Source organism: Cryptomeria japonica, chromosome 1 (genome assembly GCF_030272615.1).
Source record: "Cryptomeria japonica chromosome 1, Sugi_1.0, whole genome shotgun sequence".
NCBI classification, from domain to species: domain Eukaryota; kingdom Viridiplantae; phylum Streptophyta; class Pinopsida; order Cupressales; family Cupressaceae; genus Cryptomeria; species Cryptomeria japonica.
Window position 1 is genome coordinate 75748573 of NC_081405.1, and position 72089 is coordinate 75820661.

A 72089-nucleotide genomic window follows, 5' to 3' on the forward strand; every position below is an offset into this window, starting at 1 on the left:
GGCTGGTAACATTGTCTTTGATTTTCTGATTTCCAGTTTTCCTCTCCTTCAAAGTTAGCTTATGTAATAACCTGTTTAGTAGTACTAAACAATATTTTGTTCTCATTTTTGGAAGCTAACTTCTCCCATTGAGCAAGTGGAAGTGGTTGGTTATACCGCCAAGTCTTGTGGTTTTCAAGTTTTTTTCAGTTTATTTGTATTTCTCGTTGGAAAGTGGAAGTGGTTGGTTATACCGCCAAGTTTGTTGTTAAGTTTTCAGTAATATTGTAATCCCTACTAGACAAGTGGAAGTGGCTAGTTATACCACCAAGATTTTATTGATTAAGCTTTCAATAAATTTGTAATCCCCAACTTAATTAGTGGAAGTGACTGGTCAAACCGCCACCATGTAATGCTTTCCTCCCACTACATAAGTGGTCAAGATGTTTATTTGCTAATGCTAATGGGTGCTGAGTGTAGTGCTAAAAAATTGAAATAAATTAAGGGGGCTATTTCACAACCATGGGAAGGGACTTTTGGCCAAGTATGGGACAATGGATACCAATAGTAATTTGAAACCTCATTAAAAAAATTACTTGGAACCCCATAGAAAAAGAAAGATAGTTGCAAGCATAGATAAAGGATGAAGAGTATTTTTTTAGGTATTGATGCAGAGCTCCCAAAGACCTTAGAAAAACAACCTAAACAAGGAACAAACCTTCAAAACACCTTTTACACAACAAGGGACTCAACCTTGTTCCTAAGGCTTACACACACACCAATGACACCTTGGGCATTTCATGACAACAAAGTGGTAGTGGTTTAGGGACTCCTGTTCCTGCATGAGAGAACTTCCATGAATCAATTTTTGACCCCAACCCTGATCACAAATCCCTATTTGGTATGAATTGTAGTACTAGTCTTCTAGGCCTAGTAGCCCTACTCTGGGTGAGATTGGACCACAACTTCCAATCACTTGGTTTATCACACAAACCAAATAAACTTTTAGACACCTCTCTAGAATTCCCAAAACATATTCCAAAACCAACCTATGATGCTTTGGACCAATGGTGTCAACCCACAACACTCGCCTAGACCTAATACCCCAATTAGGTCACTTTTCCAAAGTAAGTGCCTTCATAACTCTTCACCCAACCCAACCACCACACTCAAAAGTTATGTCATGTCTCCAAACCACACATTCCACCTTCAAACAATGCCTAAAACTCTTAAAATTCACTCACATGCTCAATTTAGCAATCAATAACACACTTTCATAGTCTGCCACATAGAGATGTCAGACTAATTATTGACTCCTCTGATTGGCCAATGTCCTTACCTACTATGTCACCCCAAAATTCCTACATGAGACCCCTAACCCCATACTTTCACCAACTTTCATCACCAATTGTTGATGGAGTACGAAGTTATGGGCATAATTGTGTCAAAACCCTAGGAATGAGGGTTTCAGACTGCCAGTCAGAAGAAATGCAATATATTTGTCAAATATAAATGAAATGAACCCAAACCAGACACAAATGAAAGATAACTCATGTATCTATCCAAGCATGCCACATTAGACTATCCTCTGTCCGTACAAGTCCGTACAAAAATGACTGTTATCTTAGGAAACTGTGAATTTACACAACAAAACACAATTCTTATTGCCAATCTCAATAGTCACAAAAACCAACCTTGCATCGGGTTGTGGGAGGCATATATAGCCTTCTTAAAATCACCCCAACATTTATAACTGATTTTCAAATCAGTTAGCCGTTGGCAAACACATTTTGCATTTTGACAACAAAAGTTGCAAAAGTTGTCATGCAACTTTTTGCAACTTTGGACTCCAACCTATCCAACCTTCCTAAATACATAAAAGCATCATCAATAGGACACATATGGCTCAAAAACATGAAATACATTGATTTTCACCCATTTTCACACTTTGGGTGACCTTTGACCAAGGTTGACCAATTAGGTCCTGATTGGTTACAAATGAACAATTGGCACCAAAACCTTACAAATATGCATGAAACCATGTAGAATGGTCCACAAGACCTTATTGCATCCTTGAGACATTAGAAAAAAAAAGAAATCCTTCATAGACTCCATTGATAAACTCCATTGATCACCTAGGTGCTCCTGCACCAGGTATGCAACTAGTTTGCCTATGTGACAGAGTAGTTGGATGTTGACGTGGACACACAAAAGTTACAACACCTAAATGATACTTACAATATTAAATGGGAAACCATCGAAATGAAATTTTGGATTAGTTGGAGATAGATGACAACATTAACTTAAAATACCATTGACAATATAACTTATAACCCCTTGCATATAACCTAAAATGAAACACACACACACACACACACTTGTAACTGTATAAAAAACTGGATATAACACTACATTGTGTTTATAATAATCAATCAACACTAATAGTGTTGAACATCACTTGGAAAACACCATGTGGAAAACAAGGAACAACAATGAACACACATAGATAGTTGCAGACATAACAATATAAGGAAACTTCAAACAAGCTGGAATTAGAATGTGAAGAATACCTGTATCAATATGGTTTTTGCTTCTCCTAATCATTTGCTTCTCCTCCATGACTTACTCTAAAGCATTATTTATTTTTGGAATTTGAATATCATGGCTATTTGAATTGGTTGTATTCATTATTGTTGGATTGGTTGTTTGATTTGGAGAAATAAATTTCTCTCATGTTGTTTGGATTGTGTTTTTATATATGATTCATGTGATTTCAAATTAGCCATAAATGACAAACTTGACTGGTTTGGTCTATTTCTTGTAGTATTCTATGGTGCTTTAAATTGTATCTTGTTGATTTAATATCTTGAATGGTGGCCTTACATCTTCTTGTTGTTCAATGCAAGTGAAAGTGACCATTATGCGCATGCTTTACTATGTTCGATGTGACACAATGTGTTGGTTTTTGTTTCATAAGTGACATGAATTTGGAATTGATTGACTAGAACTAGATTTGATTGATCCTTTTGATATGATGGAATGTGTTTCTTGATGATATAAATTCACTTTGTTTTTTGTACATGATAAATAATTGAGAAACTAAGTCTCACGTGTGTGGACAATTTTAGTGCAATGCCCTGCCAAGGAACCTTAGAGGATATGAGAAAAATACACAAATAATACATGGAATTTTTTGGTTGAAGTAATTAAGTGTGAACATACATAATATATATGAGAATAATGCTCAAACCTCAAGATTAGGTCAAACTATTAATAACCAACAATGCACATGCATAAGGCTAAACACCTAAAAATTCAATTGAACAAGGTAAAAGGTCTCCAAAACCATAGGTAAAGGTCATTGAGGTGTTTAAGGTCACATAAGATTATCCTCAAAGTTTCAAGACTTTATTTAACTAACAAGACCACATATTAGGTCATAAGTGTCATTAATGAGCTCTAGCAAAACCCTAATCTCACTTGGATGCCTTTGATACCATCCAAAATCACTATAAACCAACTCAAGACACCTTTGAGGGTTCTCCTACATCACTACCTTCACAACATAACAAAAAAATAGAGTCAAACTGACACTTCAAGCTCTCAAAAACCCCTCTAGATCGAACAACAGGACACATGTACCCCTAATAGAAACATTCATGTTATGTGGACACTTTCATGGCTCACTAGAGTCCTAAACATATGCATTAGTCCCTGATCCACACTAGTGTCCTATTTATGTGTTGTAGGCCTCCAGATTGGTGAATTTTTGTTGTCATCCTCTAAGACATGCATCCGTTTGAACTAGTGAGCTTCCTGATTGGATAGTTTGGACCCTCAAACTCCCCAAACCCCTTGGTGAAGTCAAAAAATTCATACAACACTCAAATTTATAGAATTTGATGAAAAATGTATGAAGACAAGACAAGAAAAGTATCACTAGGTCACTAGGTGACACCTACAAGACTAGTCAAGATTCAGGTGGACCCAAAAAGTTCTCAATCCACCCAAACTTCCCAAAATTGCTACCAAGACACTTAAGGATGTCCAATTCAACTAGATACCATGTTGAGACACCTTGGGATGCCCTATAGGTTATCCCAAATGAGCTCAAAATGACTTCGATTTTCTCAAAACTACTCTAGAACGAGCGAGGAGACAAGACAACACTAGGAGATGACAATATCAACCTCTAGAACTACACAAATTACATATACATTCATTTTATAAGAACCAATTTAAGTGTTCCTATGATAATAACATCATGCATCAAGAGTTGATTAAGTTACAAGCCATAGTTCATGCTCAATTCCAACACCGATGCACATAAATTTATTCTAATCCATATCAATTGTGTTTCAATACATAAATCTCCACTTGGAGTATTCAAGTTACATTCCATCAATGTTTACAATGCTTATTTAAATTTTCATTTGAATCACAACTTACAATAAAGGAGGTATAGGAAATAATATATGTTGAGGATGATGGATGAACTCTCCAATGCTGATCTCGAACCAAGTCCACCAATCCCCAATGATTGTTTGCAATGCCACCTGACCATGTGGAACCCTTAGGTCCAACCCACCGTACTTATGGAAACAGTCACATGGCCCAAATAATCATACTGTGCATAAACGAGGATAATAGGCTCACACACATGTTATACATAGTGGATACACGAGACATAAAACATGCAAGAATGCAATACATCAATAAGAAGGATGGTACCAAGTGATGAAACCACATTGGATCGCTACTCAAACTACGCCAAATTCTAGAGTGAAAGCAAGGGAGTGTCATTGTGTGTACACAAAGAGATGGCACCACACGAAACCAAGCATTCTCTCATACATGCAAAAATGGCAGTCATGTGAGATCCAACGCCACATGTGTGAGCATACCATGTTGGCAACAACAAAGAGGGAAGACTGAGAGGGGGGGGGGGGTGAATCAGTCTTCACCGGATCTACAAACTTAACCACAAATATAGATCTGATAAACTATAGTAATAATCAAGATAAGCAAATTGAAAGCACAACACAACACCAAGATATTGACGTGGAAAATCCGGTTAAGGGAAAAAACACGGTGGGAACCTACCCACAATAAGATGATACTTTGTACTAGTATGTGTAAATATTACAATGAGGAATGCACATGCATTCAGGCACACTGCCTAGAGCTCACTGCTCAAAAGATAAAGGCTCGAAAGGCTATGATCCTTAGGGAAGTCTCATTGACTTACAACAAGATTCAGACTACAATCTGAAAGAGATGAACTACAATAATAGCATCTGCAAATGCCTGATTATAATTTCGGTTAAGCACAATTGTCTTCTTTGTAACACCAATCTCTGCTCAATCACAATGTCTAAGGATGAATCCTTAATCGCACATACACCACTCTCTAATAATGCAAACACAACACCCATACCCAAATTACATGACAATATCACCTATTTATACAGATCATCAACCTTGACAACAATGTCAACTAAACCCTCAACCCACAATTACAAAATTACATCACACAATACAAAGATCGACCACCAGACCAATAGAATGATTTACATGACATAACATAGACCAAATTCAAATTCCCAAACACTCAACTCCACAGAAAATTACGCTAAGATCAACTGCAACACGCTACACCACCATAAATACCTCATCACACAAAAATCATCACCGGTTCATGACAACCACCAAAAAATTGCACAACAATCAATGCGGATCAACAAAACAAATAAGACACAATTAGGAAACACTAGCAAGCACGTTAGAATCATCATCAACAACTGCACCAACACCACTTATCAAATCTTCATCGATCAACATGTGAAAGCTCAAGAACACAACCAATCAACAACTGTCACGAAGAAAGATAACTTGCGCAACACCAAATCACAATCCATCCGAAACAAAGATACACAAGACCATCCCAAACAATATCCCAAAATCACAACTCAATATCTGCTCACACCGAAATATACTGGAGGAAATACCGAGCTCTGCAAAGCACCAACAACAAAACTGGATCATAAGATCTTCTCAAACAACAATGATCATAGCAAAACACAAGAATATGTTGATATCAATGACAACAACATATCCTAGCAGCAATAATGTCCAACAATCTCCAACATACCACTCCTGATAAGATCCAACACTATCATGTGCAAGAATGCCTTCCCAATGCATCTTTGGCCTCATACTAGTGCTCAAGGAATGATTGGGGAACCAATTATCTTATTATGTGTTTTACCCCATGTTTATTATTTCGTTCACTTAATTAGAAGACTCCTCAAATGTGATTGCCATTGTGCCACTTCCGATCTGGGGACACATTGGGTACCACTCCCTATATTGACCCTAGAATCTAGCCCTAAGATTATGCCAAAACTCAACGCAAGTAATCTCAATTACATCAATTGTCTCAATTACACAATGCCATTTTCATACATAAGCAATGTATACTCAATTGGCCACAACACCAACAGATTGGATCCAAATCGATCCCAAAATGAAAATTACATGCATAACATCATCATTCCACAATAGAATATCATCATAAAACCATCAAATTTCAATTTTCTATAAATTCGAATTTTGGACCAAAAACCATCATGAGGCCATCCACCATTGATTGACCTCAAAAAACTTAAGATTTGAAAATGCACGAAATGAAAAGGTAATGATACCCTTTTGATTGTAATCAACCCAACAACATGTAAACACTCTCATTTTGATATTACAATCATTCCAAAGGAAATTGGGTAACATAACTCCATATAAAACCATTTAAGAAAAAAGTTTGATTCAAACAAAATATACAATCATCCAAATGAAAAGATTTAAATTGGAAGAATCTTTTAAAACATTCAACAAGTCATTTGCAACAAACTAGAAGTAATTTAATTGAAAAACAACGAAGGAAATTGAGGTGTCACCTCAAACTTGATCAAACACACCATAATAGGATGAATACTTTGGACAACTGAAAGAATTAAAGAATTAGCTAAGACAAATCTTTTGAGTCACTACCCATAAAAATCCTCTAAGCCAAACTCCTGCAATCACCAATCCAAATTTCAAAGGTAGTGTTTGAGAGCACAAGAATGAGAAAATAGACTAATTGTTGAAAAAGAGTTCTCAATACATAATATAACTGAGGATAAAATAATATAAAAATTAAATTAAAAGTTAAATATCAAATAGACCCCCAAATGACCCCTATAGACAAAACATGCAATTCTCCTCAGTTCAAATACAAATAAGGCAAACTCCCACAAAAATCCTTTAAGCCAAACTCCCACAATCACCAAATTTCAAAGGTAGGGTTTGAGAGCACAAGAATGAGAAAATAGACTGAGTGTTGAAAAAGAGTTCTCAATACATAATATAAACTCACTTTTTGAAGTGAGAATAAAATAATATACAAATCAAATTTAAAGTTAAATATCAAATAAACCCCCATATGATCCCTATAGAAAAATCATGCAATTCTCCTCAATTCAAATACAAATAAGGCACATTTCACACTTAAATATTAAATTAGCTTAATCAAATTAAGATATCATTAGTATATACATTAAAATGATGATAATTTATAAATGACTGACTATGCACAAACAATCGTTACAAGTTTTACACACTTATGCATTAGGGTAAGACATTACCAAAACGACAATAAAGGAGTATAAACCCAAGTAATTAGGAAAATCGTCCAAATTAGGAATGATGACTAGGGATGTGTGACATAAATGGCAGTGTGCTATCTCCTATAACCACCATCAATGAAATGGGCACACCCAGACTAATGGAGCCAAGTGGAGTCAATGCCCTGTACCTGCAGCAACCAAAACACAACAAATAGTTGTGCACATATATAATATAATAAAACTAAAACACATATATAATAATTCCCCAATTGGGGTCACATAACAAAATGGTTAGTAGCATAATATCTTATCAAATTAGTCATAACATAACCAATGCATCATCATGAAACCCACATCATCATTAGTATAATCAAAGTACCATCATAGTATAATCCATATGTCATCATATAACATCATGTCATATCTTCATATCAACATCATGCATAAATGATTATCATCGAATCTACATGTATAACCAACTATCAACATTGACAGTGATATTTACATGATCTGAAATTAGGATGCACCACATGGATGCCAATGCAAAATAATAACATATGCACAATCAAAGTGTACCATATACATAGTCAATATCAGATCAAACCAAAGCAATGGTAGAATGCAAACACGAGAAGTGTTACATTTAGTCATTTGTCTTATGTGTGGGTGCAATCCTTGATGTTGTGGTCATTTCCATACCACCGCCAATGTACTATGGGTTCTGACAATTGATAGCTAAATACGCTTTGACTTACAAAACTCTACTCATTGAATTTTATTTTTGACAAATATATGCCTATTATATAACACTTTTGATGTGTAGATTATTTAATCATTATATTTGATCATATTTATAGCATGTGTTGATGACTTAACTTCTCCATTGTGAAGCCCATAACCCTCCATAAATATCCCCATTTCAATATCCCTGCACCACTACCCACCCCTCTCCCCTAATTAAAAAACATTATGAATATATAAAGCGGTTTGTGGCAGATACAAAAATGAGAACATAAATTTTGTTGGGTAGATAGATTAGATACTAAAGGTGAGCTCGTAATTGTAATAAAAAATTATTGTAAATTCCAGTGTCAGTTCACTGGCAAAATTGAGCTGACTGCCCTTTTAACATCATATAATAAATCTCTGTGCTCTCTTAAGCCAAAACAAAAGCCCATTTTGGGATGCTTCCTGAGCGGTGGTTGTATTCATTCATCAGAGATACTTCATGCTCAGTCCTCAACGTGTAAGTCTTCAATCCTTAACATGTGTTTAATAAAACAGTCTGTCTTAACAACCAATCGGATACTGCTTAACACGACCAGCCAAGCTATGGTCTATCTGTAAATCAGAAAATTGCATCAAACTCCTAAAAAAGCTATCAGAAGATCGGCCTGTTGATTTAGGTTCCTTGCCTTAGTAATATTAAGGCAAGACGCATTCAAAATTCAAGCGGGGATTCTGACCTGCTTTTACTAGAGGGTTAATGCGAGAATCTGTGGCCCTTTTCCCCGGATTTTCACTGCCGTCAAGCATCCAACACAAGTATTGTCTGATATGGATTACATTGAGATTTAAATCTATAATCAGCCTTCGTTGAATAAAATTTCATCGCTTTAATGGATGAATGGGTTTGGTATTGTGGGGCAGTGGAAGAAGACGAACCACCCATTTCTTATTTCTAGACGAGTCAAGGTAATTTTGATAGAAGATTGATTCATTAATTTGGAAGTAATCCGTGCTCCGTTAAGACTGACTCTTTAGAATCTTTAAGGGAATCGATGTTTTATTGTTTTTCGTTAGATATCTGATTAGGTGCTTAAGGAATCTATTTTTGATTCATGCTCTTATTATATGTTATTACTTTTTAAATCTGTTTGTTAATACAAAGTCAGTATAAGGAAGCCTTTGTTCAGATTTGGGAATTTGGTTTATCAGGTTTATCTTATTCATCACATACCCCATACCAAACCCTATTTAAATTTGACATTTTGGATGCCTGTAACATTCATAAAAATCATCCTATTTGCAGAATACTTTTCGTCATTCCAAGATTAGTATTCTTAAACCAATCCATGTTGTTGCCAAATCTAGTGATTCATGTCATACTACATTCTTTCACTTGATTAAAATGGATTGATTACAATAGCACAATCTTCTTATTGTGATCCTATGGAAGTTAAGATACAGGTAAATACCATGTGGCATTATTCATTAGGTCATATGAATGAGTAGTGGGTTCATGCAAAAGGAGATTGTGCACTGAGTTCTTAAGGGTGGGCTGTTTGCTACCTTATTTCTTACCAACACGTGGATCATAAATAATTGATATGGCTTTGTTGATTCTGTAGCTGTAATTATTTTGTGATGTGTCCTTACTTTATTTTATGATCTTCCTGCTTTTCATGTATCGGAACAAATTTGTTCAATTGAGGATTTGGATTTAGGTTGTCCACAAGGATACACGAGTATAAAAGTGACTGCTTTCAAGGTATATTTTGATTTAATGATGAAATATCATTGTGTCAATCATGATTTTTTAAAGGTTAAATCTGTAAATGATGGAATTCCTAAGCTAGTAACAAAAGTGGTGGCTTATTGCAGGTCATCTTCCATATAAATCAACAATAAATTGCTGTTATGAACAGGCAAGTTGTGTAAATAGGTTAATCTCAAACTCAGAGCAGTGAAGATGCAACAGTAATGGTTTTGCTTGCATTCTTCATATGCTTGAAAGTAGAATGCATGAATGTTTTCTGATGCTATATTTTAATATGGTGTGTATATGTTATTAATAGAAGGTTGGAATATAACCGTTAATATCTATCTAGATGTTGTTTGTAGCTTTGACATATTTATCAGTTATGAGCTCATCTGCATTATCTTTGATTCAAGTGATTAGTAATGTCAACTTTTCTGTCACCTTAGTGTGCCTCAAACTAAAAACTCACTGACTAAGGTATATTGATCAAATCCTTTATGAGTCTATGATTGTGACCAAAGGAAATTAATCTACTTTGGGTTATGAATTCATTGTGTCACAAGCTCTATTAATAACAAAGCTAATGTTCATATTCCTTCCTGGATCAGCTAAATCTAAAATCTAAAATAATTTATTTCAGTCTAGATGCGTAAGATCGTTCATGAGAATGCTCACTAAAAGCTTAAAAAATACTTTCATCCAAAACTTTCCTCTATGGTAATGCACACTCACAGACTAGCAATAACTTCCTTCTCTTTGATTGTATTACTATTAAGTATTAAGTGATGCACTTTGGAATGCTTATTGAAAAACAAAACTCCTATTCTGAGTCTCTTGTTGAGGAATTAAGCCTATAATCTCCATGCGAAAGATTGGTATTTTGATTATATGCATACAATGACACAAAAACAGGATCACTTCTGCATTCTTATTTGGTGTTGCAGGTCACCACTGCAATGATATTTTTGGAGTTACTCTTGTAGGCTCCATCTAGCGATCACTTTGATATAAATTTCAAGTGCCGCTTGTTGGTATTCCTGTTCAAATCATTCTATTAGTATAATTTCATTGCCTTCTATTAGAAAGACTTACATATTGTTCAACTTAATATGGTTTTCCGGAGAAAGGGCGCCCTCCTACATTAATTGAACTTATTCTTGAAAATATAACTATTATATGATTTTTAATCAGATGTTACTGTGTGTAGCCTCAAACTTGTAATATAAATTGCAATGTTTTAACAAAGGTATCTAAAGACTTGGGAACTATAATGTATGCAGTTAATATTGGAGTTTTGTTTGCCAATTGGCAGATCGGTCCTGTGTGCTTATAGTGTGTCTATTCAGTTACATGTTGAAGGACTGACCCTCAATGCTGACAGTAGACAGCCAGCCTTTGCAACATAGTATCTTGAATTTAATATGCCAAGTTCTTTTACTTCCTTTTTAGCTATTCATATATTATGGTGTCTTTTACGCTAGAGAAGAAAAGAACAAGAAATTTTATTTTCCATGAATGACCAAGGCAGTCAATTGGACTGCAAAGAACATCCCATTCAGATACTGTTATTGATGGGATGTCTAGAAACTATCTTTATAAAGGAAAAAAGTGCATGCTGTTATACAAAACATACAAGGAATCTAAGTCACACGGTTCGAATTCAACAGCCATGAAATTCGGATGAAATTCGACAAGGGAAAAATTTGAAAAAAAATTTGGATAAAATTCGCCTTCTATAATTTTGTTTATTTTTAAATATATGTATACTTCTAATAAATTATCACAATAGCGACCCTTGTTGGAGAAAATCCGAGGGCAACCCAACAGTTGCAGACACCCATGACCCAATAGATACAAAGCATATACAAAGAATACCCACGACCAGCTGAGTTGTGTTTATAGGCAGATAGCAGTGCTTTATAGAGGAAATCCGATTAAATTCGATTTTTTTTATAGAAGTTTGAAATTCGATTAAATTCGAACCTCATCCATGAAAATCGCCGTATCCTGTGACTTAGCAAGGAATTACCAAAGAAAAGTAAACCCCCAAATCATAAAAGAGGCACGATATCAAACTGTATTGGTGAAACCAGACCATGAAGAATATTGTAGGTACAGTTGACTTCTTTTTATGTCACAATTTCATACTTATATTATAGGCAGGACACTTGAACCCACAGAGTGAAGATCTGAAACGCTTCCTTCTTATTCTGTATCAATCAGGCATGTATATTTTGTTGCCTTGAAAAATGGAAAGCATTAGTCCATATGGGCAGTATGCAGTATGAGGCAATGGGTTTCTACTAGATGGAGTTCATGAATCCATTTTATTTTTGCAAATGCTGGTGCAAGGGTTGCAAAAGTCACTCAACTTTTTGGGTAATGTTTATGGGGTGTTCTTCAAAATAAGTGCCATGTCTTGAGACTGATATGCTAGTAGTGAAATCAAGGGTGTTTTGGATACATCCATAGTATTTGTATCATGAAAAAAATGCTAATGTTCAGTACAATTTTTGTGCATTCACGTTGAGAAACCACTTAGAGAGAAAAGAATACAGTAAAGGAACTTGAATGACAACATCTGTTTGGATTTTATGTGGGCAACTGAGATAAGGGCTTTGAGACTGGACCATTTAGGTACAGAGACTCGATAATCTTCATCTCGGGAAGCTTTGTGTCAACATTCTCAAATCCACCTTTGAATCTGTTTCAAGATCTGCAACGGCGTTCAAGATTTTTTCAAAAACACTCTTAATAAAACCAAACAAGAAAGCTTCATGCCGACAAACTTATATGGCTTCTACATTGGCACGAAACTTGTATAGTTCTCACATATCTTACGACTTGTGTGCTCTTTGTATTCACTTTGCAGTCTTAATTTCTGAGGCATGCCAATCTATTAGTTCGAAATATTTCAGTAGTTCTGTATGTAACCATTTTCTGAAGTTAATCATAGGAAGTGAAAAAGTTTAATGCAAGAGATTCCATGTTTGAATTTGGCAGATGTCTTTGGCCATAGTATTCGATAGTTTTGTTTGCTAGTGCTCAATTGTTGTATGTGGAAGGATGAAAAATGCCACTCAATTGGAGTGAGTTTTTTATCAGGTTTACAAAATCTATCATGCTTTTTGATATGACCTTTGAGTCACTATATTTGAATAAAGCCTTGAAGGCAAAGTTGAGTTTGGTTGGTTCATGTGGGCATCTCATTCAACTCAAACATGGTTCATATGGTAAAAAATGGTGCACAATGCTCCTTGCAGATGGTGGCCAATTAGAATTGTGTGATGGTGACCCTGGGTTAATCCGATCAGAGTGGCGCTTGATGTCAATGTTGTTTGAAGCACAATGGACTTTCTCATAGATTGAGATTTATCAGTTGTAGTCTCTATACCCAAACCTGTGTTTGTCACTAGAAGAATGGGTTGTGTTGGATAGGAAGGCTAAAAGTCCTATAAGACTTGGCTTGGCTAAAGTGCTCTTGAATATTTTGGAAGAACCCACTAGAGAAAGCCTTTGAACAAAATTGGGGAATTTATACTAGGCCAAGTCCTTGGTAAACAAGCTTTGTCCATGGAATAAGTTGTACACTTTGATGATGGATGATTGTGATTCTATTTTGAGCACCTCAATACATTTAAAATGATTGTGAGCTAATTACAATCAATTGGTGTGAAAATGGAAGATGAAGATTCATGCATTACTCGATTGTGTTCTTTTTGTATTACCAAAACTATGCTAATGGCATGAAACCATAGAGGTGATGGTGTGCTAAATTGATTGTAGTGTATTTGTGGTTTATAACCGGATGTGTTGTTATCCAATGGGTTATTGATTGGGAAAGATTTGTGCGTGTAATTGTTGTCATTTTATGACAACCTTGGTCCATCAGTGAGAACCGACCAGAGATATGTTCCATGGACCAGCGCGGCCCCAGTTGATCAAGGAGAGAAGAATCATGAAGTGTTGCCTTGTCCGGAGGAAGTTCCTCCCTTGGCCTTTTCTTCTTCCCTGGAACTCCGGAACTCTGGAACCTCGAGGTTCCGAAGTTCTTTTCTCTTTGCCCTTGTCTCTTTCCTTCTTCCTTTTCTGGAACTCCGGAACCTCGAGGTTCTGAAGTTTTTTGCCTTAGCTACTTTCTTTCCTTCTTCGGAACTTCGGAACCCCGAGGTTCCAAGGTTCCCTTCCTTCCCTTAGCCTTTCTTCTGTTTCTTCAGAACTCCAGAACCCCGAGGTTCCAAAGTTCTTTCCCTAGCTTAGCTCCTCCTCTCCTTAGCCTTTCTCTCTTTTTCCCTGGAACTCCGGAACCCCGAGGTTCTGAAGTTCCCCTTCTCTCTTTAGCCTCCCTCTCTATCCCGGAACTCTGGAACCCCGAGGTTCCAAAGTTCCTTTGCGCATTTCCCCAGAACTCCGGAACCCCGAAGTTTCGAAGTTCCCTTCCCTTGCCTTTCCCGGAACCCCGAGGTTCCGAGGTTCCCTCCTCCCCTTTCTTCCTTCTTCTCCTCGGAACTCCGGAACCCTGAGGTTCCTTCCCCTTTTGCCTTCTCTCTCTAGTTCCTCCGGAACTCTGGAACCTCGAGGTTCCGAAGGCCTTTTCCTTCTCTTCTTCTCTATCCCGGAACTCCGGAACCCTGAGGTTCCGAAGTTCTTCCCTTTTCTTCCTCACTTCGGGAGTTCGAGCTTCCGAAGTCTCCGGGCTTCCTTCCGACCGGCGACACTTTCGGAGATGGCGTAATCGACACTCAAGGCTTTTAATGCTCCGATAGTTTTGGTGACTTGTGCACTTTCTTTTGTGGAGCTACAAGGGTGCATTAAATGTTTTTGGCGGGATTTCCATCAAGGAGGTATGGGGCCATGCTTGGTGACTTATGTCATGACTGACTTTGGAAGGTTAGTCAATCCACCTTCTCAGGATTGCCTTTGGTGGTATGGCTAGGTTGCTTGCATGTACAAGCCAAGTGCATGCACTTCCCTGCACTTCCAGACTGACATGCAGGGGTCATGATCACCATTGTAACCCATTTCTCTATATAAGGCTGTTAAGCCTCATTGTAGAGGGTTCTCTCCCTGTTGCCTTGAGCTTTCTTATGCTCTTGTCTTCTCTTGACTTGTAATCTTTTGCATTTCTGCAACTGTAAGATTGGCCTTTGGCCTTATGATTAATTGAAGATCTCTATTCTTGCCTTCCTTCAACTTATGTATGATGTGTATGTGTTCTTACCTTTATTATAAGTGTGTTCGTGGTTTCCTTTCACATGTATGCTGTGCTAACTGGTTTTCTGAGTGTGATTTTGTGGGAATCCTTCTCCCCTCTTGACACTTAGAAAATTCCACCCTCCACACATGCGTTTGGGTCTCTCATGCAATTGAAGTTTGTGCATCTCTTGGGCTTTTCAGTTGATTCCTTGTGCCATTTCGGGTGGGGAGAGGAACTATCTCTTTTTGGTGCATCGCCTCCTTTCATTTTAAGCAATTCTCTCTTCCCTTTCCTCTGCAAGCTGTTAGGATAGGTTTAGAAGTCAGTTTTGAAGTGTTGAGTTGGTTCAACACCTGCACCTAGATTGAGAAGGAAGCCGGCCTTCTCCGGAGAGTCAAACCCCCTCGCGCAAGGTCCCACACTTCGGGGTTGTTTCCATGTTTCACGAGGTTGCGGAGTTGATAGCTTAGCAAGGGTGCAAGCTTTTGTGATAACAGTAACTATAAGTGCCCAAAATTAAATAGGTCTACATGGCAAGTCTATTGATGACCAAAGATCCAGCAAATGAGCCTACATGACATGAAACATAAAACTATCATATTTGATTGACATCTCTCTAGACTAAAGTGTCATGTTTCAACTTTCTAGAACTCCCCATGTGTCCCTCATGCTTGCCATCTGATATTTGCGAAGTGCTTGTTTGTTTGTTTCTATGTTTTCTGCCCCTAGTTATGAGTTTGCCACTTTACTGCAGCAGTGAACATGTATTTGGCCCTGTGACAATCTCTTACTGCCAAAGTGGCAATTTAATTAAAAGTGAACTTGTTCTGTCTGCCATATGTGTGATTTAATCCAAAAATTTGAGTTTCCCTTTAGCTCTTGGCCTAGTTCTGCCTAATTTGGATCCACCAATCACATTTTTGAATCCAAGCAATTGAGATTTCTTCAAATAAGCTAGTTTTAGTCTTTTCACGGGTTCATGTTTTGAAGAAATTTGCAGTCCATTGTGAAGCTTTATTGTTTGTGACCAGTTATACTTATAGTCACTGTTCAACTAGTGGTTATCTAGTATCAGTCATACTTTTGCATCCCTTTGTTCTATTCTCTGCATTTCTATCCCAATTTGCAAATCCCTTCCCTTGTTCTAGAGGCTAACCCATTGATTGAAGATCACAAAAAGATGAAGAAGCAACTGTCAAACTTGGAAGCTGAGGACACCATCGATAACTACATTCAATCCTGCACTACATCTTAAGCAATACCAGCTCAAGTGTGTAAATATTGGTTTATTACATTAGATTTATTTTCTTGGTTTAGGAATTCTTTGTAAAAGATTGTCCTTTGTAGCCTAGATTTCATTTGTTGATTTAGGAATTATTAGTGTAGAAAGGTTAGATTTTATTTACTGTTTGTGCATTACTTCTTGCTATTACATTTATAAGCCCTTTATTCAATCTCTTGTAATTGCTTCACTAGAGGAAATCATAGAAACACAGGAGTTTAGTTTCACAGGAGGCTTTCCCTGTAGTGCCTTTCCTAGGAACCCTATGAGAAATCAGAGGTAAGCTCTAAGGAAGCATTGGGTAATTCTTAGTGGATATAGCTACCTTCAATCAATTCAACAACTTGCACCAATCAATCAAACAAGCTTCAATTTGAACATATCGTCATTTACATTGAAAGAGGCTATTCAGTTCTTACAAACGAAATGTCAACTTTGTGCTTTGCAAAAGATTCTTTTTGATTATTTTATTTGCTTCTATAGAATTGGAAAGAAGAAATTTCTTCATTTCCTTTGTTCATTTTATGCTTTTGTTGAAAAGTCGTCAAAAAGAAATTTATTCATTGCTTCTGTTATTTACTAGAAAATACAAAAAAATGCTTTAGATTCCAAAAAGAGTTAGTCTGGTGTATTAATTTAATTAATAGCATTTAGTTATTTAATTATACTAGATTGCTTAGAACAATCTTGTTAATTTAGTAGTGTTATTTAATTATTTATTGTTAACTAAGTTATTTGGTTAGTTTATTCATTCTTTTATTAAAAACCAAAACAAAGCAAGCTCAAATAGTTTCATCTAAGCTTTTTAATTAGATCAATTCTTATAGTTAGATTAATTTGGTCATTATACTTAAAACACAAAACAAGAAAAAAAAGGATTGAAAATAAAGAAAACAACTGCAAATGAGTCATTCAAACCATTCATCAACATTCAAACAATTCAAACATCAAACCCAGTAATCTGAAAACAAACTTTTAAAATGCTCATTAAAACTGACCAACACATTTAGACACCCTACTTATTATTTTGAGTTAATCTCACACGTGGCTTGGGTTGTGACTTGATTTGGTGAGAGAGATACTGGGAGCGGCTCTACCTATTTCCCTTGGTCTTCTCTTGGAATAGTTAGCTGCTAAAGTGATCTTTTTCTAATTGCCTTTTTGCATCCACCTATATTATTGTTTTAGTGAATATGCAATCCTTTGCTTAGGTTTTTTTTGAGAACTGACAAGTTGATTGTGAATGGTTGCTTTTTTCTCAAAGACCTAAAGGACAAATATCCAAACACTTTACATTTTTATGAACTTTGCACTAGTGTTGGTTGCATGTAAATGAAGTTTGTGTTGTGTGTCTTTGTTGTGAAGGCCTTTGTCTAGTGTGCTTGAACCTATGACATTATTGTGCAGAATAAGGCATACACCATGTTTGGTATTGCTATTGCTTAGGGCATGATTGAGATCCTACGCATATGCCAATGGTTTTCTTTGTGCAGGGTGCTTTCAGGAGGCATGTGTTGGCATTGAGTGTTGCTGAGATGTTCTTGTGGCTCTTTCTGATTTGACAAAAAAATGTGGGGTAAAAGTACTTGGCCCACAACTGGAAACATTCGAACTACTTGATGTAGCATGTGACGTGGAAGCATTTTTTGCACTTTGATTGCAAGGAGAATTGTATGAAACCTTCTTTGTTTGCACAATAACTAGTGTAACCAGCCTAGTGTTGTTTAGTTTCCTTTCTATCGTTGGTTGTCCCTATTGAGGATTGGTGTTGCATTAGCAACTTGGAACCATTTTCTTTGATGTGTTTATCAAAATTGCCAAACAAGTATTTTGAATTGGACTGAAAGGAATGATAGGGGTTTATTATATTCTCATTTGTCATTGTTTTTGTCTGTAATGTCCCTTTTTTGAAATGGGATTTAATAATAAATAATAATAATAAATTAAAGTATAAAAAATAATAAAAATAAAAAAATAATAGAACTATAAAATATAAAATAAAAATTTAATTAAGTTTAATGAACGGTCAAAATGCATGAAATAAAGAGTTATGACTATTGAAAGATTAAAAGCATAAAATGAAGAAAGGAATCAGCTAACCAATCAGCCAATCAATCAATTTGGAAGTAAATTACTATTTTTAAAAAGCAGCAATGAAGGATGGTCGCTCATTTCTCGTGAAGGGTGTTGACTCTTTCAAGACATGGATATAAATTATAATCATATAAATGGAAAACCAGTTCATTAATTAAAAATCATCATCAGTCATCAATTCATCTTGGAATTAAGCAAACAAACAATTCATCAATCAAGCAATAAATCAATCAATCATTCAATTGAAGAATCAGTCTTGAATTTGAGGAAGTGTGTTGACGTGTATTTTGTACACAATCATACACAGAATAAAATACCCAAGGGTACCTTATCCTCTCTTGAATAAAGCCTCCGATTGCTGAAGATGTCGCAAAAAAGGATCAATCAGGGTGACTCCAATGTTCTTTTATGTAGGGTCTCTACGTGTGGATAAGCACCAGTGGTCGTTGTGAATGCTGTTTCATCAAGGGGCCTTACGTCCTCCAAGCTGTAGGAACAAGATTTCTCTAAACTAACAAATTCTCAAAAAAAGATCAAAGGGTAGAGTTTGCAAGGGATAAATTCTAATCTAATCCTATGAATGACCCAATGTAGGCTAGACTTGGCAAGATTCTACCAATTTCAATATTGCCATGAAATAACAACCCAACTGAAATTGATGCGATCTTCTAAGGTAACAAATGATTTTTTTTCAATTCATCAAGGATCATGGACACTACCACAAAGGCACATATCCAAAGCTCAATGACGATTGAAGGTTTAAGTAATTCATGTATCTCCAGTTGACCATGCAAGGCGTTCCTACAATCAGTAAGAAGCTAGTGGTTTGGAACGTGAATCCCACCAAAATCAAGCCCAACACTTAGTCCTTCAAACTCAAATACTACTTCGACTGAGAATGATTCAAGAAAGTAAACAACCATGAAGATAGCCACAAGAATTGCAATAAAACACCATAACTTCAATATTTTATTGATCTCAAAGCCAAAATAGACAACAATTGCTTGAAATTCCTTCTTCAAAACTCAATCTTGCTACAAAATAACTTTCTTCTCTCCAAAAGCTCTAAACTTCTAACTATTTTTTTTATTTTCTAATTACAAAATGAAAATGAGTGAGGGTATATATAGCATCCTCAATTACAATGAACGGCCCAGATCAAAAGAAGATCAACGGCTGAGATTCTGACACCTAAACCCTAATTAGGGTTTTATTACAAAAGTTCCCTTTTTATTGCACAATATTAAATGCATAGCCAAATACTTAATTTGGCACAAAAATCTAGGAAACATAGACCAATGACAATTAAGATGCCATGTCATCTATAACAACCTCTCTTCTAGAACCTTATTCCCTTTCCAATGCTCCTTTTTAGCATATGCAATGAATCTGGACACGATTCCCTCAATCTCAGCAATAGGAATCTCAGGAAGATTCCTCATTCGTTCCTCCAAGTGAATAATCTGATCAAAGGCCTTGAGAAGAGCTGCGTCCCATTCAGGTTCGAGTTCCTTGACTTTCTCAATCAGGAGCATAGTAGCAAACATTTGATCTCTTTGCTCATCTGTAATCACATTCTCATCTTTGCAAAAGATGACCTTGACCTTTTCTTCTAATTCTTGAAGATCCACATCTGTCTCAACTTCGATCCTTCTGCCGAAAATAGTACATAAAACCCCAAACACCTTGTCCTGGATTGGATGGATGACCTCCTCTACCTGATTGCACTTGGCGCTGGTGTCCTCGAAAAGTACTTCCTTCATCTGGAGTAAAGTAGACCACTGGAGTAAATTATGAGCTCCTCCATCCATTATCTTTTCTTGTGCTAAGGTCTTCCTTGATGTTTGCCTGATTACTTGAAGAACAGGAATGATAATATCTTTAGTATGAGCAAAGGCGGCTACCGTTATCATTAGGTTGTGGATGATCTCAAGGACCTGGATAGCCCGATGGATAGTCTGCATCATTCTTGTTGCAAACTCAACGGCAACTGTATGGGATTTATCAATCCAAGAGCTCATAAGCTGGACCAAGCTCTTAACTTTCTCTGCCTCACCAACTGATTCAAGGGGAAGTGCTTGCACAGGAGATACTGCTGGATCCTGACGTCCCAAAGGCTGACTGAGGTGGCTAAAGTAGCCTCTCCAAGCACCTCTCTCTCTCTCAAGTTTTCTATTCTTTTCCATTTCTTCTTTAAGTTTATCTTTAAGTGCTTCAAATGAATCAATTGGCTCATCCAATGCCTGCTCGGTGGTGAGTGGACCAAGCTCAACGGTTTCTACATCATATTCTTCTGCAAGGATCTCACCTTCATATTTGTCCACTGCCGGTGTAGCTATCTGCAACTTCCTGGACCTTGTCTCATCTCTAATCATCTTGGACATCTTGGTGGCCTTCCTTCTTTCTGTCACTTCCTGAGAATTTCCAACAAGGCTTTCTAAATCAATTACATTATCTTCATCTTCGATCACAATCACCCTGGTTAGTCTCTCCTTCAACCAATCTGGAATGGCGGACCTTGTCTCTCTAACTTGTATTTCTTTAGGTAGTGACTCTTCTTTCCTGAGAGGAGACGTCGCTTCATCATCATTCTGGTCTTTATGTAGCTCATTGACCTGGGGAGATTGACTTGATGAACGTTGAGATGCCTGTCCTTCTTCATGTTTATCATTCTGAACCATTGACTCCATAGATTCCTCAACTTCAAGTGTCCTCTTCTCTTGTCGAGAAGATGTGCCGGATGAGCGATCTCGATTGGCCTCTTGCTTCTTCTTGGAAGATTCTCTTTTCTCAGGTCTTTCCTTCCTCTTCGCACCTCTATGATGGGGATTGCCTTCACTTACGCTTCTGGGGTGAGGATTGCCTTCGCTTGTGCCTCTAGGATGAGGATGGCCTTCACTTGCGCTTGCTCCTCCTTCTGTCGACCTTTCCTCCAAAGTAAAAGTCATTGATATGTTTTGCTCTCTCAACTTTTGATGTTGCACATCAACCCATCTGCGAGTACAGGACAAAACTGGAGCCATCAAAGTCTTCAAGTCCACAACCTCAGGTTCATTCCAATCTATTTTTACTGCCTTGTCTTCTCTATCATAAGAGGATTGGAGGTGCCTGCCACTGTCCTGAGCTTGATCGGCCACTCTGTAAACTTTGCATTTCCTGATGAAATCCAAAGGCAATCTAGAATGCATCTTTCTTTTCACTTCTAAATCATCTGAGAGATTCATCCAAAAGTCTTCTACCTGACATTCATGCTTGTATTTTCTACCAACTGTCTCTTCTATATGCCCATAAGGATCAAAATTCTCTCTCAATGAAAAGAATGAAAATGAATATAAGGCCAACTCCCTTTCTGCATTATCTAAAGCTGGAGCATTAGGACATACCTCAACTGAATTTCCTAGTATGATAGGTACAGGAATCCCATTTCCATGCCTGTGTCTGAATGCCTTCGCATAAGCTGCCAGTTGCCTAGTCACCTCAAGTAGTACTATCCTGTCTGTCGGATATCTTGGCAACATATATGGAGGTGAAGGACACCCATGAACTCTAATATATGTAAACTTCTGGAATTGGATAAACCAAGCACCATACCTTTTTACAAGTTCTTGTGCCTCCTGAGATAGCCGATTATGAATCCCGCCTTGCAGTGTCCTGGTGATGTTCATTGTGAAGGTATCATTGACTAACTTGTAATTACTCCCAGGTGGATGATGCAAATGAACATAAGAGTCACAAACTCTGACTTCTCCAGGTCCTCTTCCAATCGCCCCTCTGTGAGGTAGTCCTGCATATTCAAAACTCCTGATCAAGGCATACATGATGTACGAACTCATGTGGAAGGATTTAGTAGCTTTCAGTCTTCTCAACTGTACGTCCAAGCAATGGCTAATGATTCTAGCCCAATGAATTGTTCCTTTTCCTTGAACTATCACTTGGATGAAGAAGAACATCCACTTCTCAAAATAGAAGGCTTGAGGAGCCCTTGTAACTCGATTGAGTAAGGTTACCAAATCTCTGTACTCCTCTTGGAAGTCGATCCTATGTGGTGTGTTGGGAATCTTGCTTAGGCGAGGACGACTTTTGAGTAACCAATTCTTGTTGACGATGCTCAAGCAAGTGTCTGGATCATCTTCGTACATGGATCTAGCTCCTTCCAAGCTTTTGTAAATCATATCTTTATGTTCTGGCAGATGGAGAGCTTCACTGATAGCCTCATCTGAAAGATAAGCCAAAGTGTTTCCTTCCTTGGACACGATTGATCTTGACTGTGGGTCATAATGGCGGGCACACTCGATCATCAGCTCATGGCACTGGATTGCTGGAGGGAAGCCGGCCGCCTTGATAATGCCACTTTCAATTATTCTCCTTGCGACAGGTGATGGCTTTCCAATGTAGGGGACCTCTTGAAACTTCTTCACACTGAAGTTTCCCAAGTTGGTATCTCCAATGTTGCTCCATTTTGACACGATCTTGGTCTCCATTTCTTCGTTCCTTTGATCTTCCTTCATAAGGGCTGGACGACTGGTGGATGCTCCTGGCTTTGGGGTCGCCATCTTGACACCTGCACAACATTTCATAATGAGCAATATACTTTGGAACGTAAAAATATAGATTAAGTTTAAGCTTTAAATTTAGGAAACTTCATGATAAATCCTTGAATTATCATTTCCTAAATATGACGATTATGCAATTGGAAATTCAAAATTTCAAAATTTCAAAATTGGGCTAGGAAGATCTTCACCATACCTTTCTTGGAGAATTAGCTCTAAAAAAAGATGCAAAAATTAAGAGATTTGCTAGGCAAAATGAATATCGAAGTCTTCTAGCAAAGGCGCCTCCTTCATCAACTTCACCACCTTGTGGGTCTTTAACGCCTTGAGGAACAATTCGCTCCACCTCCAACAAAATTCGCACTCCTCCTTGGATCAAAATTCGCACCTCTCCTTGGATGAGATTTCGCTCCTTCTATTGCTCCTCCAAATCGCATGTAAACAATGATTGAATGATGGATTAAAATGCCTCAAAGTACCTTTCTTATATAGGTGCTCACCATTATACTCTCCCATAGGTCGACTTGGTGGAAATGAAGCAAATAATAAACAAAATTAAATAAAAAGGAGGCCGACCTTTATAAAATATTTAAAATAAAACCCCAAGCGCACTCCTTTCATTTAATAATTTAATTAATTAATTAAATGCCTTTGCAATTGAATTTCGATTTTTTAAAAGGCTAAATTCAATTATTAAATGCCCTATGCGAACTCATTAAATGCCAATTTTAATTAAAAATATTTCAAAGTTTTATCGAATTTGGCATTTAATGCAATTCAAAAAGTGTTGGCGCCTAGCATGGGAGATATTTGGGACATCAATAATATCGCTCTGGTCCCTTGGTGAGGGACAGGAGCGCCTCATGCATTTTAGCCTTGCGATTCTTGTTTTTCACGTTCAACACTTCATCCTGGACGTCCAAAATGGCATTTTACTTGAATATTTCAAGTTTGATCTATTCAATTTTTGGAACGAATGCTCCTTAGAACCATTTTCGCCCTGGTTCCTTGGTGAGGGACAGGAGCGATTTTGCCTTTTACCCTTTGTTTTTGTCTTTTCCAATCGCCAATGCAAGCTGTGAGGTAGGCAATGGTCATTATTGTTTGCTTCATGCATGTCCAATTTGCTTTTTCAAGACTAACTGAGCTCTCCCAAGGATTTTCGCCCTGGTCCTCTAGTGAAGGACAGGAGCGAACTTTGCATTTGAGCTTAAAATTGTCGGCTTTTGACGTTAACTCCTTATTCATCATCTTCCTAAAGACATTTTGGACCTTGCATGACTTCGCCTTGACATGGTTTTGGAAGGAAATGACTAGTTTTATAGAAATCGCCCTGGTCCTCCAGTGAAGGACAGGAGCGATCCTTAGTCCATGGCGCAAATCCTCAATCATATTGATATCAAATTGTCTTCAAGGCGTAAAATGTTATTGCTTACTCCATCTTGAATGTTTGAAACGAAAGTGGCCTCTTAAAATTAGGCATACTTGAATATTTCGCTCTGGTCCCTTGGTGAGGGACAGGAGCGCTTTGGCCATTTCCATCAAGTTCTCGTGGTCTTTGCAACTTTGTTCCTCTTCGAAGCATTCCTAATATCATCTCCATCATGCGCCTTGGCTTGGATTCGACCAAACTTGGAAGGGAAGTCTTGATAATACATTTTTCGCCCTGGTCCCTTGGTGAGGGACAGGAGCGTTTTTACAATTATAAGCTCAATCATTTTTTGCTAACTTTCAAAACTATCTTCAATGGATTCATTATGCTTTCCTTCACTCATCTCCAACATGAAATTCGTTTTAACTTTGCAAGAAATTTGCCTTATGAGGAGATCGCTCTGGTCCCTTGGAGAGGGACAGGAGCGCCTTGGCCATTATGGGCTCACTTTGCGTTTTGCAACCTTCAAAATTATCTTCAATGGAGTGACTATGCCCTCTTTCCTTCATATCAAGCTTGAAATTTGCTTTACCTTGGCCAAAAACTTATCTTTTGAGAAAATCGCTCTGGTCCCTGGGAGAGGGACAGGAGCTACCTTTAAAATTCGCCTTAGTCCCTGAGAGAGGGACAGGAGCGCCTTAGCCAATTTGGATCGATTTTCTCCATTGTGGTCCATCCAAGTTATATTCAATGAGCAAAACGTACTTCCCTTGTTCTTCTCAAATCGCGAAATCATTTAAATCTTGCAAGGATAAGGCAAACTTGGCATTCGAGCTCTGGTCCTTCAGTGAAGGACAGGAGCGATTTTGTCATTTTAGCATATTTCCTTGCTTGCCAATTACTCAAATTATATTCAATGGACAAAACATGCCCTCCTCGATCTCTTCCAATCAAAAAATTGTCTTGGTCCTGCAAGGATAGTGCAACTTTGAAAAACAAGCTTCGGTCCTTCAGTGAGGGACAGGAGCGATTTTGGTTCTTAGGTTCAAATCTTCATAATTATCATCTCAAATTTCCTTTGCTGGGGAAGATACCATCATTTCGCAAGTTATGAACAAAAGTCCAAATCCAAAAAAAATGTCCAAGAAGGTGTGTTTGAGGAAAATCGCTCTGGTCCCTTGGAGAGGGACAAGAGCGAACTTGTCTTGCCAGGTAAAAAGCTCAACCTTCCGTTGCCAACGACCAAGTCTGGATACTCCTTTATGCTTGTTTCATCTTTCATTGCGTCCTTGATGCTCCATTTCGATCAACTAAGGCCCAAAATGACCTAAGAAAACCTTTTCGCCCTGGTCCTTCAGTGAAGGACAGGAGCGATTTGGTCTTAAACTTAAAAAAACTTGTCATTTTGAGTCTTCAAAATCTTCAAAATCTTCAATTCATGTTCGATCATATCCCCTGGCGATCCTGCACAAAACAATTTAAACAAGTCAATAACCAATATGCACCAAAATATCATTTTCGCCCTGGTCCCTGAGAGAGGGACAGGGGCGATTTCACCTCTGCAGGCCAAAATATCAAAAATTGGGTCTTCAAATCACTTGACAAGGCATAATTAAGTCATTTCCAAGGCCAGGGGCCAGTTAGTAAACCTTCAAAAATTTGGTCAAAATTCACCTAGACAAAACGTATAATTTAATCATTGAAATGCTAACACTTTAGACCCAACTTGAATTTGCCTTCAAAATCTTAACTGGACCCATCCTGAGATAAACTTGACTTCCTGACAGACTCAAGCTAATTCAAAATTGCAATCTCAGCGAGGATGCTCAATCATCTGTCAAAAATTGGACTGGACTTCGGCTTGAAAATATCAAAGGAAACCCTAAGGCTTAACCCTAGTCCAGACGACTCACTCACTTACTCAAAATCCTAAGAGCAGAGAGAAGAACAGGCAAGACAGAAGCGAAAAAGAGGGGGTCCCCATTTTAATGGGGCGATGTGTGAAATGGTCACAACAAAGTGGCTTGCAAATAAGGAGGACAAAACCCCTCCCAAGTTCATAAAGAGACTTAAGGATGAAAACCCTTATTTCACTTTATCAAGTTTGGATGAAAACCCAAACCTTGGTAAGCCTTGAAGGACGAAAACCCTCCAAGGGTGAACTAAGAGTTCTAAGGACAAAAACCTTTAAATACTCTTGGCAAGTTAAGGATGAAAACCCTTAATATTGCCACTGCCAAGTTAGGGACAAAAACCTCTGACTCAGCAGATTTGAAAGCATTTCCAAAGAATTCAAGATGTGATTGATTTTCAAAATAATGTCATCAACTATTGATCTGAATATTATAATGACATTCATAGTTGCAAGTTTGAAGGAAGATTACAGCAGAAGAAAGCAATAAAAGTTCTATTTTAAGAATTATTCAGAAAATTAAAGTTGAATATTATCATAATTTCATCATTTTAGTTAAGTTATATTTATAAATATAATGCAATTATCATTCTAAGGTGGAATTGTTGTTTTAGGCCTAGGGCAAAAATCAGGAATGTTCTCTAAAGGGACATTAAATTGTCCATTGCAAATCTTTATTGGGTTTGGTGCCACATTGATGTTTGCTTGAAAATGGAATTGTCTGCAATTGAATTTGATTTGTGTGAGCCCCTCTTATTTTTATAGCTTTTGCATGGTTTGATTACATCTGTCCTTAGTTTGAGAAAGACCTAGGTGGGGTTAGCAAAATGTGTGTTGCACACATCGAGATTTATTAACTAATTCTTGACAAGATTGAAACTCTTTTTCTTGCAACTATTGATTTTGGTGTTGAAGATGGTTTGAGAAAGACCTCCTAGGATAGGGTTAGCAAAGTGTATGTTGTACACCATGAGATTTTTTAGCTACTCCATGACAAGATTGAAACTCTTTTAGACTTTCATGTTCGTTGTTATGGTGAATTTATGGCCCCCTTTGGTTGGCACACATGTAAGGAGGCAGAATTTAATACACAACTATAGATGAAAGAAACAATGACTACACAGCTTTACAGATTATCATTGTAGTGTTAATTGAAAATTGATTATTATTCTTATACATCCGTTATCTGTAGTACTAGTTATTCTATTGAGGCTTGGAAAACTAATTTTGAAGACTACCCTGGATCACGCTTCAAAGAAAATCAGTTTATAAAAATTGGAGTCATAATTGTGATTCCGTGTCTATCAAAACCCAGCTTAAAATATATTAAAAGAAAAATCAAGAGTATGACTGGGGAAAATAATATGCATGCATTCATTAAGTTGTATGTGTTTGATATTGTTGTATGCTATCCTTTTTCTCCATTTTCTATTACATTCGCTGTCTTAGCCCAGGTTTTGTCAAGTGCATGCTCACTCATCTGTACCCTACATGTCCACATTTTAGCACAAAATTCCTAATTAAACTCTAATATTTGTTCATGATCATCTGAATCATGTCCTGTGATTTCATTCGTACCCACCCATCTCTGTTTGACATATCTTTTCTTTCTTTCTATGTAAAGGAAGACTTGACTGCTGATGGCTAATTTGTGAGCAATATCTGCTTCTGCTTTCAGCCACACTTGTAGTGTTGAGTCTAACATGTTGGACCATGTATAAGGTGGATACCATGATGAGAACTAATGGTTTTTGAACCATTCTGTGATATTTTTTTGATTTTTTGATATTTTAGGTTAAAGATTTCAAAATTCAGTCTTCCTGAATAATTTTGATGATATATTGAATTATCATTTGGTTTAGACTCATTGATGATCCAGTGATCCATATATTGTATTACAATTAATGATATAACATTGTGTTATAAAATTACAAGATATTAATTAGATTTTAGTGTTTGCTTCATTCAGTCTCGATGGGTTGCAACATTGCACCATAATTATTTTTAGTTATATCATTATCATATGCATATGCGATTATCTCCATACCTATATAATTAAATGTAAACATTTATGCATGTGTATCAAATGCATTAATGTTTCCAAATCCTTAATGGACACATTTAGCAATCTGCTGTACACACATGGGAATGTGGTATAGTCTGATAGTTTGTATATGCGTAAGTTTGTGGTTAACAATTTGTGGTAAAAGAAGTCAATTGCATTTCACCACATTGAGGAATTAACTCCTACAGTTGTGATAGTAGTTCTATTAGTAATCTTTTTATCTTTTGTTGACGATCAAGGTTGATTGGATAAGCAAAAGCTGGTAAATTGAATTGTGAAGTGCCCATGGGTTGATAGTGCGTTCAATTAGAGTTGTTTTGGTTTATGGAAGTTATTTTGGGTTTGTGCCAAGGGTGAATATTTGGGATGGTCGTGATAACTATTGGAGGGGTGTTTGTTGTATTGCATGGAGATTCACCATTATTGGACCATTTGAATTTGTAAGTTTGTTATTTTTCAGTTGGCAACACATTTCATGTGGTTTTGAGCTTTGTGCCACCTTAAGGATGACTTAGAGATTGTGGGAAGTTGAGGAAGGGTATTGTTGATGGGTGTTTTGTGACCACACCAACATAGAATAAAGTTTCCAAAGGACACTATCCTCTCTTTATTACGAACAAGTAATTGGTAAAAAAAACAATGAATTATTTACAAAGATCGAAAAGATCTTATAGAGTTACAAAGACGACGTTTCTAAATAAGAAACAATCATAAATAGAAAGAATCTAATTATTTACAATATAATACATAATTGACCATTAATAAATAATATTATTCTAATACCCTCCCTTAATGGTCAATCTGTCAACAACACTAAGTTGCCCCCTGAATTTAGCAAACTTATTTGGGCTGAGAGACTTTGTGAGAATGTCTGTAGTCTGATCCGTAGTTGGAACATAGTGCAACTGAACTGAGCTGTCTTCAACAAGCTTCCGAATAAAATGACAATGAGTTTCCACATGCTTGGTTCTTTCATGGAAGACAGGATTCTTGGAAAGTTTGAGAACTCCTTGATTATCACATAACAAGGGAGTCGGACCTGCTTGAGATATTTGCATAACTGGTTCTTCAGAAAGAACGCTCGACTTTTGTCGGATGTCTCATGCAATTCCTTCAGATGCTTCCAGATTTTTGATGCTGACTTGCCAGAAGGAATCTGAGGTAATTGGTCATTTGTGACAAAGAGCTTGAGAAGCATGACAACTTCCCGATTCCGGTCATCAAACTTGTCTTGATCTGATCCGGCTGTGGTAGGACGAGACTCTTTTCCCAAAACAAGATCATCAAGGCGACGATATTCAAAAATCGTTAGCATGCGCTGCTTCCAGGTGTTATAATTCTTGCAGTTGAATCTCTGAGTGCCTTCCAACATTAAGTTGGTCAATGATGCCATCTTGCATGCTTCCCAATGCACGAAAAACAAAAATCAAATAAGAGGCGATAACGTGCAATCCAAGGCACAAATCCCAATGCAGAAAACAAAGGCAAATGTAGGTATAGACTTCAAAAAACAAATGAAGTACGGCTAGAACGAAACTCGAGGTAAAATTTTCGAAAGACCCTGAAAATTTTGACCACGACCTAGAAAGAATCTGTGGTTGAAAACTAATTACAGTAAAAAATCTGAGGGTTTTAGCAAAACCCTAGCCATAAAAAACACACAGATCGCGAAAAATGTAGAAGCCGCGATTGCAAAGGAGAAAACGCAAAAAATCGAGTGCCACGGATTCAAAAATTCGCGGATGCAAATTGAAAAAATTCCTACCAAAAAATCGCCGAAAAAAGAAGACGACGTGAAAAATGACGGGCCGCAGAACCAAAAAAAAGCGAAATTGCGTCGCGTTGCCCAGCAAAAATCGTGCGTCTAAGAGGAAGGTGGGTCGCATCGAAAGAAGGATCGCGGGCCGCCAGCAACAAAGAAGAAATCATGTTGATCTGAAAGGAAAAAAAACGTGGACCGAGGGCAAAAGGAGAGTGTGAAATCCGTCGCACAAGAAAAAAAGGCGGATTGGAAAAAAACGCGCAGCCCAAAACAAAAGAAAATCGGCTGAAAACCCTTGATTAGATCGCGATAGAAGCAGAATAATGGTCATGACAAGGGTTTGAAAAACTAGGTCATGGTGTGCTGAGAAGGTCCAAAGATGGAGAAAAAATTCCGCTCGAAGAATTTCGCTTTTCAGACTTTTGAAATTTGAAAAATGAATTTTAACCTCTTTCCCGCTTTGATACCATATTATGAACAAGTAATTGGTAAAAAACTTAATGAATTATTTACAAAGATCGAAAAGATCTTATAGAGTTACAAAGACGATGTTTCTAAATAAGAAACAATCGTAAATAGAAAGAATCTAATTATTTACAATATAATACATAATTGACCATTAATAAACAATATTATTCTAATACTCTTGAGCAAAATCCCATGTATGTAAGATTGCGAAAGATCATACAAGTGATTCCAAGGTTCCTACTGCGAACTTGCAACTTTATGTTGGATGAGGTCGTTTGGCTTGATGTATATTGGTAACACAAAGGGACTTACGTTTGAATCGTTCTTCACTTCTTCTTCAATGCTGGTTGGAACTTCTTCATCGGATATTGCAATCTTGTGATGCTTCTTTGAACGGACACAACTGAAATAAATTGAAATTAAAGGGGAAAGGGTTAGAAGGATCTAAATCTATTCCTAAGGACAATGATATCAATGGATAGTGCTTAGATGGACACATTCCAAATAAACCAAGTTTTGCTTCACGAAGATCAACTACAATTGGTGCAATCTTCCAAGGATGCTGAAGGATTTTCACATTGAGAAAGTGCATTTGAATACCCAAAACCTCGCAATCCAAACAAGTATCCACAATCAAACTTAGCACAAATTTAGTGGCTTAGGCTAGTTTTACACTGCAACTTATAATCAACAAGATGCAAAAAGTATGAACCATGGGAATTCCTCAAACATCATTACATTTTCCATTGAAATCAAAGCACTTTATCTAGCAATTGAGAAATTGGAATTACAACACGCAACAAGTTGAAACAAACATGAATCCACCATATCTTCAATGAAATTAAATATTATTTCTCCAAGTATTACAACAATGTCTTCTCCATCTCCTACTCTACTTCTACTCTAAGGAGCAAGAGCTCTTCACTTCTAATGAGCTAACTATCTAGTGAATTACAAATGAGAAGGTAGGGCCTTTTTTAGAGACCCTTCCACAAATGAACGACCAAGATTGATTTGAAATCAAGGGCCAAGGTTACACCATGCAAACCCTAATTAGTGTTTCGACCAAAATGAACCCTTTGTGGTGCCAAGTAGTGGGTCTTAGTTATTAATGAGACAACACGCCCACTAAGCATTTAACAACTCATCACCCAAAATAGAACACCCACTATCCCTCTCCTTGGCGGCAAATGCAACGAATTTGGTCACGATGGTTTGGAAACACGCGATTGGCCGGAGAAGGTGACGGGGTGCCACCTCGACATGTTGGATGCCATGTGGATCTAGTATTTCATCACAAAGTATATTCCATTTTAAATGGTTGTGATGGAGTATATTCCCAAACTGCATCATTTGGACCAAGGTTCTAATTTTGATAAACTCTTTTGAAATTATCCTTGATCATTTCCTTCTTTCCATGTACTTGGGTTCGGGAATTCACCTTCTTGGAATATCTTTCCTTGTCGACAACTGTCATTCCTTGAGTCTTTTCCTTTTGACTTTTGATCTTGGATTTCTGAAGGAAATTCAAGATGCTGTAAATTCTTTTCTCACTTGAAATTGAACTTTGGATCCTTGGGCTCTAGAACTAGATTGCCTTGAAGCCTAAATGTTTGGAGTTTGAATGTCTTCCTTGATGTTTGAAACTGGAATTCTTCCTCCATGAACTTCCTAAGACTGGATTTCTTCTTGAACTTGGATGCCATAAACTAGATTTGCTCAACTTGGACCTCCATGCCTCTTGACGTCCTGATGTTGTCTTTGGATTGGATAGGAAGAATTTCCAATACCTTAGTCGAATTTTGAAGTTTTTATTCCTTTCTGAGGGGGAAGAAGGTTTTTTCCCATGCTTAGTCATTTTTACGCTTTCCAAGAGTCCTGGCATATGCTTGGGCGCATTTTGGCCCCAAAGAAGGATTTTTGGAAAATTCCTCCTCACCTTGGAATTTGCGCAAAGGTCTTCCTGGCATATTGGAGTGGCAGAGAAGAATTTTTGGAAAATTCCTCTTCTTGGGATTTGCGCTGAAGAATATATTTTGTCATGCTCAGTGCTCCCAAAGAGGATTTCCAGACTAAGTTAAAATTTGATCACCTGCTTGCTCATTTGCTTTTCTAGATTTAGAACTGGATACTTAGGATCTTTTTGCAGTCAGTGCTTTGCTTGTTGCCAAGGATAGATCTTCTAAAAATAGACTTACTAAAAATAGTAAGTTCTCTCAAACACAATATTAGGGCAAACGGGGATGTAGTGAAACTTACTAAAAATAGACATTGCTAAAAATAGTTTGTTCAAACTTAAAATTAGGCCAATCGGGGCCATAGTGAAACTTACTAAAAATAGTAAGTTCTTTGAAAATGCTCAAATTTCACTGGTAGGCCGTTTGAAGGCTTCTCTTTTCAACACAGTGCCAAATTCCATTAGTTCATCCTTCTGCTAGTGAATTCCTTGTTCTATCATTGCAATCTCTTCCTTGGACAACGATACCATCCACTCAACAAAGTCCTCTTCTTAGCATCCTGTTGGTAAACAAATTTGTCTTCCTTAAAAGAATCCTTAAAACTGACTCACGATGCCCGAATTGAAAGACAAAGGGAACCAACAACTGAGTCACCTGTAATGGAAATTGCAAGTGCTCTTTGAATTTTGATATGAAGGTACAACTCCTTTCGTTGGATAAAATGTTTGTTTTCTAGATATGCTTTTAATCGGAAAGCAACAAAGGCAACTAACATCTGCCCATAGCCATGACACAGATGTGAACAACAGATTTATAAACAAGAGGATACCAGAGAAAAAAGACACAAAGTTCCCTTTCCAGGTACCCACAACAAAGAAGGAAAAGATTGAATAATTTGCTTTCGGATGTATGAATCAATGAGAAATCAAAGTTTCTACAACAAACACATGCATAATTGGAATGAACAAGAAAGCATCATAAGATTAACTGGAATGACTCAAAGGTCAAATTACAGTAAAAAAAACACACAAACATAAAGATCTGGAATGTCTTTCTTCCTTTCTAAGAATGCCAATAAAATGACTCAAAGATCATCTTTATTCCTGTACCTTGATTCTACCCAAAAACAGAAAATGTATTCCTCTTTTCCCTCCTTACCATTGAGAAATCCCCCCCTCCCCCTCCTATTGTTTTGTGACATATTTAAAGAATCTTCTCATCTATCCTTTCGGTTCCATAACCGTTTCTTTTGATGCCATTATGAAAAAGAAAAGAAATTCTCTTCATCTTCCTCATGGAGTCCCAGTAATAGAAAGTGTAACTAACAAGGAAATTTCACCTTCTCTTAAAATTGACTGACAATGGTCAAAGCTCTTAGCCTATAGCAACAAGAAGGTAGTCATAGATTGTTTTGGTTCCTTAGGGGTAAAGCAAGTTGAAAAGATTGGATAATTATGCAATGATTTGAATTCTTCATTTGTGAAAAGAGCAACGCCAAGTTGAAAGTGTGAGCAATTGCTTCAAAGTTGGTAGGCATGTTATTGGGTAAATTTGCTTGAATCCAAAGTGCAGAAAGTAATTGAATTGCTTGATCACCAGAGAGCCTCATTGCACCCACGACATTTACCATTAAGCTACTTGAAATGGTTCACATATCAGGAACAAAAAGATTAATGTTATAAAACCTAGTGGGGTTTTTACGAAAATCATCCCGTCTCCCATCAGATGCCTCACTGCCATTTTTCTCATCTTGTAAGCCTACCTTTTCTTTCTTAAGCTTTTCAAACAGTGCAGTTGCAGAAGCAAATGCTGAAGCTGGCTTGGAAAATGTCCTCTTTGAGTCATGTTGAGAGCTTGACTGAGAAACCAATGTTGGAACAAGAAGAACAACAAAAATTGTCCTCTTTCGGGGTGCATCATCGCTTATAATAATCGGTGGAAAAGATTATTTGGAAAGCCCCCTTGCACATATGAATGATCATCCTTTGAAGCTATAATGTGAATAAGAATAGACATTGCTCCAATAGTGGCTCTTGTTACAACTGGTATTACAGATAGCTTCTCGAGTGTCATTGCCATCATATCAAAAATTGGTCCAGGATCTCCAACCCGTTTTATGAGCTCCATAAGACATTCTCTAATAGCATCTTGGGGAGAAGCATCCCAATTGACCTCCAGTGAATTTATCGCCTCCCTTGTGGTTTGAAGACTTTATGTAGATGTCTGCACAGATCACTGATTGCACTAACTTCAGCAATTGTTGGCTTTGATATGGCTTGCCTAGCAACAATTCTCAACAATGTCAATTTTCATCTGAGGTTGGTGTATTACACTCTTGTTGTCCAGGTGTTTGATTGTTGAACACAAGATGCCATTGAGAGGGGGGGGGGTGAATCAGTGATTTACAAACTTAACCCTTTTCTATCCTATGTGTGTATACCGGTTAACTGATCTAACATAAAGCAGACATACCGGTTAGATGGAAGGATAACACAAATGCAACCACACATAAAAGGGACATCTCATAACACCAGATGTACGAGGAAAACCCAAGATGGGAAAAAACTCGGTGAGAAGTGCTGCTGGAGACTATTGCTCCAATCCAGCCTCACAATGAAAACCTCGGTTACAACATTTAGGGCACCAACCCAAGGAGTACCACTCATGCTTTAGGGCACCAACCCAAGGAGTACCACTCCTGCTTTAGGGCACCAACCCAAGGAGCACCAACCCCTGATTTTAGGGCACCAACCCCTGTACCAACCCCTGATTTTAGGGCACCAACCCCTGCACCGAGCTCCAACTCAGTGATTACAAGATCATATGATAAATACAAAAGTAGTTTCCTTGTTACAAAAGAACTTTGTAACTCTCATGCAAGTCTCTTTATCGGTTCTCCTCTCTCCAATTCTCTGCCGGTTCTCTGTTCACCTTCTCATTGTTGCAACCTTATCTCCTGCTGCAACTCACTCTCTGCTGCAACCATACCGGTTCAGCCTCTTCTTCTTCTCTGACGGTTCTGCTCTCTACCAATTATCTTTTCTCTCTGTCACACTGCTGATAGCCACCATCGGTCTTCTTCACTCAGTCAGTTGTTTGCTATCTGATTCCTGTCGATTTTCAGCTTACCGGTTCTTCACTTCCATCTTCTCTGCAATCTTCTTTGCTCTTCTCTGCAGGTTCAATCACCACCGGTGTACTCCTCTGTCAAACTTAATGGCAGGCTACTGGTTGCCTCACTCTTGTCGGTTGAACTCTTCAAACTGGTTCTCTCTTCAATCACACAATCTCCTCTGTGATTGTCGATGGATTCTCTGCTGCTCTTTCACTCTCTATCTTTCATCATCCAGCCTGCAGCATCATCAATCATCTTCAGTCATGAGTCGGCATACTTATACTTGAGTTTTCCCGCCATGACCGACATTCAAACTTCTGGCTCGCTAGGGTTTCTTCATCGACCCCGAGGCAAATCAAACCCAATTAGATCTCCTTCCAGAGATTGACCACCTGCAACGGATCAATCAGACTTTGCCAATCCTGCTACGTTTTGAATACGTTTGCCCTATTTGGCAAACACGACACCTTCTTCAATCTGCTCTTGTCAAACACCTATTAAGTGATCATGCAGATAGCTTCACCTACCCTGATCAACACCTGGACACTCGACCTCGATCATGAAGTCATCAAATCAGATCTTTGTCCTTTGATCAGTCTCGAGCCGCACTCTTCTGCTCTTGACCCGTGAAACACGCTATCGACGTTAATGTCGACTAGTCATCACCTACCTCACCGACAACACTTCACCGACTGCAGTGTACATGACACCTATCTCCTACATGTCATCATAGTCGGTATCCACCTCAGCTAAGTCTTCTGTGTCGGTCCAGACAAGATCACCGACCAACCACACAACCGGGTTCATCTACCGGTTCACAAACTTTGTCGGTTATCCCCTAACCGGTCTGTCTTCACCCTTGCACTTTGCTTCTCTTTCGGTGGAACACCTAAATTGGTCAGCACACTTGCCAACCTACCTCATGCACACCTTCAACAGATGGGAGCCTTCTGGATCTGCACTTTGTCAGCTTACCGGTTGTCATCTATACCGGTAGTATCTTCTGCATGTATACTGGTAAGATACCATGCACACCGGTGGCACCAAACTTCATCTACATTCCGTCAACATCCTTTGTCTGCAATTGCTCAACCTTGCCTTCTTCATCAATAGATCGGTTCTCCTATCAACTGGTTTGTCAAAGTGACAAACATATCCTTCAATCTATGTACTGGCTACTCATCATGTCTACCTGGCTGATTTGGTGCATATCTCTGATCTCATGCACCTATGGCAACTTAGTGTTTCACCGGTTGATACAGTGTGAGCCTTCAATCCCCTGCCTTCTACTCTTTTGTCTTATCTCAGAGGACTATGATGCATTCCATGCATAATAGGAGATAAGCTCCACTTACCGGTGGGAGTGGATCCTTGTCATCTGCATCCGTCATTGCACCAATATGGCTTCCCTATTTGAGCATGCATATCTTCAAACAAGCACATATGATCCGGTTGGGCACATTCACTGTTAGTCATCTCTTCATATGGTGACTGCGTCTTTATCCAGTGGGAGTCCTGTTGTTTCACATTCACATAGCATATCGGTGGCCTGCACATATTTCATCTCCGGTGTTGATGTGATTTTTGTAACATTCCGCCTCTTCATCACAATCAACAACCCAACATCTTGCTCTCTTGTTGGTTGGCAACAATACACTACCAACATGTCACTTACCGGTCTGCAGTTCTTATGTCTTCAACAAAAGTCAACACTAACCTGTGTACCGGTGACCTGCTAGGCTGGGTGACATCAAAGACATCACATCCTGTATGTATCAATGACAGTACTGGACATACATCTCCCATACTGGTAGCCATCCTATACCGGTTGAAATCGATGACAACACAATGCCAACACTGATAAGAGCAGCCAAAAGCAAGTGATCGTTCCCTGTACTCTCCATCAAGTATGACATATTGGGAAGAACAAAAATAGCCAGTCCATGCTCGGGAGACTGATAGCAAAAAGTGGCATCTGATCTTTGCATGATGAAAGTAATTTTTCGTATGCAATCATTATAACACCTACAGACCCAAAGTGCTCATTTTGCAATTCTTTGTAGCCCCTTTTGAAAAATACTGTTGAGAAACCAGGTGTATTGAATATGTTATTGCATTTCGTATGTAACCAGATCGGGACAGCAACAAGGACCAAGTCGAGGAGTCGGGGATAACATGAACTTTGAAACTATATCGGGCATTTGAGGAGTTCATGAACAATACATATTGCCCGATAATACATAATGTCGGGGAGTTGGTGAAATATGGAACTTTAAAACCGCATGAGGGTTTAGAAAAAGCCCGACTTTCTCAACTACATAGAGAGCTTCCGACTCGATGTAGAAAATCTGGCACTAGGCTAGTACTCAACCAATCCATATTGCCGATTGTTATTATAATCATTTGTTGGTCTTTTGTGGGGCCCGATACTATTAGGTCAGGTTTTGGAATTAAACTGGAACTATGTCGAGTATCCTCCATGATTTTTGAATCATTAATATTACCTGACAATATACGAAAGTCTAAATTAAACAAAGTTAATGTTCTTTGTTGACCACATATTTGAATTTTCATTGACTATATGGATGAATGGTCCCGAGATTGGCACTTATGCAATTCTTGGTAATAATAAGAGTCAATATGATTTATGGAGTACCAAAGGATGTGTGCGAGAATTGTTCGGGTTATGGGACAAACCAAGGATCTAAAATTTAGAGTTGGCCAGGTTCAAAAATTAGGGTAACACATCCAAAGTCTTGTTCCCCATACCGTACCAAAAAAGACAAGGAAACATTGTGAAGCACAAGTATCAATCAAGTTCATAGTTAGCAAAATGCAAAGTTCGAAGGATATAGCAATAAGCACAATGCATTTCTCAATACATCAAAAGCCTAATTCTCGACTTGATGACAATATTAAGACCGCATCCTCTTTAAAATCCATTCCATACTTAAGGCATTTCATCACCTCCAAAGGCCAAAATCTGGACAAACAAGACCTTATAACTCATTCCTTAGGGTCGGGAGACGTCACAGACTACAAAAGACTTGGTTTATTTAACAAAAAGAGGGGGTCCTCACTTGCAATGGGGCGATGTGTGAAAATGCCACAACAGGTATATATGTGGTTTCATGTCATTTGTAAGTAAGCAAAGAAGACTGTAAAAGAGTAGAGGTGTACTAGGTAGGTACAACAATGAAGGGGGAAGGATTGAGAGGTTGAGTGAGACAACAGGGAGTATGATGTGGGGTACAATAGGAAAGAGTGAAAGTTGCATGGAGGGTTGTCCTTGTATTGGAATTTGGAAATCATTATGTGGTCACTTGTAGCAAGTTAGGAAGTGATGATTCCAAAGTAACATGCTAGTATTTGTGAAGCCATTGCAGCAGGTTATAATTATGTTCAAGGAATCAATTTTATGAGAGAAATCTTTTAGAGGTTAGTTTTTCCCCCTATCGAGGGTTTTCCTAGGATAAATCTTGTGCTTTGGATGAATCTTTCAATGCATTGGTTGTTTTTCTTTTGTGCGGGCTGCATAGTTGGATAGTCCTTCATTGGACCCTTTGTTGGTGACTACATTAGATGGTATTAGAGTGAGGCAAATCACATGTTAGTGTTGGAGTATTGGTGTGGATGTGCTGATGTAAATTATGACGTAAGTACTATGATTGTTTGATATTTTGTAAAAATTAAATAAGGTTTTGTCGAGCTAAGGCAATCCATAAGAGAGTTGTATATAGAAGCTTCAATTGTGAGGTAGTTTGCTAGGGGTGATTATGTATAGATCATCAACTCAAAGGTGGTTGTCATCTAGTCAAGATGTTGTCAAAGAGAGGGCGAGGAATCCTGAAAATTGTAGGAAGAATGGAAGAGGTGCATGAGTTGTTCATGGCGATGCAAAACTGGATGGATGCATTGGAACAAGACTGGTGGAGGAAACCTAAGCTTATGTCCAAGGAGAGTGATGAAGAGGAACAAGAAGCAAATCTTGTGGAATCAGTTTGAAGTGAAGAGGATAAGGATACATTGTTGAAGGCCATTTCCGACATGGGTAAGAGGACTAGGGTAGACTTTCAAACAATTTTGGGAATTTGGATCTTGAGGATTTGATAGACTAGATCACTAATCTAGAACATTTTGAGTATGAGAACGTTTTGGATTTGGATTGGGTAAAATTTTCAAAGATCAAATTGAAAGGCCATGTTGTGTTATGGTGGAATGAAGTCCAATTGGAAAGGAATAGATAGGGAAAGCCTAGCATTGTTAAGTGGGACTAGGTGGTGGTGAAGTCTAAATTTATTTCGGCCAATTACCAATTGGAACTATTGAAGGAGTTGCACAATTTGCAGTAGGGAGAGATGATAAAGGAATGCACTAAGGAATATCTTAGGTTGACAATTAGGTCAAGATATCACGAGGAATAAGCTGAGAAGGTGGCTTGAGGGAATTCATCCAAGAGGAATTGAGCATGTGAAATATCCAAATAGTAGAGGAGGCCTACCAATTTGCTCTCATTGTAGAGGAGGTTAAACTGGAAACAAGATGATAAGTGAAATCGCAAGAGAGGAGAAGAATTGAGGCAACAAGATGAGATGTGGTGACAAGAGAGCAATCCCAAGAGGTCAAGGAAGGGTAATCAATATTGTAGTGAAAGAGAAGATCCAAATTCTTATTGTGGAGAGAAAGAGGATGATATGAACTATTGTGGCAATAAGGGAGATAATTGTAGCAGCTATTGTAAGGGTAGAGATGGTGACGAGAGTTGTCTCAAAGATGAATGAGTGGAAGATGCTCACCAAAGAGAGGCTTAGGAGAAGTGTGGAGGATATTCCTAGCACAATAGAAGGGGATATGAGAGGAAAAGGTAGAAATTTTTCAGAGGAACTTGTTTTAGGTGCGGCAAGGAAGGACAGTTAGTGTTGGAGTGTTGAAAGCAACCAAAAGACAGTGCAAGAGCTACATTCAGTATAGGGACTCATTGGTTTTGCAAAGAGCTTTAAAGTGCAACAAGAGGGATGAGCTGATATAAAGAAAGAGTTTGTTCAGGACTTGGTGTAGGGAAAATGGTAAAGCTTGTGATGTGGTGGTGGATGGTGGTAGTAGGGACAACTTGGTGTCTTGGGAGATGGTTGACAAGTTGGGGTAAGGAAGATGAGGCATCTATGCTTGTATAGGATTTTCTAGTTGTAGCAAGGAGATTGGATTTTGGTAGAGGAACAATGTTAGGTGAGATTCAACACTAGAGCATACCATGATGAGGTGTTGTGTGACATTGTGCCAATGGATTTGTACCATTTTCTATTGGGAAAGCCATTACAATTTGATAGAGATTTGGTGTATGTTGGGAGGGATAATGCCTGCAACATATGGAAGGATGGTTAGAAGCACAAGTTGATGCCATTGGGGGCAAGTGAGGAGCAATTTTACAACTACACGGAGGTGTGTGTTGGGGGAGGAGTGATATGTGTCGATTCCAAAGGTGTGCAACATTGTTGGGTTGGGTTTTAGCATTGCAAATACAAAAGTAATGTAGACAATTGGCTGCGATAAGGGAGGTTACCAAAAGAAAGAAACTCAAAGGATAGGACAAATGAATAAGAGGATGAGAATTGTATTGAAGAGCTTGCAGTTGTTCAAAGCTAAATAGAAGGGTATGTGGCGACCAAGAAAAATGTTGACAAATGTGAGGGACTAGTTGATAGAAAAGAGAAGTGGGTTATGACATAATACAAGCCAAGAACAAGTAGTGTGGAGGATTATCGGTGGAATAAAGTAATGATTACAACGGGTGAGAGTAGTACTCAAGGTGGATTGCTTGAAGCATACAACAATTTTACAACTACACGGAGGTGTGTGTTGGGGGAGGAGTGACATGTGTTGATTCCAAAGGTGTGCAACATTGTTGGAATGGGTTTTAGCATTGCAAATACAAAAGTAATGTAGACAATTGGCTGCGATAAGGGAGGTTATCAAAAGAAAGAAATTCAAAGGATAGGACAAATGAATAAGAGGATGAGAATTGTATTGAAGAACTTGCAGTTGTTCAAAGCTAAATAGAAGGGTATGCGGCGACCAAGAAAAATGTTGACAAATGTGAGGGACTAGTTGATAGAAAAGAGAAGTGGGTTATGACATAATACAAGCCAAGAACAAGTAGTGTGGAGGATTATCGGTGGAATAAAGTAATCATTACAACGGGTGAGATTAGTACTCAAGGTGGATTGCTTGAAGCATACTTGAGGAGGTGGAAAGAACAGGTTGGGAGGTAGTAGGCAAGAGTCTGTAGGCAGGGGTACGCTGTCTTGGAAATAAGGCACTCATTTGTTTTTTGTTTTACATGGGGAGTTTGATAAGGTGTATCCCTAGCATCGTGGAAATGTGGTATCATGTCTAGGAAAATGGAATTTGTGGTTTAGTTTGATAGTTCGTATATGTGTAAGTTTGTGGTAGAAGTCAATGCATTTGACTGCAATGAGGAATTATCTATATTTAGTAGTAGTTATGTTAGTATTCTTTTTATCTACTATTGATGATTGAGGCCGATTGCATGAACACAAGTTTGTAACTTGGATTATGAAGTGTTTACAGGTTGGTAGTGTGTTTAGTTAAGAGTTGTTTTGGTTTGTGGTAGGTTATTTTGGGTTTGTGCCAAGGGTAAGTATTTGGGAAGGTTGTGATAATCATTGGATGTGTTTGGTCCCAAAACCATACTTCCTAAATCCTAAAACTAGCTCTTTTCTATCTTAAAGGCTAGGGGCTTATCTTTATTAAGGTAAATAGGGGTTCATCAATAGACTTAGGATGGTTAAAGGCTAACCAGTGAGATTGGGTAATCGATCTACTTTGAGCTCAATGTAAATTCAGGAGGGTTTTTTTTGGAGGAATCCTGAATAGGTTTTTAATTCAATTAAAATGTACAATAAATAGAACAAATCAACAACAATTTTGAGATACACACTTGACCTCTATATTTATGCACCTAGAAATAGTAACATTATTAGTTGATAGGATATATTGTGTGGGCATTTGATCGAAAATTAAGTATCTCATGCCAATTTTTTTTGAGCGGTTGAAACATTCCTTGCCTCACACTTGAAAACAAATTTTGACTTGCAATTAATATTTTTGTTAAAAAGGCTGCAAAAAATTGTCTTGAGCTCAAGAATCTAGGAGCTCTAAAACCTCAATATTTTTAGATCTACTTTTCATTTATTATGAACATATTGAAGCAACAGTTGTAGGGAGATTGCTTTTGGTTCTCTCATTTTTATAAATTTTTTTGCTTTGGTTGTATTTTGTAATATTTTCCCACAAATTTTGCCCTTTTTTCCTCGTTGGCATGGTTGATAAAACAACACAATTTGTTGTAGAATCTTAAGGCAAGTCACTTGCCGTGGTTTTGATGAGTTTTTTTTAGGAATTTGTATGCGGTCGGTTCATTTTTTGCTGCGTTTTATTTCATTGTAAAACAATTTCCTTGTTATCAGAGCATCTTAGTGTTGAAGAGAAAATATTTCCTATTTCTTGGAAGGATTTTTGGGTTTCATTTCATTAGATTACTTTTTTGTTTGTTGGGGTTTTAGAGTTTCTTGCTACTCTTGGCTTTCGATTCTTTGAGGTTTTTGATTCTTCCCAATCTTGGTTTACGAGTCTTTGTCATATTACTACAACAAAAGGATCATGACATGTATTTTCTTGTGGGTTGGGTTGTTTTCATATGGAATGGGAGTTTTTAGTGGCTCTTTATTCATTTGCTAGGGTTTGAATATGGCGATTATGGGGTGATTGGATTTGATGTAGGTTTTGCATATTAAGATATGGGCTTCTCTCTTTTAAATCAAATTTTAGTCGACTCACATGTGAAATCTTGTCTCGAGCTCAAGAATTTAGTATCCCTAAAAACCTGATATTTTCAGATCCACTTTTTGTTTATTGTGAATAGATTGAAGCAGCAGTTGTAGGGAGATTGGTTTTGGTTTGTCTTTTTAATTTTTTTTGGTTGTGGTAAGGTTTTGTAAATTTTTCTTGAAAACTCTACCCATTTATTCTAATCGACATTGTTGACAACACGACAAGCACAACACAATTTGTGCGTAAGGCACTTGCCATGGTTTCAATGAATTTTATTATATGGAATTTGTATGCGGCCAGATCATTTTTTTGTTGTGTTTTATTCTTTACAAATTTTGGGATATTTTGCACTAATGGTGGACAAACTAACATAGTTGAAAGTTGAAACCTTAGAGCACTTTTGCACTCTTGTTCTTTGAAAACTTGAATCGACCAACCCTTAGAATGAAGAAAGAACTTGTATTTTTTGACCTGAAACCTAGATACTTGAGCATTGAGAGAGGAAACATGGTTGCATGGTATTGCAGAAATCACCCTCATTCTTGTCATTGTTTTCATTAATGTCTACATATAAAAATCGTCCCTTTGCGATTTATTAAGACACTCACTATGAAAAAATTGCTGTTGTTACGTTCTTCATCATTTTGTGCATTAATGGTGGGTTGATTTGAGTCAAAAGAGTGCCCATGACATCGATTGAAATAGCAGCCTGGAGATGGTGTGAATGTATTGGGCTTTGCAACTCTATTGTAGCAATAAATTGGGGCATGGCTATTTGCGTTGTTTCCTCCATTGAATCTGTGCCCACTTGCAAGGACAATGATTTTTAGGCACATTTGAATTTGATATGGTCATTCAGCTCATTAATGATGCCATGTGTTGTTTTTCACTTTATTGGTGAAATTGCGTGCAAATTTGTGCCCAAATGATGAATAATGTTTTTGGGTGGGAAAGATCCTTGTTCAGCAATTGTTGCATTAAATTTGGCCATAAATGGCCTTATGGATGTGTAGGAGAGTAGGTGAGTTTGAGCTTTGAAAAATGGCAGGAGTTTTGGACTTCAAAGGTTGTAGATGCCTCATGCTTCATGTCTTTGGTTAGGGCATGAGGGATAGGTGGTGATGAGGAACTCGGACCACTAAGGTATGTGGAATGGAGGAAGTTTGAACAAGTGACTCCGAAAAGGTGAGTGTCCAAATATCGGGGATTAGCAGTCAAGCATGTCAGAGTAAATAGGTTAATCACATAATAATTAATTAATAATCAATTAATTACTTAGGTTCCCTTTTACTTTATTACACTGTAGCTAAACTTAGGAGTGCTTTTATATTTAGATTGAGCTTATTTTAGATCATGTTGTCTCATAGCATAGGATGAGGACACTTGTCATGATCTAACTTAATCTCCACCTAAGGTTTTTCTTTTATAAGCGTTCATTTGTACCATAGTTGAGAAACTTAGAGTACTCACAAAACTCGCGAGCCAAAAGCCATGGCGTTACTTGCCTAAAAAATAGCCAAAGATTTTTGCCAAAAACTTGCTAATAACTTTGTGGTTTTTCACAAAAAACTCACCTAAATCATTGCATCTTTGGTTTTTTCATCTTAATTCACAATTAAAAATTTTAATATGATTTTTGAAACATTTTTGTAAACTAAAAAGCGAGCAACAACTAATTTTGCTCCTAAGTGATAAAATTGTGAAAATGGTTGCTCTTGAACCTCGTGAGGGGTGTTGCTCCACAACTCCATTGGGGGTGTTTCCCCTAGACCTCCACAAGGGGCATTGTCCCTTCACCTTGTTGGGGACATTGCCCCCAAACTCCCATGAGGGGTATTGCTCTTCAACTTTGTTGGGGACATTGCTCCTCGATCCCTATGAGGGGCACTGCCCCTCAACCCCATTGGGGTCTATGATATGTATTTAACTCGAATTTTGATTTATATATGTGTAATATCCCAGACTCGGATATTGCTTCAAATCTGATATGGGTTTCTGTTTTTGCTCATATTTTGTTTCATCATAATATAATATTGTGACATGCAAACATGCAGATTGAACATGCAAGATCAACAATACAAATTTTCAAGGAAATCAATCTAAGTATTACGAAGAATCTAAATAAGCCAATGATATTCTTTGATATAGAAAAGTATTACTGTTTACAAACACATGCTGCTGTTACAAATGAAAAGATGCCTAATGCTATCAAGTAACACATACTCAGAATGCCTCCATACATAAAATAACAAATCCTCTGAAAATTTGCAAGATAGATCATCGAACCTCCATGAAAACCTATCAATGATGTGCAACCGTGAATCCTGAGATGAATTCACCAAGTGGGCTGATCTGGGTTTCTGTCCAAATAGCCAAAACCTCTAGGGTTTACTGAACCTGCAAGCTAAAGCTCTCAAGCTCTCAAGGAAAAGTTTATTTGAAAATAACAACTCAAGAATGAATTCTCATTGCACTTTTTCCTCCTTTTATAATACTTTTCCTTTATTTTATTTCTCTCTTAGTTTACTTTTCCCCTCAAAAGTGACTTTACTTTATAATTTGTCATTGACATTATTATAAAGTCACTTTATAAAATAAAGTATGTCCAACTGTTGATTAATTAAATTTAAATAATCCCATAAGACTTAGGACTATTTAACATTTAATTAATTAATTATCACTCGAAGAGGATGGGACATTACAGTCCTCCCACCCCAAGATTGCTTGTCCTCAAGCAATCACATGTATCAAATCTGTATTAAGCTCAAATATTCCAGCCAATACCTAGATCCCAAATTAATCTAGGGCCTTGGTATGTCTTCCCATGTGTATCTCCTTTAAGCTTCCATTGCTCCACTCTGATATAAACATCGTTATGCCCAAAATTGTGAAGCAACTCATCATGATCCCAATAAAGTAGTGCACCAAACATGCCAATGCCTGGATCCCAATTCAGCACGCTCTTACGCCAACGAAAAGTGGAGGAATAGATGTTTCTTATCATGCCACCAATGCCAAATGTCCATCTAAATCTGAATGAGTTCCCATGGATGTGAGAAATTATCACTACAAGTGCACAATCAATCATTTCAATCCACCATATGCTGCTGGAAATCCCACTCAAAATGATGCGGCAAGTACCTCTAATGACAAACAATGATGGAATCTCATCACTATACCAACCTCCAACAAAGGAAGAATGATCCCAATCTTTCCAAATCCTCCAACCACCTGCTGTCCTAAAGAACCAATTTGAAGTCTTTGTGATCAATAGTGTGAAACAACCATCTATCACCATTGTGAGAACTCTAACCCAATGAACTATGGCTGAAAATTCCATGCTCAGAAATGTAGAACAACCCTCTATCCTTGTGATGTAACTCAAAACCCAAAGGTTTGAACATGAAGTGCTACTGTCCTTTACATGCTCCATGATGTCTTCTTCATTTACCACATATACTCTTGAAGTGTGATCAAGGAATGATATTGTTATATAACAAAGGTATAATGTCAAACCTTGTATGCAATGTGGTTCTTCAATTCTTATCGCATGTTCTTGCATAACAACAAGATGAATGTAACCATGTAAAGATGGGAGACAAACTGAGAACTCCTCTCAAGAGCTCTCAGACTTTCTACCTCAAGGCTGCTGTTATAAATTAGACCAGCAACTAAAGTGAAGGCAATGATTTCTGCATACCCATGCATGAGAAAGAAACCCATCTCATACACCTTACCTATCAAGTGAATGTGTCTCCATAAACTCCAATCCAACCCAAAAACTGATGTAGACCCAGATAAATCTGAAAATGCAATGTACAACCATGTAGGACAGCCATATGTCAACCATGAATCCCTGAAAATTATGTCACAACCCAACCAATAAACAATTGCATAAGCATATGAAATAGGTGACAATTCCATAGTTGTACTGTAGTTGTCTCCATTAATACCCAAAGTCAAAGCATGAATGGTTGATCCACTAAACATATCATCCATAATATCATGATACACCTCAATGAAATTGTCAACATCACAAATTAATTCATGCCCTTCTTCAACCGCTGGTAAAAAATCAAATTGTTGGCAAATTGAGGTTTCAACCTTTACCTCATACTTATCTATCCACTCATGGATGTCTACCATGCTACACTTCTTGTCGCCACTATCCTTCTTGGATTTGTGCACATGTGACATCACAAGATTGCTGTCCCAACCCAAAAAACCAGAACCTTTCCAAGGTGTCTTCATTGCTCTTTCTTGTATCTTTTCTGAGGGAAGATTGTTTCTCCATGAGTGCTGGTCTATGAGGTGTCTCCTGCTGCAATAACATAAATTCCTAGCTGCTAAAGCTGATCTGTTTTTCATTACTAGCCAACTCCATGGTGTAGTATGCAAAACAAACCAAACATTAGCAAATTGTAAAATCTTCCTATTAGGCAATCTCTTAGTCTTTATAATCAGCTCTCTAAGACAATATGCCTCATGTGATCTTAACAAGTATTCCTCCAATGTAATCATGTGTACAAAACAAGGAATATCAAACTTACTAAGGGCAGTCATACCTTTCAAGCAGCTTACATCTACGAGCTCCTTCTTATGCACCTCATTGTTGATTGATCCTAAAGTTGTAGCACCTATCTCATGACTGAAATTTGCATCTTCATGTGAAAGTTGCCCCACAGGTGTGGCTGCCTTAGATAATTGTTTTCCTGATTTGCATTCAAAGTCATGCCTCTCAAAATCAGCTACTTCCTTGACCTCTTCTTCACCAAATTCTTCTTTTGAAGCGTTATGCCCCACCCAAGAGTCATGATGGCGTGATGCTGAAACATAGGTGGATTCCTTGAGTTCTTCGTGATGGGTTAGGTCTTTCCAATCTGAAATAATGTTCTTTTCCACACACTCTTCCACATATTCTTCCTCAACCATAGATTGATCATTCAAATCATGCTGTGCTAGAAGTCTTTGATCCACAAAACCTTCATATGTATGAACAATGTCTCTTTCAACATTACTTAAATCTGAATTTGTACCCATGGCTACTATTTTGTCATCCTTATTAGTCACAACATCCACATTTGTAGATGCATGTTCAAGTAACGGTTCTTGGAAAATTAATGTAGTGCTGTTATTATGAAAGGGCACTTTTGTCTTATTTGGTGACTCTTTGAGACACTTGATCGTTACAAAAGAAGTGGCAAACCATTGGTTCTTTATGGAGGTGCTAAGAGACATCTTGGGAGTTACAAACATGACTCTTCCTGTACCTAGAGATGGGATATTGGCGCCCAAGCTTGCCTTGCAAGGGAATGCTTTAAATAGGGGTTTTGGCTTCCAAGCTTGATCATTCATTCATAGATTTCTGACAAATCTTTTGCTTGTTTTTTAGTGGCTGACAAACTAGTGGAGAAGGAGACTATTCGATGGGATGTTCATAGTTTCTAGGTGATCCAAGGATGAGAGTTAGAGGATTATCGGGTGATCTAAAGACATGAGTCAAGGATTACCAAAATATAATCTCATTCAAAGATTATAATTGTGCCAAATAGTTGAGATTTGCTTCAATTTTGCAATTTGATTGAAGTATGTTCTTTAAGGTTTGAGTATTCAATTGTTGCAGATATTTATGACAGATTTGAGGCTGTAGCTTGCTCTTATTCCATTGTAAAATCAGTCATTTTTTTATAAGAAACCCTTGTTGTAAGTTTTAAGAAGTTTCTTGAAAGTTTGTGAGTTTGCAGTGCATTTCAGGTTTCATATTTGCTCTCAATTTTGGGATAATTTGTAGTAATGTAGTTTGCTGTTTATAATAGATTAGGACAGCAAATATGCAAGGTTTCCCGGGATGCGTCCCTGGGCTTAAATCCCCCCGTCCCCATCCCGGGGACGTTTTGGGGTCATAGGGGACGTCCCCCCACTGTCCCCAAAACTAGAAAAATTCAGGGAAACGTCCTGAAAACTTGGGGATGGCAGTGATTCTCAAAGGGAACGTCCCCCCGTCCTCGATATGGTTGGGGACGTTTGTGACGTCCCCTAATTGTCTCGGGGATGGCCAACCGTCCCCCTTTTCCCAGCACATTTGAAAGAAAAGAGACTCAAATGCTGTAAATTTTTTAATTTTATTATAGGTCTGTAAAATTGAATTTTCACTAATATGATGGGTAAACATGCCTGAATCACTTCCACAAGCACATAGAAATAATGAGCAGCAGCCTGGTAATAAATTTCACAAACACTCAAAACTCGGTAGTGCATAAAAAAAGGGTTGCAGGTCTGCAATATTGGACTTTTCATTGATATGAAGGGTAAACAGGTCTGAATCATAGCCAAAAGCACTCAGAAATATGAATAACAGCTTGGTAATGAATTTCACAAATACCCAAATGAATAACAGCTTGTTTGGTCATAATAATAAGGGAATACTGTCAAAATATACTCCAACCAGAAAGAAACAATGAACTATATGCAAACAAGTGTTGGCATATTGACAATGATTTTCCATTATGAATGCATATCGAGTATTGACAATGGATTCTGAATTATGAATGTATATTGAGTATTGACAATGAATTCTGAACACAAATGTGATATGTTAAGGTTCTATAATGTACATATACATGCTTTATCCATGTTTTCATATGAATATAATGTATATATGCATGCTTTATCTATTTTTCATATGAACATTTAAAATTTCCCTGTATTTATATAGCCGTCTCCCCGTCATCCCCAAAATTGGCAAAAAAAATTTGCCGTCCCGGAAACTCGTCCCACCATCCCTGTTTCGGAAACTCAGGGTAACATAGCAAATACGAATATTTGCATGATACAAATCAGTGATTTCAATATATCAGTTCTATGAAGTTTGTTGCAAATTCGGGGTGTTTTAGTGTTCATTCGTAGAAGCTAGTTTGCTTGTTTCAGTTGATTTGCAAAGTTTTAATTGAAGTTCTAAGAGATTTCAGATTTGATAATTTTATTTGGCGAGGGACATTACAGTTATAAACTGGTTTTCATGACAGGGTCACTTAATGAATGCACTCTTTGTGATGGATCAGAAACTATTTTCCACGGTGTTTCATGGATGGCTGGGGGATGGCTATATATATATATATATATATATAGTGAGAGAAAGAGAGATACTCAAATTTCTACAAGTTAATGGACAACAATATTATGGCAGCAATATAACATGACATTGTCAAAATGATGGTGGATGATGTCTGCAAAAGTTTGCATGCCAATCACATTCCAAAAAGAAAATGTTTATCTGCAATACTCACACAATACCACACTGTAACAGACCATGGTCAATGCACCTTTAATCTCTTTTGCGACTGACTATAATAACTGACTCTAATACCATATCGAAAATTTTGAGGTTTGACGCTTTTTTGAACAATGAAATCAGAAATCCAAATTATTGCTGTAGTGTTAACTGTTATATCATTAGCTATGAATCTGAGTCATGATATATTTATTGCTGTTATGCCACTGTTGTTGCTGTCCTGATTAATTTTATTGCTGTTATACTACTGTCACAATATATTTATTGCTGCTGTTATATTGCTTTTATGATATATTTAACTGTCTTTTAAAATTTTTTTAATGTTATGATTGATTTTCCTTTCTAAACAGTATAAAAAATTGTCTTGCCATCAGGGACATCTGGCTGTCCCTGGTACAGATGGGGGACGGATCAGACATCCCCAACCATCTTGGGGACAACCAAATGTCCCCACAGTAGTTTTCTATTTCTACAACATGTTTTGTAAACATTTCAAAGATTTAAAGATTTTTGGGGAAGGCCAAGGGATGCCTCCCGTAGCTCAATGCTGTTGGGGTTGGGGACAACAGTTTGAGGGCTGGGGATGGGGTTGTCCCCCCATGGAACACAGATCAGAAATGAATTCTAGAGCTACTTAGCATTTTAATTAGCTCATGTTATGGACACTTATTTATGTTTTCAGCCAGTTCATAGATTCATAATTTAGTATTTTGTATTCTATAATGATAATTTATGATCACTTATTTATGTTTTCAGCCAGTTCATAGATTCATAATTTAGTATTTTGTATTCTATAATGATAATTTATGATCATTTGCTTTGTAATACTCACTTCTTTTTCTATTTTGATTGGATATCTTTTATAAGCATTTTTTCATATTTGATAGTAGCATGTAAGTGTGGAAAAATAACAGTTTCAGTGTTTCTGAATGTATTCTAATTGTGTCCATCATGTATTGGGTGTCAGGTGCTTTGCAAAGAACCATTTGGAGATATGAATGCAACTTAAAAAATTTAAGATCTAATACCTCTAAAGTTGTGATAACTCAGAAAATGACAAAATACACTTCCAGATGATTATAGTTAGCCATGATATTCTGCTAATCTTCCTCTAGATAGGGAGGCATATATCAAGGAGCTGATGTTTCAATGTTGCAGATCTGTGAGGGTTTGGCTTTTCAAGTTGCTTGTGAATGAGAATACTGTAAGGGTGTTGTTGAACAAACCTCTGAAAATAGCTCTTACACAGTCTCTTAAAATTGCCTCCAATTCTTGCTTCTTAAGGAAGTGTCTCTGGGAAATGAAATTGGTGTCATTTTTAGGGTTAGCAATATGGGTGATTTCTATATTAGTAACTCTGCAATTGATTCGATTCAGTAGTGAATCTGTTTACTAGAAGTTACCATATTGGCCATTATGTTTTGATGGTATTTTTTAGACTTTCAATTTGTTAGTCTTGGAGTTGAGTACTGGTCTTATTAGATTACAAATAATACATGGATTTGAAAGAGGATCAATGGTTATTGAAAACTTGGATAAGAGGAGAATAAATCAAGGGAAAGCCTGGACAATGATTTGAGAGATACAAGGCCAAGACAAACTTAAGTAATGAAGGCATGCCATTATGCATAAGATAATAGTGAATGCAACTAACTGAAATTTCATTCCATACTATGGGCACTTATCTTTTTGGGAGGATGACAATTTTGCTCACCTGGGACCTGACATTGGCTAAAATAGTGGTAATAATGGTCTTTCAGATTGGCTTCCTTTCTTAAGAGCACAACTATTATGCTCTTACCGTGTGTTGACAGTATTAATAACGCTCTTCCGGAATTGCTTCTTTGTAGACATGTTGATGTTTACCAAATTTCCAACTAAAAGATTGCTTCACCTTATTTACTGGATGATTGGCTGCTGTTTTGTTGCTGTTACATGATACCATCAGCATGCGTGAGCATTACACTTTCAACTTGTGAGTTGACTGTTGGACTTAGCATCTCTAGTTTATTGGAAGGAAGATTTCTGTGCTCATTGCCCCAGTTCCAAGAACGTACAAGTCACAAATGAGAAACCCTTGTTTCAGTCACCTTACAACAAAGTTCAGTAAAGCAAATGTAGAGTGTGATCTCTTCCAAATAGAAGTTAAAGTTTAATATTCATGAAAACTGAAGACATCCATTTAAAATCTTTGAAGTTCATAAAGATCTGTAAAAATACCTGGAACCCCATAATTCCTTAAGGAACCTTAAGGAATTGATGTATTTTAAAGTGGAGTCAAAAAGCAGCAAGTGCAAGAGGTTTTCCACTTAAGACGTTGCTTAAATAACACTTAAACTGGCTGAATATACATTTTCTATCTAACAATTATGTTCAACATATTTGTATTAGCATAATATTGGGTCATCTTGTGTGTCTTATGCCTAGACAATATTTATCAATTTTCCAGTGTTCCCAAAACAGGGGGATAGATCTTGAGGAAAGCCGGAGAGACCTCCCCAATATTTATATACACAAATATGAAAAAATTATCAGACTTCTTATGCTACCTAAGACCTATCTTTTTAGGACACGATTTGTGCTCTTGTATCTTAAATTGGACATTAAACCAAGGATGGGTTATATTATTCCAAGCCCTTTCACTTCACTTAAAAAAAGTTAGATACATTATAATATTCTAGTGAAACTGGTGTGATTTTCTTCTCCCAAATTGATGAACAATCAACTATGGTCATAGGTTATCTTGTCAGCTACAATGCCATAATGGTTGACTCAAACTTGATTCGGTTAAAAAGTTGCAATTAAGAATGGAAAAAGAAAATAGAGCACTGACATTGAATAAACTGTTATCTTTGAATTTATTTATTTATTTTTGTCTTATATTTTAAAATATTCCCAGCCACAGGGATGTCCAGGCATCACTGAAGGGTCTGCCACAGCAGGATACCCTTGGAAAATGTCCTCTAGATGTATCTGGCACGACCTGTCTGTAGGAAACTTCTAAGATATATGTCCTAGTTTTCCTGTGTTAGGGATTGGCAGGGAATATTCCCCACACATCCCATGTTCCCAGGATGTGGGAAATATAGGCGGATCCCTGAGGGATGCATCGATGTGTTACACCACTATATACTATATGATATGTTAGTACATGATTGGACAATAGGGGTGTTCCATGTAGCAACATTCATTTAGAAGTTATGCATTTTAATTATCTATTTATAAAATATACTAACTTGTTACTTCATTCAAACAAAAAGTAGATCTTTTATAATATTCTTGTGAAAATGATGTGTTTTTCTCCTCAACTGAATAACACTAAACTTTGGGCTAGTCCAGCTTCTCGGCTAGTGCATACAATGTTGTAGTCATGGTCAAGACTCAAAATTGATCCAGTTACTAAGTTATATTGAGAAAATCAAAACATAAAACAAAGCTCCACAATTGAATAAATTATTTTCTCTGAATTTATTTATTTATTTTTCTTTGTTTCTTTTTTTCAATTCCCAGCCATAAGGATGCCCAGGCTTCCCCTAGAATTGATGATTATCTTTCTATTCCCCAGGCCATGGTACAGTCAAGCAATGCATTGGCATAATATAGGGTCGTGTCTTATGTCTGGACAATAGATATCAATTTCCCAGACCATTTTCAAAACAGGGAGAAGGATCTTGAGGAAAGCTGCATAGTCCCCTCTAATTTCAGTGGATTGAAGGCCCAATTATATACAAATATTAAAAAAAATATCAGACTTCTTATGCTACCTAAGACCTATCTTATTAGGACATACTTTATACGCTTTGTAGCTTCAATTTGACATTAAACCAAAGACAGTTTATATTATTCCAAACCCTTTTACTTCATTCTAATAAAAAGTAGATCTATTATAATATTCAAGTGAAACTGGTGTGATTTCAATCTCCTCAAATGATGAACTCTCAACTATGGTCATAGCTTCGCTTTGTCAGCTACTGTGTACAATTTTGTAGTCACATTTTACTCAAAATTGATACAGTTATCAAGCTGCAATCAAGAATCAAAAAATAAAACAGAAAGCTAAACTGTTCTCTTTGAATTTATTTTATTTATTTATTTTGCTGTGTTATATTTTTCAATTCCCAGCCATGGGGATGTCCAGGCATCAGTGTAGGGTTGATGCATGTGGGCCAACCTCTCTGTAGGAAACTTCTAAGGAACATGTCCCAGCTTTCCTGCAATTGGGGACTGGTAGGGAACATTCCCCACGCATCCCATGTTCCCAGGATGTGGGAAATATAGTTGGGTCCCTTACGGGTGCATCCCTGTGTTACACTGCTATATAAAATATGATCTGTTAGTACATGATAGAACAATTGGGGTGTTCCATGCAGCAATATTCATTTTGGCAGGTATGATAGGGTGCCTGAAAAGTAAGATATTTTAATTATCTATTTATAAAGAATACTAAGGGGTGTTCCATGTAGCAATATTCATTTTAGCAGGTATGATAGGGTGCCTGAAAAGTAAGGTATTTTAATTATCTATTTATAAAGAATACTAGGGGTGCCTTAATGGTAGGATATTTTAATTATCTATTTATAAAGAACACTAACTTGTTACTTCGTTCAAACGAAAAGCAGGTCCCTTAAAATATTCTAGTGAAAATGATGTGCTTTTCTCCTCAACTGAATAACATTAAACTTTGGGCCGGTACAGCTTGTCAGCAACTGCATACAATGTTGTAGTCATGGTTCAGACTTAAAATTGATCCAGTTACTGAGTTGCATTATTTAAATAAAAACATAAAACAAATCTCTAAAGTTGAATAAAATTATTTTCTCTGCACTTATCTATTTATTTTTCTCTGTTTTGTTTTTCAATACCTAGCCGTAATTTTTCTCTGTTTTGTTTTTCAATACCTAGCCGTAAGGATTCCCAGGCTTCCTTTAGAGTTGAAGGCTGTCTTTCTATCCCCCAGGCCATGGTGCAGTCACGCAATGTCCTCTTGATGAATCTGGGCCATCCTTTGTCCATAGGAAACTTCCAAGGGACACCACCCCCCTAGCTTCCCCTGGAACTGGGGGCTGGTGGGAAATATTTCCTATACATGTTTTCCCAGAATATGAGAAATGTAGGCAGGTTCCTTGGGAATGCATCCCCATGTAGCACTGATATACAATATGATACATTAACACATGATTGGATATGGCAGGCATGTTCCATCTAGCTATATTCATTTTAACAAGCATTGTAGAGAGGCCAAAAAGTAAGGTTCTGTAGTTCTATATATGACACCCATTACTTCCCTGTCAAATTTATTATCATGTCCAGTTGAACAGCAATGTTTGTAGCAACATTTCCCTCTGTCTAGTTTCTCATAAGTTGTAAGAAGACGTAAGGTTCTGTAATTCTATATATTACACCCGTTACTTCCCTGTCAAATTTATTATCATGTCCAGTTGAACAGCAATGTTTGTAGCAACATTTCCGTCTGTCTAGTTTCTCATAAGTTGTAAGAAGACGGATTTATATATTTCACAATTTCTTAAGTCTTTTCAAGTTTCTAAGCTATTTTCAATATTTCAATGCAAGTTATTAATTATTGGTAGTGCATCGTAGAACAAATAATCAAATGCAACGTAAAAGCTTACTGAAGGCAAATCACACTTTCTATTGTTTCTCGTCAAATATCCTTAATGTTCTACCAATCAATGGCACTTGTCTTGGTTATAAATGTCATATTTAACAAGTCTTATAATACAACAGTTTTCTGTTTTATAACTTGTGAGATATTTGCATTGCAACTAGACCATATTTCTAGAAAACCATGCCATTTGACTTTTTAAGTTTTGCAAGAAATGCTCATGTAGCATAACTCTCTAAACCTTTCGGTTTATTACTCGTTTATTTGTTATAGATGCTGCTGAAGGACATTGCTGTTAAGTATTGTTTATAAAACAAATCGATATGGTCTCCACATTTCTATTGAAAAAAAATAAGACATGTTAGGACTATGTATAATATGCTTTTTATTTGTCTAGCTCCTGCATCATAAGATTTCTTTCTTGCCCGATGCCTACCTATCAATTGTTTGTTTTATAAGCCAACTCTCTACAGTTGGACTGCTTTCTTTTGTACTTTTATGGTTTGGCATAATTTTTCAATCTGTAGATATTCTTACCCTTCCATTTTCTGGATGTTTCTTGGGTATACTTGTTGATGACAGGATCAGTTGTGAATCCAATCCTTAAATTGGATTATAGCTTGATATTTACAATAATAGAATTTTAGTGAGTCGTCATGTCTTATGCTTCAACACATTGCCTAATCGGAGGAATGATTAACCTTTTTTGTTTTGGGTGTTTCCATCCTATTTTGGTTGATTTCATGTTTATTCGTCACTTAAACCCCAAGTTTGATAATTGTTTTGTATATATAATAATGTAAACTTAGTGACAAATGTTTCGTATTTAACTGCAGTAAGTATCCAAATTTGTGTTAACTCCATATTGTTCTTTACTTGGAATTAGTACTTTGTACCTCTCACTATGGGTACGGACTCTTTTCTTTCCAGTTTTTATTTCAGAATATGTTCCAAGGATCTATAACAAGAAGGCTTATCAATACTAGGTATGAAGCTGTGATCAAATTAGGAAGATATCTTTTGCTAACCTTACTCGTCGTTATTTACTTAACATAAAAGAAGAGGGACTGGGCAAGCTTTTAAGTCTCTTTAAATCTTTAGTTTTTCTTGATTTGTCTTCTTCCTATGCACCATGTAGTTAGGTCCCAGTATATCAGTATGTGATCATGGAATTCATACACTTACAAAAATCCATGGCGACATATCATGCTCTTTTAGGTTTTGCATAGCAATTTCTTCTAATTGATAAAACTCTTGGATGATTACCCTGGCAAGGAACTATTTGGGTCCAAATTTTCCATATTCGTTGGCATTTTGATTTTAGGGTTACAAAGTTTATTGGCTTTTTCCCTTGTTCCATTTAGACCATAAAAAAACACTAGGGGACTTACTGAGTAAAGCAATTTTTGAATCAAGATGTATATATATCCTTTGCAGTTCTATTTGGACGATGATTTTAGTTTTTTTCATTCAAATCCATGATTGTATTTGTTACATAAATTGGTTATAGAAATTAAAGAGGTGCAAGTGCCTTAGAACAGGATTCAAATTTCAGATTTAGCAGCCATTATAAATTAAAGTTAGATTGGTTGGGATGTATTCTTCAAGTTGTTAGCCAAATGGATTTTATTCTAACGGTTCGATTATTCAAGGGTTCTAAATGTTATTCCCAATGCCTTATAACCACTACTGAGAATGTCTTATATTTTGATCATTAATATGGTCTGCATGCTTTATAACTGCTGCTTTGTGAGAATGTTGTAAAATTTGTTCATTAATATGCTCTGGATGTAAGATCATGTTATGTATATTCTGCAATTACTGTAGTGTTTAACCCAGCCATCATTCATCCTTGCTGGTCAGAAAATCTGACCAAACTAGAAAGGTAGTATTTTGGACAAAAGTCTAAGAAGTAAAAAGTGACATATTGGTACAGCTGTAGTGGAAAATGCATTTCATTTAAATGGCATGATATCAGCAACTGGTTAATGTTAACTCCTGGGTGTGATTACGTTTGAATAAGATTTCCACAGACAAACAGAATACTTTTTTCCAGTTAAATTCATGTCAGAGTTGAATATTTGCTTCTTCAGTAATAGTTTGAGCAGCAATGAACTGATTATACAGCTCCCTACAGTTACACTGTTTTTCTAGTAACAAAGCTATATTGACATTTTCAATACCTGTTGGTAATTCTTGGTAGTGGATGGTAGAACGGCTTACCAAACATAACAAAAAGTATATGAAACAAAAATCACACTTCCTGTTGTTTTTAATCATTAAGAAGACATTTATATTCAATGGATTAGATTACTAATTGCAAGGAATGCATTGCATGATCCGACATCTCTTGGTTATGCACCTGCCCCAGCTTGTAAACCATCTTCTGATTTTGAGTGGATGCTTGCGGACAGAAAACATACAAGTCATTTGAATACCATGCAGATAGAAACTAGAAACTGTCAGCTGCAAATTTCTACAACTTTGGAATTATATGTCACACCTTGTTTGAATGCTGCATGACATTTGCTGTTCAGTGTTGTCTACATTACAATTCAAAGCGGTCTACATACATCTCGTAAGCCTTAAAATAGGATTCCTACAATATAATATTTCTGTTTTGCTCAATGCCTAGCTTTTAGATATTTGTTTTGCAAGTTCAATTGTGTCTTGTACTAAGGCACATTGCTTAATCTGTTCATGCCGATGAGTTTAAATAGTTATTAATTACCATTTATCAGTCGAATTGGAATTGGAATTGATGCGTAGTAGTTATATCCATATTAGATCCGAAGCTATCAAATACACAATATTTTGGAAGTGACTTACCAATAGTGACATCTGATTTTTGCATCACATGCATGTCTTGCCACAACTTGTTCTTATTAGGTGACTTTCTCCAGTAGAAAGGCAATTTGATACTCAGTCACTTGGAACTCTACAACTGATTAAAGCCATAAACAATATAATATTCAGTCACCTGGAACTTGACGACTGATAAAGCCATGAACAATTGCATGCATGGCATTGGGAAACTTCATAATTACTGGTCAAGTGGTTTCGTTTTTGTCTTCCGACGACTTGCACTCGGACCAGTGGTTACGAAAGTATATCAAAAGAGTGGAAGCGTTCTGCAGCCAGATTTGGAGTCATAACAGAAATAAGAAAGTATGATTACTTATGTGAGATGTTCTCACTTTGGAATTATTAATGTTTTGATAATTATGCCCAATCCATTATAATAAATTTTTTGCCCGCATGATGTGAAATTGATTTTTGATAAATTAACATGGTTGGCAAAACATTTTGTAGAGACTCCAAAACATCCAAGTATTCACAACTCTAAAATCATCTGAGTTTACCAGAGTGGAAGATGAGGGGAAAGCAACGATTAACAAACAAAATTCTGGTTCATCTGTAGTGAAAAGCCTTAAAATTGGTTTTGTTATCTTCTGCTTGATGCTAACTCCATAATTATATTTACATCTGCAAGACATTATCTAGTAACTTTTGGATGGTTGGAGAAAACTCTGGAGGACCCAGCATTTGGCAAAAGAACGCAAGGCCCCCAAAAAATTTAAAAGCCTTCAAGGCAAGCCTTTAAAGTTTTAATTTGTCCTACAGCATAAAACTTTTAGTTTTCTTATTTTTCTACCATGCATGCTTATAGTTTTTTATGGTTTTTCCAAGAACAGACCCGCTGTTAGAAACTCGTAGGCACACTCAACAAGTATGAGGGCATTCTTATTGAAATTCAGTTTTAAAAGCGTATCTTTTTAGTTGACATTCTATTTTAAGCATCGGAACCCAAACTGTTTTATTATATTAGACTTATTTTTTACCCAGAAACTGCTTTTTTTCACGTGTGTGTGTGTTATCGTATTAATAAGATATTTTATCTCATTCAAGCTATTAGAGAATCAGAATCTATGGGGAAAATAGCCCTTTGTGTCCTTTTGCATTAGATGTAGCATTATAATTGTCTCATGTCAATGGAGATTTCAGTCTTGATACCATTTTTGCAATAAACTGCATTCAAATTGCGGCCAGATAATATTTGAGAAGATTAATCTACACAATACAATCACCACTGAAAAGGTAGTCATTTGGCAAAATCAGTATTGAAACGTGGTGCCATGAACTTCTGGGTGGATTCTGTTCACTTCCAGGCCCTTTCCCTGGCTTTTTCATATTTATGCTTTGCAAAGGACTGCCTGCAGAATGCCACGTCCAACAAAATTCTCTGCTCTAATTTTTTGGGCAAGGGTTCTTTTCTCATTTTTTTACCTGTGAACAGAAAGAGGGGATCAATGGTCCTGTTCCTCAGACACTTAAACAGGGATAAATGATAATTTGCAACTATAAAGCCGGTGGAAAAATATATACCAGATCATGAGATGGCCATAACCAAAAACTCAAGTCCTACTTTAGACCAAAGACTTAAGCTGCTGCGATTGCTTATTTTTACCAAACATTTAATGTATTTTTAAGATATTTTGATTTTGCATGCCTAAAAGTTGTTTCTCGCATGTTTTGAGTGACACATACCTGCTTTCAGGAATTAGAGCTGCACAGGACGAATCAGAGAGTAGGGCCCAAAATGACAAATTTCCTAATGCATTTTTTTAATGTACTTCCTACAATTTTCTTCTATAGAACAACACATGTTAGTGAAAGAAATCGAATGTACAAATTATTTATCTTCTATATATTTATCATGTTGTCATCCACTCCTCATCCACGGATCGCTTTCTCCATTCTTTACTGAGGCGGTGTAAGAAGTCGACAAATATATGGTTGAACGCACCTTTTCTCAGAATCGTTCCCAAATTCCAAATCAGTACATCTCAATAAGAAATCGAGATAAAGAAAACATTTAGTACGATTGTACATATACCCTCATGACATCTGTGTAAAGAATAAACGAAGTAGTAAGTCATAACTTCTATCTGTTTCTCTGTTGCTTCAGAGTCAGAAGTACACGTGTCTTATTTTTTGCCATAAAATATCCAACCCAATGTTTGTGCGGAGTTCTCTATTACTTTTATGCAATTTCTGAAATTAATCTTATCATAATTAAAAATATAAATATGATTTGCAGGCGGTGAGAGCTTCCACACGGGGCCAAGTTGTTTGCTAGATTTAAATAGCATATTATCAAACAAATCACAAGAAAATTAAATTTCGGTTAAAGCAACCAAGTAATTGCACCATTTTTTCACTATCGCATTTTCCTGGACAGCTCAACACCGTGGGATTTTGCATAATTCAAATTAATAAGCCGGATCACTAATATGTGATATAATAAAAATCCTTGATACTGGTCAGCTCACCATCTTATGGTATATCCTCGCTTGGCATTATTTTAAAGACTAAGTACCCAGAAAAATCAATAAAACATTTATTACCAAAGTGAAAGAAAAAGTCAGTGGGCATCTTTGGAAAAAGAAAACAAACGATAAATTGTTTTCCGCAGATAGAATCAGTCATTAACGAACACATGCAAGCGAATTTCAACACTTCCCACAAAATGCCAAGAATATTTACTGAAGCCCCTACTATAGACAATTTCGTCGCACGATTTGTATTGGATAATGTCATCGCAAAAAATGGTGGCAAGAAATCAGTCGTTCCTCAATATTCATCCCTAGCTCTTAAAAATAAGAGAAAATTAGCAAACGAAAGGAAATCGCATCTGCATTCACTGAAAAATGAAAAAGATTCTTCTGTAGCGGTAAGAAAAAGTAAGATCTTGTTGAATAACATGAGATTCAGAATAAGGTTCCTAAAAATTCCAACAAGAAGAAAAAGAAGTTTTTCTGTGTAGATTTGTGTTGGAAATAAAAACGGAAAAACGTCCCCTTGAAGGGGGAGCTGTGCTGATGCCAGCTTCATATTTTACAGAGGCTACAATTTACAACGTTTATACAAGCTGCACTATAGCACTGCACAACCCATATGGCCTTTAGGCACTTCGACTCTCTGTAAGGGTTGGCTCCTTGTCCTCCCAACGAAGTAGAGCATAACAGTCTTGACCTTTTTTGATGGTCCAATTGGAAAAAAACCTATATCCCCATCTGCCTGCCTGCTTGCCCCACAATTATTTGTTTACAAAACAGATTTTTTCTTTTTAAGGCCGCCTCAATCTAACCCATTCAAACCGGCCAGGTAGAGGGGAATCTCTTACTGGGTCGTAATTGTACCTGGTGAAATAAAAGCAAAAAGAAAACAGACTCTCAGCAGTGGAACTGAGAAAAACCAAGCTGCAGAAAAACTAAAAAACAAGGAAAAAGCGCCGCAGACTATTACCTTTCTGTGAATCGTCTCTGTTCTTGCTGCTCTGCACCGGCGAAAAATTCTTCAATTTCGTTGGAGGTTGGCACATGAAGAAATTGATGACTGGCACTATGGCTGCGGCTGTGCCCTTCATTCTGTAGCCTTCTCCTGCCTGAGGTAGGCGGGGCCGGTCTTGTTGTTGACCCTGGTGTCTCCACATCCCTCATGTGGCTTGATGGCGTCGTTTCTCTTGTTCGCCTGATATAAAAAAAAACACAATGCAACTGCAGAATGAATTAGAGATATTCACAAGTAAATACATTTCTGATATTCATCTGGAAGCAACTGTATGATATCCTTTTATTTCGATAATTTCTTTTTATTTACCAAACTTAAACCTTTTATTTCCACAATTTGAGGTATAACTACTAACTGCGTCTTCACGTTCAGGAACCCGTTCTGTCTTTTAAGGATTCGGGGTTTTCAAAGTCCGTTGCAAAAGAGTTTTTGGGGATTTTTGTTTCATAATAAATTTAATAGCATGAACTTTGGGGATCTGCGAAATGATTTTCTTTCTGAATGTTCTGTAGCCCAAAATAGCGTATGGGGCCCAAAGTAAACATTACATCTGAAGTAAATAGGAAATCAAGGGCAGCGAAATCAAATATGCAATGATGCGGGGGACCTTTCGGTTAGAAATTCCGTCTGGACACGGAAAATTTTCCTGAAATTATAAGAAATAAACAGAAAGGAATATTTTCTGCTTAGGAACCCAAATACATTTCAACAAATTGTATGGAAGAAAAGGGAACAGAATTTTTTTTCTGCTTATCAACCCAAATCACAGGTTTAAAATTAAACGGAAGCAAGGGGAAAATAAAATTTCACATTAGAATAAAGATCTATTATAAAAAATGAAGAACGACATATTGCCTCTTAGTCTTGGCCAAAATTACTTCCCAAATTGTATGAAATCTAAGTGAAAAACAACTTCTTTAACAAGAAAATGAGTTTGATACCTTTCTCTGGAATCTGGATCCATTACATTTTCCCCAAACGACACCTCCACCTGCCCAATTTTTCGTTGTGTTAAAAGGGAAAGAAAGAGGCAAGCAACGACGAGGTAAAATCTGAGAAAAAATTAAAATGCAGGGAATTGCACACCTCCATGGCGTCTTCAAGGTCATTTTCTGGAGGCTGCGCCGGTTGATTGTGGTGGCTTTGGTTTTGGTCTTTTCTTCGTGGTCTGGCTGGCTTGGCGTTGGAGAAAGTTGCAGAATTGTTCCTCGAATGTGCCACTGAAGATTGCTGTTGCTGAACTCTCCTGCTGCTTTTGTCACTGGCTGCGCCTACGCCTACGGTTGCTCCCCCTTCGGAGAGCGCCATTCTAGAAGCCTCGCCCTCAAAGTTCTTGGACGCTTCCTGGTCAGTGTGTGTTGCTGCCTCTTCATGGCACCTGCAAATAATTTTCTCAAGCTTCCTGCTGCGTAGCTCAAGGTAGGCTGTTTGCATGGAGGAGCCGTCAAAACACGCCGGCGCAGAGGCGGTGTGGTGGTGTTGGTGCTGTTTCGTTGGCTTTGACGAGGGAGCGGCCAGCCGCCGGTGGTGGTGATCTTCTCTCAAAGTCCTGGCCCTCGTTCTCACTCCAAGTGACACCTGCGAAGAGACCTCCATCACAGCCACCTCGCCCACGCCTTTGCCTTTTCTCATGTATTTCCCCATTTTTAACCCCCGAGGAGCCACGGCTGAAACTAACTACAATTACACCGCGCCTCCCAGCCTACTGCATGTTAAGTTTTTTTTCAAGGAAAAAATTCCTCCTATTCCCACCTTGCTGCTACACAATTTTTGCCTCCCCCCTTGTCCAGAGCCCTAATTTTTTCTTCCACTGGAATTTCCGCTGCTCAAAACCTCAAAATTGCCCAAGTATTTTTTTCCCTGTTTTCCTTGCTCCTCCGCTTGCAATTTTAAAAAATCTGTCTTAACACCCCAATTTTTTTTTTTGTGTGATCTTTTTTCTGAAGAGTAAAATTAAATACTTGAAGGCCCACACGAAATTGAGCAGGGAAACAAAACCATAAATAGTCCAGCCAGCGCCCAACAATTTATTTCTAACATCTAACCAGAGGCGTCTTCGACAAGCTGAAGCCAAAGCCTTGGTAGGCGTCCGAAACGGGCTTTGTTGTAGCACAACGGAACTGTCAGATGACGAACCAACGGAGAAGTGGAACACGAAACTAACAAACGCAACGGAGAAAAAAAAGGGCGAAAGGTTGAAAGAGAAAACAAAAGCATGTAGTATTTTGGTTTGCTTGGATACCTTTTCTTTGGACGCCCTCCGTCCCTCGGGAACCGTGATTAAATATTTAACCCTCGATACTCTCTATGCTTTGTGTCTTCTTCTATTCTATCTTCTCCGCTAACTTTATCTCAATGTCCAAATACTAAAGGGATGGGTGATAAAAGTTAAAAAGAAGGGGCCGAAGCTGTGCAAACAAAAATGAGGACGCCGCTAAATTTCTTCTCTCACCCGCCACATTTGGCGACGATTTTCAAGTTTAGAGTTGGGGAACAAAAGCGCAGCCATGGTCGGCCCCGACGATCTTGGACGGTCGGATGCACGATGCTGGAGGCGGAAGCATCGTGGCCGTTGAAAGAGCATCTTTTGATGACGTCAGCGATCCGGCCCGCGAACATTGCACTAATTGCAAATCGAGCTGACTTGTGTACTTTGACCCTGCCTTGTCAGCACTAACCCTAGCTAAAGTAAAAATTGTACACCAGCAGCAATTTTGCTAAGGCCAACAATTTTATACTCTCGTAAATACACATCACTTAATAATTCGCGCATATTCGCGTGGTCCGCTGCTGCAGGAATGTTCGCGGTGCTTTTCGAATATTCTATTAAAAATATATATATTTATTTTTCTTTTGCTCTTGTGGGACAGGGATCCCTAAGGTTTCTAATGTGCTATTTGCCTTCACCATACAAAACACCAAAACGATTTATTTTAAACCTGCAACTACATTTAAGAGCTTTCTAACCGCCCAATTCACATGGAGGCAAAGCTTCTGTCACCATCCCAAACTTCACATTCATCCTGGCTTTTCCTGTTAAAAGACAAATACTTTTTTCGTGCATCTGTAGCGTTCTTTAAAGCAGGGAAAAACAGATAGGAACCCCACTTAAGAAAAAATAAATGATCTGATGGCTTATATATTTTCGAGCTCAATTTGGTAACAAATTACTTTTATTCACAGCATTCATCCCCAAACAACTATGCAACAAACTTTAGGATTTGCTTGCAGCTTACCTCGTGTTTTTTATTGTCGGGGGTGTCAGGTTGCGATTCAAACCCTTAACCTCCCGGCGCGCTTCTCTTACCGGCTTAATATTCACGCATATTAACTGTAACGGGAACGGAAAATGCTCGCAAAGGCAAGCTGAGAACAAAACCCTCGGCAAACGCACCTCGCACGCAATTTCATTTTAAGGTTGCAATGAGCTAAATATTTCATCTTTCCAAGGGTTTTATCTTCGATTATTATACTCTTATGCTTTAATGGAGGTTTTTTGAATCGATCTACCTCAGCTTTACGCAAAGCGCTGGTTTCCGATGGAGATGCGTTGGCGTCATTCTTAAGGAAGTTCCGTTAGAAGTATATATCGGTAGCCGTTGATCGTGACGCGAGGGTTTCAGCAAAAAGGTACACATGGCAGTAGAATGAAGGAGTTAGATGGACTAACCTACTGTACCTGCACACGTAATTTCCATGTCAGCAATGGAAAAGCAAGTTCGTCTCACTCACCGTCCTAGGTTAAATCTGAGCCTGAGCCTGAGCCTGAGCCTGTGCCTGTGCCTGAACCTGCCATCGAGCATACGGTTCCGTGATATCACCATGTCATGTCGCAAGTTCTAACCTCCTTCGCGCTCTCCGCCGCAGATTTTATGCCACGAAAAAGATGAAATCAGCGGAGAAGGGAGAATCAGTGGGTTTTTAGCCTCTTGCGGTTGATGAAAACCTCTATTCTCTCAACTCCTCTCCTGCATCCGTTCAGTACAAGGTCAGTCCTCTCATGACGTCAAAAATTAACCAGCTTCTCTGTTAGTGTAGGTTAACTTTAGCTAAATTTGGGGATATTTTACCTACCTAGTCTTCAAATTTCAATGCAGTTCCATTCCGCCTCTTTGCTCACCGTTCAATGATGACACAGTTTTATACAATTGAATTTAGTGGCTGGATGAGTTGGTTTCTGGGATTGGAAACTTTGATTCTTTGTAAAAGTTGTTGTCCCATAGGTTGCTTTTGGCCTCGGCGTTTGAAAAAAGAACGTTCTATTTTATTCCTTCAAACAATATTTTTATCCTTTGAATTTGATCTTTTATGTGGTTTGCACATGTTGTTTTAGGCTCTCTTTGATGGGTGTTGTCTTTTTAAATTAGTTTTTCCTTTAACCTTTTTCAAAAGTTGGTGGCAAGTTGTAGTTTGGGGGGTTTATATTTACGTTGTGTTTGAGTTTCTTTGGAGGTAGAAATTAAGTTCTTAATTTTTAGAATTTTTTACTTTTACACGGGTTGGGATGTTTAATTTTATTTTTATTAATAGTTTTGTTTAATAGTATGTTTTTTTTTTCTTCCGTATTATCATTTGAAATTAGTTAATATAAGAGCTTTATTTTCTTATTCGTGATTTCAATTGTTAGGGCACACCATTTTTTTAATTAAAATAAAAATATTTTTAATAATATATATTTATTTTACATTTTATTCTTATTAATTTATTTATAAATTCCTTACTTCGTTGTATATTCTAAAATAAGAAATATGTTTTCAAAATATTTTTTTTCTTCAATAAATTAATATATATAAATGTTTAATATGTTAAAAAGATATAAATAATTATGATTTGAGATTTTAAGTCAATCCTTAGTTTACTCAATTAATTTTAAAATTTATTCATTTTTTTTTATCCTTAAAAAATATGAATTATTAATTACTTATGAGCATAGTAATTTATTTAAAATTTTAATGTTAAAATATTTAATTATCTAGTTAATTTAAATAATGAATGTTAATAAATGAGTTTTCAAAAAATAATTTAATTTTAAAATAAATATTCTTAATTTTTAAATAAAAATAAAAATAAATATTAATGATTTGAAAATATAAATATTAAAAAATAAAAATAAATATTAATGATTTGAAAATATAAATATAAATTGATATTAATAATAAATATATTATAATTTGTAAGAATTGTTATTTATTATCTTTTGTTGTAGATTAAATGAGATTGTAATGAGACATGTTCATAAAAACTAGCTTAAATGTGAATCATTTATATGTAGAATAATTAATATATAATTTTTTAAATATTGTATTGAACATAAAAAGACAAAGATCACTAATGTAATTGTAGAAATCATATATACGTAAGTTGAAGAGCACTAGACTGTTAAATGATTCATGTTTCCAATGGAAAAACAACAATCATTAAATATAAGAAATAAGAAAAAAATAAATAAAAAATGGTAAAAATACAATAAATTAATAAAAAATAACATAAGGAAGAAAAAGTAGCCTTATCTTTTTTTTTTTTCTCATTTAAACATTAGTCTATAATGAAAGGAGAGTTACCATTTCTAATTAGATAAGGAAGAAAATAATCTTGATTCATATCCCAACAATCTAGAGTGAAAAGAAAGTTGCCATTTGCGATTAGATAAGAAGAAAACAAGCCTTATCCAAAATTATCATTTATAGTACCATTATAAAATTACCACTTAATTATAAATCTTAATTAAAAACATAATATACTATGAACCAAATTAATTTGAAATATTTATTAAAACGTATCCATTTTTCAAATCTATAAATTATTTTCTTAAATATATTTCATTATTATAAAATAAATGGCCATATTATCATATAATGAATAGCTAAAGAAAAAATGTTAAATATTAAAATGGTTAAAATTTAAAATTAGATTTTTGAAGTATTGAAATAGATTAATTATATTGATATTTGATAATCATTATGATAGGAAAAAATGTTTTTCATAATATAGAAAATCTTAGAAATGATTATATTTTCAATCAATTGATAAAACTTCAATGAATGTACACATATTAAGTCTTATTCTTGTTTCACATCATATTCTTACCTCTCTGAGATTAAATAAGGAAATATTCTACCACCAAAAGAACATTAAACTTTTATGAAAAACAAAAAACAAGTCTGTTAGTCTATTTGTTTAGTTCTATTAATTTTTGACAACCACTCAATAATTTTTGAAAATTGAATGTAATTTATATGATATATTTGAAAGAGTTCAATTAGAATTTTCCTCATTTTCCAAAGGATGCTTATATAAGAGATGTATAAAAGACCAAAGAAACTTTATCTAAAGTCTCACAATCTTTGGAGATGTCTCCATATAGATCTTCAAAAGACAGAAGACAAGAAATATGAGTCTCTTGATAATTATATTATTTAAGTAATAATATAATTTTCATTATATTGTATAATATATTGTTGACCAAATTTACCAATTCAGTTGTATTAATTAAAATTCTTTATTTTTTATATTTATATTTTAGCAATTTAAATTAATATTAAAAAAATCAGCGAAATTTAATTCCTTCAAAAAAATTATGGAGAAAAACTGTAAATAATCTACAAATTCTGCTGTAAAAACTTAAAAAGATAAAAACAGCAAAAATAAAGAGGAAAGAAAAGAATTACGAAACCCTGGAATGAAGATAAAATCTTGTATTTAGCTCTATCTTCTCGTTCCGGAAAAAACAAGGTAACAGCATCTAAAATGTCAAAGACATGGAAGACCTCTGTCCAAAATTCAAATCCAATGGTCAATCAATTAATTTTAATCAACGGGTATAGAGGCCACAAATACGGCAATGTTACAGAAGCTGTACGAATCTTGGCTAATAAATCCGCTAGATCATCGCACAGTGCCCTGAGAAAGCTCTCATGTCTGAAGGTATCGAGCAAAGGGGGCAAAGGTCACCATTCCATATGTCCGAACCCTAATTTCTTCCATTACTGACGGCAATTTAATGAGCCGAAATGAGTTGAAATCTCCGAACAAGTGGAATCCTTTGCTTTGCATGCCGTTTGATTTCCGTGCTCTCAGTCAAATACCCTTACGTGCATGGCAAGAAAAATTCGGAAACCCCTGCATCAAACTTCGACAACACGATGGGTGTCCGTCAATTTCTGTGTCAAATAAAAGGTCCTTTCTATCATTGCTCCCCGACTTACCCGATTTTGAGAGTCCCCTGTCAGAAGAAAATCAAAGAGAGCCGTTTATTTGCCAGTTTGCTCCGCTATTTTCGCCTCCATTTGTATAGGCAACGAGACTTTTAACCCTCGCCGTCTGCAGCAATCCACTGTGTTTCCATTGGCGGAGAATTTAGAATTTGCCGTCTAAATTCTGCTATCTTAAATCTCCGCTACATTTAGCTAAAAGTAGTTTGAAATTATTCCACTTCCTCGAGATGCCAATAACCTCCTCAACTGCCGGTCCCACCAAATCACGAACGAAATTTATTATCACATTCAATGGCACAAAATACCCGCCATGAACGGGTGTTTTTGGCTTTACGGCAATAAAATTTTGGCCAACATATTGAAAGTGAAGACACAGAAAATTACGTGTATGAAGGAAGGAACTGGTTAGACTGACATTTGGTCCCACTCCTGACTTTTCTGTAAACCCTTTTTCATCACTTTTTTTTCCATATTTTACCGTGCCTTGTAGGCATCATTACAGTCGCCGCCTTCGTTAATGCAGGAAAAAATTAAAAGCGATCCAGCTTTTTCAACAGCATTTTTGACGAGCAAGAGGATGTGAGAATCGATCTGTAAGTAGAGTCAACCATGGCTAAGTAAATTCGCTGAAATTTCTCATTTTTACTCTGTTGCATATGTCACAAGAGCGTTTACTTTCGCATCTGTTTCAGATCGCTAATCTTATTTTTTTATTGGAAACCCTAAACGAATCCGATCGAATTCGTTGATTAGGACTTTTTTGGGAGTTCCTTCACCATTTTCTTCATTTTTTTTCCCTCTTTTCTCCTAAATTAATGGGGAGGGAAATACTAGTACCATTCATAGTTCTACACTTGGTTTAACAACATGGTTCCCTGCACCACCTACCTCTTTTTACATATAAAAGAGGAAATTATGCAACTTATTGATTGCCCTTTAAGGTATCATTTATAAGGTTAGTTGTCTTTTCTTGATCACCCTTCACAATCAATGGTATTATAAATAAGTACCCTTTTTTTTAATAATGAAATGTGATTTCAAATATTAATGATAATTTTTTTTTTTAATGTAAAAGTATTTGTGAATGTCATTATAAAATAGAGAGTGAGAATATTGCATTTTTTAATAATCATATCTATTCTTACATGTTGGATCATAGTAGTCGTCACTTTTAGGGTGATTGATTAGCTAATTAATTTGTTAAATGTCTTACCATTCCACACTCCAAAATATTAGAAACAAGTCCTTTTGAAAATGATATGTAAGAATTTTTTAGTTGATGTTTCAAATGACACCCTAGATCCATAGATAAGATAAATCTTGATGTCAGAGCATCAATAGTTGCTAGCAATCCACATCATGAAAAAAAGGGGAAAATGTTTTTATTTCTTATCACTATGTTTGTTCTTTGGATATCAACATTTTGTGCTTATTTTCATACGTCAAACTAGGACAATGGATTGCCACAATTCTTGGAGGCTTTAACTATAAGTTTTGGAGTTCCCAAGAGCCTCTTAAATTTCTCCAAGCACCTATCATTTAGATCGGAAGACATGGGGGACAACGGTCATTTGTTTTGGGAGAAGAAGGTGACTTTGGAAGAAGTTTGTTGGTCTTCTTTTGCTAAGTGGTTAGGGAAAAGGAGGAAAGAGACAAAGGAAAAATTTGATGGTAATAGAAGGTAGAATAGACAAAACGAAAAAGGGTAAAGAGATCATGCATAGGGTTAGAGGGGGGATCTTAAACACTTAAAGATATTTTCATGAGATGGAAACTATACGATGTTTAACCCCATGTTAGCATCATTTTGGTACAAGTAAGATAGGCTTTAAATGTTCTATTTTTTAAATTATTGT

At 36.9% G+C, this 72089-nt stretch overlaps 2 protein-coding genes across 4 annotated transcripts; one reads left to right on the plus strand and one right to left on the minus strand.

The window, feature by feature from the left end:
- Positions 1-8529: 8529 nt before the first annotated feature.
- LOC131041930 (uncharacterized) lies at positions 8530-51243 on the plus strand. Of its 3 annotated transcripts, none has more exons than XM_057975194.2 (4): positions 8544-8889; positions 10091-10134; positions 10248-10291; positions 50777-51243. In XM_057975194.2, the coding sequence occupies exons 1-4, from the start codon at positions 8828-8830 to the stop codon at positions 50948-50950; spliced, it is 324 nt and encodes a 107-aa protein (XP_057831177.1). In that variant the 5' UTR covers positions 8544-8827; the 3' UTR covers positions 50951-51243. The 3 variants fall into 3 exon arrangements, 2 of the variants coding, with proteins under 2 accessions (XP_057831177.1, XP_057831175.1); XM_057975192.2 differs by having other exon boundaries at positions 8655-9338; XR_009105096.1 differs by lacking the exons at positions 10091-10134; positions 10248-10291 and having other exon boundaries at positions 8530-9338.
- An 11157-nt stretch (positions 51244-62400) lies between these two features.
- LOC131041909 (cyclin-dependent kinase inhibitor 5) lies at positions 62401-65798 on the minus strand. The gene is made up of 4 exons (XM_057975156.2): positions 64106-65798; positions 63961-64010; positions 62975-63199; positions 62401-62868 (listed from the first exon to the last, which is right to left on the minus strand). Exons 1-4 carry the CDS (start codon positions 64661-64663, stop codon positions 62796-62798), a joined length of 906 nt encoding a protein of 301 aa, XP_057831139.1. The 5' UTR covers positions 64664-65798; the 3' UTR covers positions 62401-62795.
- Between the last annotated feature and the right edge of the window lie 6291 nt (positions 65799-72089).

What these genes read in the sequence shown, in the direction of transcription:
- LOC131041930 (XM_057975192.2), top strand. Translation starts at nt 9,271, where the DNA reads ATGGGTTTGGTATTGTGGGGCAGTGGAAGAAGACGAACCACCCATTTC. An exon ending in TTATTTCTAGACGAGTCAAG is followed by an intron (nt 9,339 to 10,090) that starts GTAATTTTGATA and finishes ATTTGGATTTAG; the next exon opens with GTTGTCCACAAGGATACACG. An exon ending in TAAATTGCTGTTATGAACAG is followed by an intron (nt 10,292 to 50,776) that starts GCAAGTTGTGTA and finishes TTTTCATGACAG; the next exon opens with GGTCACTTAATGAATGCACT.
- LOC131041909 (XM_057975156.2), bottom strand. Translation starts at nt 64,663, where the DNA reads ATGGGGAAATACATGAGAAAAGGCAAAGGCGTGGGCGAGGTGGCTGTG. An exon ending in ACCTTGAAGACGCCATGGAG is followed by an intron (nt 64,011 to 64,105) that starts GTGTGCAATTCC and finishes AAAATTGGGCAG; the next exon opens with GTGGAGGTGTCGTTTGGGGA. An exon ending in CAGAGACGATTCACAGAAAG is followed by an intron (nt 62,869 to 62,974) that starts GTAATAGTCTGC and finishes TTATTTCACCAG; the next exon opens with GTACAATTACGACCCAGTAA.